The sequence below is a fragment of the Punica granatum genome, chromosome 1 (genome assembly GCF_007655135.1).
Source record: "Punica granatum isolate Tunisia-2019 chromosome 1, ASM765513v2, whole genome shotgun sequence".
NCBI lineage: Eukaryota > Viridiplantae > Streptophyta > Magnoliopsida > Myrtales > Lythraceae > Punica > Punica granatum.
In genome coordinates this window covers 12,902,417-12,973,628 of record NC_045127.1, presented here as the reverse complement: position 1 = coordinate 12,973,628, position 71,212 = coordinate 12,902,417, and the positions used below count along the sequence as shown (strand labels likewise).

The 71,212-nt window shown below is 38.1% G+C and overlaps 3 protein-coding genes, 1 long non-coding RNA gene and 1 pseudogene across 4 annotated transcripts; 2 read left to right on the top strand and 3 right to left on the bottom strand.

The window, feature by feature from the left end:
• The first annotated feature begins 15,902 nt into the window (after positions 1-15,902).
• LOC116196837 (pentatricopeptide repeat-containing protein At3g06430, chloroplastic) lies at positions 15,903-18,769 on the top strand. Its single transcript, XM_031526750.1, has 2 exons — positions 15,903-16,400; positions 17,195-18,769. Exons 1-2 carry the CDS (start codon positions 16,035-16,037, stop codon positions 18,332-18,334), a joined length of 1,506 nt encoding a protein of 501 aa, XP_031382610.1. The 5' UTR covers positions 15,903-16,034; the 3' UTR covers positions 18,335-18,769.
• A 402-nt stretch (positions 18,770-19,171) lies between these two features.
• Positions 19,172-21,453, bottom strand: LOC116196844 (S-adenosylmethionine synthase 5-like). The gene is made up of 2 exons (XM_031526759.1): positions 21,296-21,453; positions 19,172-20,562 (listed from the first exon to the last, which is right to left on the bottom strand). The coding sequence occupies exon 2, from the start codon at positions 20,550-20,552 to the stop codon at positions 19,371-19,373; it is 1,182 nt and encodes a 393-aa protein (XP_031382619.1). The 5' UTR covers positions 20,553-20,562; positions 21,296-21,453; the 3' UTR covers positions 19,172-19,370.
• Positions 21,454-29,468: 8,015 nt separating this feature from the next.
• LOC116192652 lies at positions 29,469-31,116 on the top strand. The gene is made up of 3 exons (XR_004154121.1): positions 29,469-29,683; positions 30,385-30,444; positions 30,753-31,116. It is a non-coding gene; the product is annotated as an uncharacterized LOC116192652 (long non-coding RNA).
• Positions 31,117-51,690: 20,574 nt separating this feature from the next.
• On the bottom strand, positions 51,691-59,205 carry LOC116203472. The gene is made up of 12 exons (XM_031535206.1): positions 59,103-59,205; positions 58,552-58,681; positions 58,291-58,460; positions 57,906-58,197; positions 57,646-57,812; positions 57,386-57,531; positions 53,595-53,646; positions 53,042-53,171; positions 52,790-52,959; positions 52,406-52,697; positions 52,146-52,312; positions 51,691-52,032 (listed from the first exon to the last, which is right to left on the bottom strand). The coding sequence occupies exons 1-12, from the start codon at positions 59,134-59,136 to the stop codon at positions 51,884-51,886; spliced, it is 1,899 nt and encodes a 632-aa protein (XP_031391066.1). The 5' UTR covers positions 59,137-59,205; the 3' UTR covers positions 51,691-51,883.
• Positions 59,206-68,357: 9,152 nt separating this feature from the next.
• Positions 68,358-70,408, bottom strand: LOC116194621 (annotated as a pseudogene).
• Between the last annotated feature and the right edge of the window lie 804 nt (positions 70,409-71,212).

Genomic DNA, 71,212 nt, shown 5'->3' with positions numbered 1-71,212 from the left:
CGGGTGAAGTTAATATATAATTTTACATTATAATATATATATATATATATATATATAGTGTAACTTTTATATTGGCAGACATATATGTAGCTGTTTGATGCATTATAGGAATATATATATATATATATATTTGAATATTACATTATACAATATTACATTATGTATTTGGCATCTGCATATATGTCACTATAAAAAGTACATTTTTTCTATAATAGGCAATACATAGAAATTTATGAATATAAAGGATTGAGATTTATTTATATTTTTTATTATATTAATACATTTAATGACTTCATGAAAATATATATATGTTCCCATTTTTTCTTATATATATATATATATATATATATAACCTATCTGTTTTGAAAGATATGATATATTTAGTATATTGTAAAAAGAAATAAACGGTCAGAGGTAAAATAATATTTCCTACTTTGGTATTTGTTTTGGGTGAATATCCTACTTTGATATTTGATTTTTTTTTAATCTGCATTCTACTTTTATATATTGGCATATTTACCATAAAAATCATATTTTTATTTAAAATTGATAGATATCCTGCAATATCTATTTAAATAAATAAAATATTAATATTTAAATTGGCATATAAAATTCTTACATAAGTACCTATCGTCAAATTTTTAACATCATCAACTTTTTCTTTATTTCATTCATCTATATTCCGACACGGTAAAAATTGTTTTCCTCTTCACTCATATATCTACGTATATTCACTATTTTTCCTTATAATTTTTTATTTATTGTTCATAACCATTAGAGATTATTCAATTTTATACATAAATGTTTATTTTAAATTTTGTTGGATGCAGTTAAATATTTTTTCAGAATAATTTGTATGTATTTGATACGGATGATTTTGTCATAATTTATTGATTTTTATAACATAATTCATATGATTTCATAAGTAATAAATATAACAGGTATAGATATTTGAGCATATAAGTTGCAACTAAACATTATTTAATTTCCACTCACGCAACGCACAAATCCGCAACTAGTTTTTATTAATTTAATTAATTATTATTGTACATAAAAAATTGAGAGATTATGGCATATGCCCCGTGACCATGAAAAGTAATTCCTATGAAGTTGAAAACTGGTGCAGTTCTATCACGTATAGCATTCTTTGTAGTCAGTAAATTATAAATGGACTGTATTGACTGTATCGACAAGCGACAAACAGTGCGGCTTAATCCGAAAGTGCAAGTTATGAAATCTGATCAATGGCTTTCAACACGCTATGGGTGGTAGAGTAAACTTTGAAGATATTACTGTATTTGATTAGTTCAAGTGTTACAACCCTAATGATCTTCTTCATGTTTCGCGTTAACATTTGAATCCATCCAAAGTGCCTAATTTGTTGAACTTTGGATAGAGAGACCATTCCCATTGATTGCGGTGCAATGTGTAAACCGGCAACCTCTGGGACATTTCCTCTGGTTGGTTGTCCTGCCCGAATATTCAATTCTTGGAGGCGTCTCTTTTCTTTTCAATGTAAAATAAAATAATGCATTACATTGTAAACGAAAATAAAAAAAATAAAGCATTATATTTATTATTATATGTACTATAATTTTTATTGTAACAATGACAATGACGATGATGATGTGTATCAACTATATGTAGAGAAATATAATATAATTTTCCGTCCATTTCGTAATGGACACGTACCATTCTACGATCTTGGCCCATCTTTCTTTGACGTTATAAGGTCATTGGCTATCATATACGAGTACTTATCAAGTTCTTATTATCATTAGTTATCTCATGGTTTTCCAAATCATACAAACAAAGGTCGGGATTCATGACAATCCGTGTTTCTTAAAATTAACATTTTGTTTTGATAGAGGATTATGGGGTTATGGAAGGACTAAAAAAATTCATATTTGATAATTAAAAGATAGAGGGTTATGAAGGGTTATGGTGGCATTAGTTAACCCTTCATAACCCAACAAAGACCCATATTTTCATTCCACTAATTTGAGATATTATGAATGAATAAGTTGTCAAAAGTCATTTTTAAGTCTTCTCTTTTCACAAAATTACAATAATGTCATCTCTAACTATATTACTTTTGCTCGTTCTTATATATGCACCTAGAAGTATATATACATATATTAGATTATAAATCCTTTTCTTTTATCTATATAAACCTCCGTTATATATGTATATAAGTATATATCGTCTAAACTCTATTATATATTTTATATCTATCGTTCGCCCACATCTGTCTACCTCAGTTCTCATATATATATATATATAAATATATATACATATGATTATATATATATTCATTACACATTTATATATATATATATATCTATATGTATATATTGTAAATATTATAAAATCTATTATTTATTTTTATTCGTGTATTATATGAAATAGATATACTAGCAAAATAGTATGCTTATATTATTCCACCACATCCTTTTTTGATGCTAGCCAAATATGAATTATGAATGGTTAAGATAATCTCCTCATAACCCACCTCATCCCATCTCTCCACAACCCATCCCATCCCATTATCCAAACTAGGGTGAACATCCAAGTGAAAATTTTAAAAGTTTCTCGAATTTGGAAAAATTAAGTGAACGAACTTTGGCTTGCGCATTGGACGCGCTATTAGTTTAATTTAGGACAACGGCAATTGTTGATTGTGATTTAATTTTCAAATCGTGGGCTTTTTTGCCGGTACCCTGTCACAGTTGAGTGTCTAAGTCAATTGGACAACGAAACCAAAGTCGTAGAGCAATGTGTTGGAATTGGTTGGCTTATGGAATGTTCCCACATGGCGCCGCCGCTGGTCTAATTTTTGTTAACAAATATATAATATTGAATTTTTTATACTATTTATGTTCAATATTTCTATCTCGATTGCTAATATATATATATATATATATACACACACACACACTTATTTAAGAAGTGCTACCGGATTTGTGAATAATTATTCTTTTTGAGTGAGCAAAGATAGATTAGAGAGAAAGGAGTCATCATTTTGTGAGGTAAAATGTTCACAATAGGAAATTATGAGAATATCCAATCAAGAGTAATCTGCCTCAATCATGTTGACGTGGGATATAAAAGCGGGAATGAACTTCCTATTTTGGCTGTAGGAAAGAATATCTTTTTTTAGTTTTATATTTAATAATTCCTATGAAATTTGAGTTAGATCGCCCAGAACAAAAGAGTTGATTAAACAAGATTTGCATTGCAAATAATGATTTATTCAAGATCTCGTCGCAGATTTAAGTGCCGATAAAATGTCTTCTTGTTCGAATGAACGAGAAAAAAAAAACAATATGATTTTCAAACAGAGAATTCCTTTTCATCATGAACTCTTTAAGCACGGTAGTAATCCCATCATTGAAATCTTCCTAGCATGTCAGTTTTCGTATTTAACCTATTAATAATTATTGAGAGATGTAACTTGGTGCTGATGTTGCCTTGTCGTATGGCATATGAGAGATCACTAATTAATAAAGTTTGTAGTATATAATGGACGAAGACATGTTATAAATCAAATGAGCGATGTGTAATAAGTTTTGCTAAATGGAAAAATCTTATTTGCCCTTTTATCGCTCATTACAAGATATAATTATACAAAGTTTTCTCTTCATGTAGGCATCTCGTACTCGCGATCTTTCAGTTCAACATGTTTCGTAATTAGAGATTGTGAGTTGGTATTTATGCTGTGGAATATGATTGGTTCTCGCTCGATTACGTAGTGGGAATCCATCGCCAGTGCCCTTTGTATTCGTTCTTGCAGATTATTTGATACGTAATCAACTCCGATCAACAATTTCCTGGAACCCGGAGCAACTCAAATTTTATCTCAGCTTGTTTTATATTTGGTTATTAGAATTTGGGTCATGTTTCCCAACATTGGTATCAAAGCCCATAGGGGTTGTGTCCGTATCATGCTAGAACGGCTTGGGTTGCTCGTTTCATTTTCGGTTCTGTACTGCCTCCTTGAATGACTGATATATGAGTTTCGTGGCATAATTTTTATATCAGTAAATTCTATGCGTCGAGACAATTCCAACGATATACTATATGCGTTATTTGGATATCGGATTGCAAAGTTATAAGCGACTTAAGTTTTTGATCGAATCAAAACTTTTTAACTTTGCATTTCTGGGTTTGACCAGCAACATGAACAGCAAGAACACTCGCCGACTTTCGGTCACTCTCGGCCATGCGCGTGAGCCACACTGCTAGATCCGATTGAGTCATCGTGGGCGGAGTCCGACTCCACTCGCCGAGAGGAGTCTATTGGTATAGTGCATGAGCCGGTGAGAGCTCGGGGGCGCGTTGCAAGGGAGAAGGGGGACATGAGGAGATAGATCCATGGCTGTTTGTCCTCTCTTTGTAGAGCAGAGAGATTAAATTTGAGAGAGCGATGAAAGCAGCGCATTGAAGAGGGGTTCGAGGGAATGAGGGAGATGATCAATAGTGGAGGAGAAAAAAGGGGTAGGGCACATTTTAAAAAAAAATTAAAAATTTGGATCATTTTGAAATTTTAAGAAGTTTGTGATTAAATCAAACGGAGTTTAACTCCATTACCAAATAAGCCATAATATCTTATGAACCTAGTTCATTTGACGGAACTCCACTCGAACCTTAGTTGTGCAGAAGCATTTATGGAAACTTTTCTCGTCGCCGATTTGAGGTCGATATGGATGCTTTTCATGACTACTGTGTAATATGATGGAGAGCTTAAGTCTGTAAAAGAAACTCTCTCATCCTCTGTGAGTAAGGAGTAGAATAATGTAATGAACGAGGAGATAGAGTCCATGACAGGGTTACCAAAATTGGAGTGGATGTTGAACCGGTCAAGGTATGAGTTTATGGGTTCGAAGGGTCCAACCAGGTTTGATGAGTCGGACCGCACGTTTAATTAAAAATTATATAATCTCTCTCCCCTCCTTCCCCAACTATTGCAAGTCTGCAAACCAAGCGAACAGAACAAAACCTCCTTCCCTCTCTTCCATTGAATTCGTCCCCCCCTCCCTACAACTGCAAGTCTGCAACCAAGCAAACAGAACAAAACCTCCTTCCCTCTCTTCCATTGAATTCGTTCAATTCCCATAAATACCACCGAATCTCTCTCGATGGTGGGTCAATGGATCAACTTCCGGCTTCCACCATTTCTTTTCCAAGAAGAATCGCATTTCTCTCCTTTTTCTATACACGAGCTTCCCCTGTAGAGGACCCCAACAGCTATGGCTTCCCGCAAGAGAGGTCAGCTCGCACTCGCCGCGTTCCGCAGCTTCACCTTTTAGCTCGTTCTAACAAGAACTCCCGCCCCACAGCCCATTTCAAGAATACCCCGACCGAGGCCTGCAATCTTGGCTCACAATACTCCTAAAGTCCCGATCTTGTCCTCTCTAACTTCCTACAGGTTGGGCATCTTTCTTATTTTTTCAAAAATAACCCCACCCCCTCTCTCTCTCTTGAAGACTGAACTGAATTGAAGACTGAAGAGGAAGCTCGAACCTAGATGATGAGTAATGACCGAACTGAAGTGAAGACTGAACAGTGAAGATGAAGAAGACTAGGGTTTCACTTTCACCGTTTCAATCGATTTTGATTTGATTCAATTTTGCTCAATTTCGGTTCGGGTCAGGAGATTTCCTTTAAAAATTTTGAACTTATGCAACCGGCCGTTTCGAATGGGTTTATCTAAAAATCGGCCGATTTTTTGGTTTCATTGGTCTTTCGTGCATTTTCGGTTTCTAAGCTAACCGGACTGGACATAGGTCTGATTTTCGATCCGACCGGTCGAACCGCCTGGTCCGATCCGATTTTCATAACACTGGTTCATAAGGACTAACCATGTTTGGGACTGAATGCAAGGCTGTCAGGAACAAGTGGATCTTGAAAGTTAAGCGAAAGGTGGATGATTCTATCAAAAGCCATAAGACTCGCCTAATGGTGAAGGGCTACACACAAAAAAATTGTAGAGAAACATTTTCACTAGTAGTATGACTAAGACGCTTCCAGCATGACCTCGATATGATTAGAGAGAGTTTGGATCTTATCATGATACATTGTGATAGTATGGGTGTGCTAGCCTACACTGAGGATCTGAAGTATCATGGTAGGACTAAACACATATAGGTAAGATATAACTTCATCAGAGATGTGATTGCGCATTTGGAAGTAATCTTGAAACACATCCCTACGGATCAAATAGTTGTGCAGTTGTGTTTCTGTGTCTGAGTTGATTACTTCGTTTGATTGAGATGACATGTATTGTTATTTGGATATTTTCGATTAATGCATGATTAATTTTGAGTTGTTAATTATGCATTGTCAATGTGGTAATTAGCACATGACAAAAAGTTATAAGTACGTCAACAGGCTGAGATTGGCTCTCTCACATGAGCAATCGCCTGTGGTGCCTGTGATGGCGAGCAAGTATTTCATACTACATGCACTTGTGCGACCTATTTAGGAAATGGATGAATGAATCCATGCTTCATCATTGTGTGAGTCCTAAATAAAAGGTCTATGACCTTTATGAAAGTGCCCTTAGTCACTTTTGACTGTATCATAATATGAGGAGTAAATGATTGCTACTTTGACGTGTTACCTATGGTCATGAATGATTCGGCCGGCTGGGGCACTGTTGGGCAAGCAGTCAATTCTGAGTGGAGTGATACGAGGGCGAAGGGATGACTTTTTCAATCACATCCTGATTTTTGTAATCAAGGACGTCCCAATTGTGACGCTGTCTGAGTAGCTAGACATAATTGTGAATACAAAAGTGAGAAGAGTTAAGTACGGCTCTATGAGGGATCAGAGATATTGCACTTGATGTGATTTGGAATTGGTCCAGATCACTAGAGACACTTATCTTTGTAGGGTCGACACTCGACACCTTTACGCTGTCTCTAACGAATTTCTAGTGTAGGGCTCCCTGTCTCTTTGTAGCTCGACGGTCGATATGGTACATTTACCTGTATGAACCACTTTCTCTAATGGTTGTGAGCACAATGCGATTTGGTGAGTTTCTCAAGTGCGAGTGGGAGATGTAGAATTTTTTGGTCTGCCCATGAGGAACCTGACCGACTTGTTCCGACCCAAGTTCGGAATTCCAACTCTCTCCCTTGTGGAATAAACACGGAATTGACCAATAGTCAATTGCCGGTAACAAGATGTAACTCCCGTAATTATGCCCTGTAATTAACCCGTTGATTGGGTCAATTGCTGCACGAATTAAATCAGCATATGGCTGATACAGATATGCACATGTATGGATATGAATTTTGTATGTCTTGTGCGTGCATGAGGATGCAGTAGAGAGACGAATGATTTGGGAAAATTGCACGAGGTTGTGCTCCCATTAGAGATCGTGAGTCGGTACTTGTTCTGTGGAATATGATTGGTTCTCGCTCGATTACGTGGTGGGAATACATTGCCGTTTGTATTCGTTCTTGCATATTATTTGATACGTGATCAACTCCTATCAACAATTTTCTGGAACCCAGTAAAAGCGTCTTGAGGTAATTCAAATTTTATCTCGGGTTGTTTTATATCGGGGTTATTAGAAATTGGGTCAAGTTTCCCAATAAGTATATATTTCCCAAATAGGTGCAAAGGGTGAAATAGGTGCAAATACACCCTTTGTGTTGGCCTACCAGTATTCTTTCTTTCTTTCTCTTTTCTTTGAGAGGGCCAAGGAAAACAAAAACACGTCTACGCACAGGAATTTTGTCTAATTGTTTCTCAATGCCCTGCCTCTCAAAGTTGACAACGGCAGCTTCCTGTTTTTGTCTGTGAAGAAGTTGGCAGTATCAAATTGATGGCAGGGGAGAATTCAGCCCAAAAAAAAAAAAAACTGTTCTCAATGATTTCGAATTGCCTAGCAAAGAAATATGTCTGTGATATAGCAGCAGATTTTCTTGACATGGGAGATTTTCATACTCGAGATTAATTTTGATTTCTTCTATTGTATTCCAGAAAATAATTAATAGTGCATTTGATTTCAGAGTTAAAGTAACATTGATTTTAATTATTAAAAATGACAAATGATTGTGTAGTGTGCTAAGTTAAAGTTAAAATTAAAATTTTTGACTTGAGAAATATGTATTTTTATTGTGTAATGTGTTGAGTTAAAAGTTAAAGTTAAAATTTTTGTGATTTTTACTGTAAAATCAAATAGAGTATTAGCAGATTAAGTGAAAAAAGTAATAATAAGAAATGCAAGATACTTTTTTTGCATTAGACGCGTATTTGACATAATTTTCCACTTCCAACTTCCGATGTTTTTCCCCCGACAACTTCACATGCATTTGTATGCCTTGTTCCATATAATATATGTATATAGAAACTTAATGAATTAACACAACTGTAATGCAAAATGTTACAAGGTCAAAGCAAAATAATGTAACATAATAATAATTAATTAAATTGAGTTTGCTCATTCCATACTAAATAAAAGTAGGCTGTCAATACCAACGTATACTAGTTTAAGCAGTTCGACACTTATTTTATTTAAATAAGATTTCAAGTTCGAATCACTGTGAATATAGAAAATTCACGCTGTGAAACTTTACCCCTTATTGAGCCGATGCTGAACTGAATTAGTCGGGATTTGATTGGGGCTTTCGAATACTAAGGTTCACACCGAAATGTAGGCTATTAATATTAGAACAACGTTCGAAAGAAAAAAAAAAAGAAGAACAGCTGGCTTTTGCCTAAAATTTAGACTTAATTTGTTTTCTTTATCCTTTGATCTCTCTATTTTTTTTTTTTGGGTAAAAAAAAATAGAGCAAAAAAGAAGCATGAATTATTGCCATATGTAACCTTGATCATGGCATTCAAGTTTGAGCCAAATATCAACCTTAAAATGTCATTTCTGTTCTTGTAGGTAGGGGTGTGTAGAGTCCGGGTATATTTTTTTCTTATACCTGGATCTATCTACCGGATCGGTCCTAAAATTTTGGAACTAAAATACCTAGTTCTGAAATTTATCCGGAACTTGTACTATTTCACAGATTTCGAATATCCTATTGAAAATTGTAATTTTTTTCCACTTCAAACAAACAAAATAGCTGATTTGCATCCATGACATGGAAAATCCATCCACAAAACTGAAAATCATATACAACAAGAGTAAAATTGCAAAAAAAATAAGGAAGTCGAAAAGGCAAACGATCGTGGAAAGGCAGTGGCAGTAGGCAGCACCGGGAACAACTTGAGCCTCGAGGTCAGCACTTCAACAGCAACAGAGGCTCGTGGAAGGGCTCGAGGCAGACGCAATTGCTCACGATAGAGCAGGGCACGGGAACAAGCAGCAGCGACAGTAGCCACCCTGAGCAACATTAGCTGGTACTGGTAGCGGCTGGACTAGACGATTTAAGCAGCTGGGCATCGGAAGCAGCAGTAGGTCGCGGTTGATTGCGAATGCTAATGGAAGAGAATTGGAGACGACAATATCGGGAGGTGGAATCGGTTGGAGTAGAGCCACTGAAATAAAAGAGTGGGTGGAGCCTTGAAATGACGGAATCGGGAGGTGGAAGGGAAGGGAGAGGAAGGGGCAACGATGGATGGAGAGCCTGCTGAAAATCGAGGCGAAGCAAGCGATGGAAGGAGTGACGATGGAGTGAGCAAACGATGGAGGTTATTAGGGTTTGTTTTTTTCTATTTTTTCTTTTGCAAATTTACCATCTAAAAAACAATAAAATAACATAATAACATATACAAATAATACCAAAGTAAGAACAGATTCCAGGTCCCAGTTCTGGTTTCGGGTATGCTGTGCAATGGAATCGGAGCTGATTTTCACCGACTCCTGAAATTAGTACCTAGATTCTTCCTTAATTTTAATTGTATATACTCAGAACCTACTTTACCAGATAAATCCTTATCGATTCCGGATATATTTAATATCCGTGCACACCCCTACTTTATACGTATATGTTGTAACCCTTTTATTCACGTATATTGTCTCAGCTCTCGTTTATTATATATATATATATACATATTAAAAAACAAAGAAAAATAGACATGAGTATATTTTGTTCTATTTGCCTGTTAATTTTTAATTGTACTTAATACTATTTCTCACTTTGTCCAAACCATTATCTAAATAATGATTATAGGTCCGTCTGTCTCCGGGGGCGAGTGGGTATTTTTCCCACTCGCGGCCCCCCATTCCTTTTTTTTTTTTGTAATTCTTGGAATTTTAAATTTTCTCTCTTTTTTTTGAGTTTTCAAATTCAATCTAGAAAATGTACCATATAATTCGATTTATACGCTATATCAAAATATTCGATCGGAAAATAGACGCTCTACGCATTTTTAGTGATTTTATATCCTACGTCAATAAAATTTCACATAATTCAGTTAACGTGTTAATGCCTAATGATTTCATCATTAGGTCGCAACATTACACATTTTTCTTGTTCAGATCTAAGCCTAATAAGATACCATGTAATCCAATCAACATCTTACGCCAAATGATCCTACCATAAACCTTTTTTTTTGTAATTTTTATTTCTAAAATTTCTCCCTCTTTTTAGCGTTTTCAAATCCAATCCGAATAAGTACCACGTAATTGATCACACATTATACGAAAAGATCCGATCGTAAGGTCGACGAATTAAGCCCTTTTAGCATTTTCAAATCTGAAAGCAATAAGATTCCATGTAATTCGGTCGATTATTATGCCAAATGATCCGAACATTAGGTCGAAAAGTTACGCCTTTTTAGTGTTTCCAAATCTGACTCGTGTAAGATATCATGTAATTCGGTCGACGCATTATGTAAAATGATTCGATTATTATAGACTATTTCCAAAAAAATACTTTTACCCCAACTTTTATTTAAAAAAATTAAAAGAGATTTTGTACTAGATGTACTAGATATACAAATTACGATTTATGCAGTATTTTTTTCAAATTTTAGTTTGTGGGTGTGAAACATTTTTCCTCTCTTTTTTTTTTAAAAAAATTTTTCCTTCTTTGTCCAATATTTTTAATTTGGCCCAACAAGTTAGTTGTGTAAACTGTAATCTAATTGATCCACCAAGTCAAATGACCAATCATTATGTTGACAAGTTTTAAAAAATATAATGTGATATTTTATGCCTATATGGGGTATAAATTTTTCTCTCTATTCTCTCTATCTATTTTACCTTTTTGTGAAGAGTTATACATATATTGTATACTTTATTTTTTTTATGAATATTAATTCATAGACACAGACTTTCTTTGTCCATATTGCATCTTTCTTAAGAAATTATACTAATTAAACACATTTTTTTTACAGGTAATACTTTTTCTCCCTTTATCCATATGAGAAGAGCCGATGATGAAAATTAATTTCGTTGTTAATTTATTTTCATATATCTATAAAATACAAAGATTTTCATTTCCTTAAAGTTGATTATGTCTTTCTTTACTTAATATTATTTTTAAATCTTATTTGTACCTCTCTTTTTAAGGGCAAAACTATAAACTTTACATTCAAGAATCAACCCATAGAGATTCAAAACAAATTCCATGAAATCAAAAGAAAAATGATATCATATATGATAACATTATATCATCTTAAAAAAAATGAATTATTTTCTATTAATAGCGAGTTCATAATTTTTACAAATAAGTATTACACTATATTGATTATTATACCCATTGTGATGAATCAAAAAGTTAAAAACAAAATTTCCAATCCGCAGCAGCATGCGGGACTGCCCCTAGTTATAAGTAAGGTAGGATACGACAGCTCACTCATAATATAAATCTATAAGTACTTTTGTTTTCTTATTTATGATGGGGGAAAGCAATAACCCCATGGGGCAGAACCTGTCTTGATTTTGCCATGCGTAACCTTTATATGTGTACACTGATAGACATGATACTGTCGTATTAGCAGTGATATTGACGTCATAATTATGACTTGAGAATCTATATATAATCTTCTATGTAAAATAATAAAAATCGGAGTGACACGCCAAAAATGAACCACATAGGACGAAGTATGTCTCTGGTTGCAAGACTTTTCGTGTCACCACCGACGAGGCAATGACAATTGGCACTATATCGTGTTGCCACCTTGGCTCTGGAAGCCGAAAAGACTTATGAAAATTGAAAAGTCATAAATCATATATTTATGATTATTTATAGCAAATTGAATTTGATTATTATGGACTTAATGGAGTATTATATTAAAAAAAAAACCCATTTTTTGGCTCCATGATCTCTCTTGATATATAGGGAAATTCGAGTAAGAAAGTTTTTCAGCAACTGTAGAAATCAAAAGATATTGGAATCGTCATTATTTTGAGGTACGTAAATTATATTGTATATAAATTAGAGGGAGATGATTTTATATGAAGTAGAGACCAAAATTTTGATTCAGACAACTGGTGAAATATCTAAGAAAATACAATTATATATATGGTAATTGGTAGGAGTGTGCATGGGTACATGGTAGAATTGAAACCGGTTGGATCCTACCATAATGGATAGATTATGGGTAGTTCAAATTAGAAACAAGGTAGGGTCTGGGTAGGAAAATTGAGAACCGGTGATTTTCTATTCCGGTTCCGTTTCCTACTTACAGGGTACCTAGAACCGGATAAAGAATTGTAACCGGATGATATTATTAAAAAAAAAAAGAGTAAGGTTTAACCTTGTGGATGTGTCTGAGCTAAGCTTCGAAATCCCTAATGTGCTTGATTCGTACTAAGGTCTTATTTTCTTCGCCGTGCTGAGAATCGGCTTGACGGTCGCCAGCATAGGGGAGCTTCGCTCCCCATGAAGGTTATCCTGTTAGGCGGACCTCTCAACTAGTAGGAATTAGGGATCTAGTTGGGAACGAGACATGCCCAGTCCCCTCCGTTTCTGACTCTCCAAATCCGATCAATCCGGTGAAGTTTCAGTTCTGTCAGAGAGTCAACAGAAAGAGAAAGAGAAGAGAGATGGTGGAGGGCGAGGCGACGCGGATAATGGTAGGGGTGAACCAGTCGATGATCAAGGGCTACCCGCACGCTTCCATCAGCAGTAGAGGTGCTTTCGAGTAGACTCTCCAGAAGATCGTCCGCTCCAACACATTCGGCTTCAAGCTCCTTTTCCTCCACGTCCATGTGCCCGAAGAAGACGGTCAAAAACTCGCTCCCTCTCTCCTTCCTCTTGTCCTTTGCTCGTACTCTAGACTTGTTTGTGATCGATTGGTTACGGAAGGAAATGTTCAGCTGATTGTGCTTTAAAAGATGCTTCGGCTAGGACTTTGGAGCTGAGCTCTGATATTTTCGTGGTCATTTTGAGGGAGAGTAACTCTGCGTAGTGCTTTGCAATCACTCTTTCTTCGAGGGTTTCTACTTCTAATTGCTTATGTTGTGGCCGTGGAAGGAAATGCTTGTCCATTTGCCTTAGATACCTTGGTTAGGGCTGTGGTGTGGAGCTGATTTTTAGTGTGGAAATTTGGCCATTGGTGTATTTAGCTCGTACGTAGTGATTTGCAAGTTTAATTCAATGGAGTGTCTCTCTGTCTTTACCTGATAAGTGTTTTAGTTCTATTTTGAATTACGCGTATGCTAGGGTTAGATGCTTCTGACTGCATGTTTATGGAGCTGTAGTGCTCTTGATCAAGCGTGCTAGTCTGAAGGAGAAACAGTAAGCAGTTCCTCTGGCCATCCTCCGGTACGAATCCATTCGTCTCACGAGTTCTTACATCTTGTTAAAGCTTTTATGCAGTTGAAGAGTAGTAATTAGTTACTTGAATGAATCGGCTCCATATATTAGGTCTTGTCCTGTTCCATGGCCGTTGTTTGTCCTGGTACATGAGCATGTGCATTTGTTTCAATTACGCAAGTTTTGGCATGACGAATTGGATCAAATAGTCTGCTTTGCACTGATCTAGAGGAAGTCATAAGTTCATCTATCTATTTTCGAAGTTCTTTTAATTCTGGAACAAACATTTTGTAAGGGGCTTGTGTTGGCGGTTAGGCCCCTGGCTTCAACTCTATTTTTTTTTATGATCAACTGCCCGTTGCGGGGGCAGTCTCTTTGACTACTCTGGTCTTGTTGCTTTATAAAGATTGCAGGGGCGCGTTAGCGCCCTTCCTTCAGCAGGCTCCGCCTTATCGACTATATTCATATCTTTTTTCAAATGGATATTTAGGGATCTCTCTTGTTCAACGATCTTTGTTGTTTGATTGAGTTAGACAAAAAAATTTACAGGTTCCAATAGGGTACCCAGAACCTGTGGTATAATACAAGTTCCGGGTAAGTTCCGGTTCCAAAATTCAACAAAGTAGGGTTCGGTTCGAAAATCTTGGAGCCGATAAAAAATAGGGTACCCAGAACCGATCACTCCTAGTAATTGGTATATATTTTTTTATTGGATGCACGGAAAAAAAATACATTCAATTGAGATTTTTTGAATTATGGAGAATTGATATATTCTTACAATCGTTTGAGTACTGAGATCAATAAACTAATTAAGGAGATTGCATCCATAAAATACTATAGATATATAGGAGAATAAGCAAAATTACTTTTGTAGAAGTTATAATGAAAGAACTTATTAACAATAATTCTAGCCCGCGCTTGCACTGGCCATTTGTCTCATATATAATAATTGAACAATAGATTGGGATAATTAACACCGTTGCTTGAATTTCCAAACCCTCAACTCAGTATTGAGCGGCTTCTCATTCAACCACAAGAGAGAGCTTCACCCATAAGAAATGGAAAGTTATTGTTGACAATTATGATTTATCATCTTTGTTATTAGTAAAATCAATAAATACATATATTAGATATTGGATGACATATGACTCTCGACTCAAGTGTAAACAGCCTAAAAGAGATAAAATTTCATCTTTCGGTGAAATATAATTAGCTTACAAAATCTAAAAGGTATTTATGTGGATCAATTATATAAGGAGGGAAAGGAAAGGAGAGCAAGGAAGGGAAAGAATGAACCAACAGGATCTCATTTTTTCCTTTATGGCCGTATATGCTTCTATTAAGAGGTTTGTTTTAATTAATTTCCTGAAGTTTTCAAGTTTAATTGGAACATTGATATTAACAAAATTTACTTATATGGTGTCATATCGTTTAATATTACGTTAAACATTAAATAAATTATAAAAACTTCAAGAAACTAAATGAGATAAGTTTCCATGCTCATGATAATAAAAGAATTATTTTCTATCATCCAAATCATGTAAGTCTATCATATAATGTTACTTTCTATAATTTGGTAAAATAAACGGACTAATTTGAAATTTAATAATTAATCGACTCTTTCATCACACTTAGTAAAATTAACACCGATCATCACTTGGAATAGTCACCTTTCAAACGCAAAGTAGTCACGAGCACAAAAGAAGTAAATTGATGTTACAACATAAATTTCGAAAAAAAAAAATAATCCCCCATTTCATGAGTGAACATGAACCATCAAAATGGAATACTTCCCCAATTTCAATAAGTCAAATTCAGATAAAACTGTTGTAGCATTTAAGAATTCAACTGCCAAAAATAAGAGAACCAACGTTATAACACAAAAGTGACGCAATAGTGTTAATAAGTCAAATTAAATCCAACCGTGTTTATTTGATTATTCTATTGACAAAATCCAAAAACTAATAAAGTTCGCAACTAACAAAATTAACAAGTCAAATCCTATCGTTATCGCCTTAAATTCGAACATATCTCCCCAACAATACAAAAGGCTTTGGTGATCTCTACCCTCTTGATCATCTTAAAGGCGTATACTTCAATGGATAACTCCTACAAAGATCTAATTATATATATATATATATATATATATTTTTGGGGCAAATTCATAATATCTATCTAATTATATTACGATAATTTCAAAAATATCTAAACGAGTTATACTACGATGTGAGAAAGATATCGGCAGGGGTAAAACCGTCAATAAGACAAGACTCGAAGGGCAGAACTGCCATATCGCGACACCACTTCCAGAGCAGAGCTGCCGAGGGACTCGGCTCACTATCATTTCACTACAGAAACCTCCGATGGCGTCGTCGGCTTGCCTCTCCTTCTCCTCACCTCTCCACCCCTCTCCGCTCAACCACCACCCCAACAGTGCATCCGCCGTCTTCACCCCCACGAGGCCACCAATCCTCTGCGCATTCGCGGCGCCTGTGAGGAAGAAGGTTGCGGCCCCGCCATCTCCGACGGGCCCCAAGAGGAGGCACTGGAAGGAGGGGGAGTTCCCAGGAATCTCAGAGACATCAGTCCCCGGGACCAGCAGGAAGGCGCCGCTGAAGAATGTGAAGAAGAAGCTCGACCGCAAAAGCAGTGCCAAGGCCTGGGTTAATACCGTCACTGAAGCCTTAGCTGACCGCATCAGCAAGAAGCAGTGGCAGGAGGCTCTTGAGGTTAGCGAAAACCCTTATCTCTTCCTCGTACTTTCTGGTGAATAGCCAGTGAATCTCTGACTTAAGAGGGTAAATTTTCGGTTTTTGGGGGTTTTTGTTTGGTCGGTCTGTTTGAATTCTTGAGCAATAGCTTGCCTTCCTCTTGAAAAAGGTACTTAATTTCGGGTTTTGATTAACTGTTTATTTCGATTTGGATGAACAGTGTGAGGATTTCTGTGTAAAGATAGTAAATTTCAAGTTCGGCTCAGTTGGGCTGTTCGGAGTCTGGAGTTTTGTAGCTTGTTGGTTTCCGAGCGAAGGCCTGGGTGCAGAAACATTGAGATGAAATTGATTGATACCATTCTATCTGTTGTGTTTGTAGCAGTCAAGAAATGTACTGGATGTTGGGATGTAGGACTGCTCCTATAGGGGTGCAAATTGAAACATCATTGCTGTGTTTTTTGTTATCGATCTTTTGTTGCTCGGGTTGATCAACAAAGGTTTGTTTCTTGTTTTGCAATATCTTGCTTGCAGATTGGTTTTGTGCTTCTTTGTTTTGTTGAGTATGTTTTTGGTCTTTCTAGAACTTCTAATGTACTATTCAGCATATACTTCCTGGTGAGATAGCGGAGCTCAAGTTACAATGCAGTGGCAGCTTAACATATCTTGCCGACTTATCTCATGCTTTGTTATATTGGTCCTGGGGCCCTTTAATTCACCTTTGCTCCATGTTTCTTAATGACTAGCTTATTTTGGTGGTGAGAGTCATAGGTGTTATCTGGATCTAATGGCGGGTCAACTTCTTGATCTTTTAGGTATTTGAGATGCTTAGAGAGCAGCCCTTTTATTACCCAAAAGAAGGCACCTACATGAAACTCCTTGTCCTGCTCGGGAAATCCAGGCAACCTGCCCGGGCCCGTCAGCTCTTTGATACAATGCTTGAAGAAGGATGCGGGCCCACTCCTGAACTTTACACAGCCCTACTCGCAGCCTATTGCAGAAACAATCTCATTGATGAAGCCTTCTCTATCCTCAACGAAATGAAAGCCCTCCCTAATTCCCAACCAGATGTCTTCACCTACAGCACCCTGATCAAGGTCTGTGTCGATTCTTCACGCTTCGATTTGGTTGAGTCACTATATGAGGAAATGGCTGAGAGGTTGATCGTTCCAAACACTGTAACCCAAAACATAGTCCTGAGCGGCTACGGGAAGGCTGGGAAATATGACCAGATGGAGAGAGTTCTCTCGGGAATGCTCGGGAGCAAGGAGAGCAAACCCGATGTGTGGACCATGAACGTAATCCTTAGTGTATTCGGGAACAAGGGCCAGATCGAGGCCATGGAGAGGTGGTACGAGAAGTTCCGGAACTTCGGTATTGAGCCCGAGACCCGAACTTTCAACATTCTCATTGGGGCATACGGGAAGAAGAGGATGTATGATAAGATGTCCTCTGTGATGGAATACATGAGAAAGCTTCAGTTTCCATGGACAACCTCCACGTACAATAACGTGATTGAGGTATTTGCTGATGTTGGAGATGCCCAAAATATGGAGTACACATTTGATCAGATGCGGGCTGAGGGAATGAGAGCTGATACCAAGACTTTCTGCTGCCTTATTAACGGTTTTGCCAATGCGGGTTTGTTCCACAAGGTTGTCAGTATGGTTCAGTTGGCTCGAAAGTTTGAGATTCCTGAGAATACTTCATTCTTTAATTCGGTTATCAGTGCTTGTGCAAAGGCAGAGGATTTGATAGAGATGGAACGGGTTTTCAAGAGGATGAAGGAGAAGGAAACTGCACCGAATTTTACGACTTATTCTATGATGATCGAAGCTTATCGGAAAGAAGGCATGAATGATAAGGTCTATGATTTGGAGCAGGAGATGAAGGAATTGGTGATTGTTAATGTTGATGATGGATCTTTTCCAAGTCTTCCTTCACCACTCGATTAAAAACCGTGTCTTCTAAATCAGTTCTTACACCATATTTACTGCTCAATTACGGGGAGCCCACAGAGTTTGTAGTTTTGACAAATGAATCTGGAAGATGAGAGGCTAGTCGGGCAAACAACGGGCAAATGAGCTCGTCTGCAGCTTGCATTTGCATTCCTTTGCAGTTGCATTTGCTGTATTCCTCCTGCTGTGATGTGTGTCGATGCAGTAATTGTGTTGTCTACAGCTTAGGCACTCTTGAGGGATAGTTTTCACCAACAATCAGCAGAGAATCTACTTTCCAACGGGGACATCTCTCGCAATTGCATTGTACAGAACTTGTGTATCTGGAGAAATATTTGTATGTACAGAACCGATATGTTGACAGAGGATGTTAGTTGTTACAGTGTGAGAATGCAAGCAACTGTTTAATTATATACTCTTTTCTTTTCCACCTTTCTCGGTCTGCTTGTAGCGCTTCTGTTTCCGAGTACTGGCTGTTATTTATCTGTCCCGAACACAATGAGTCAATAAATAAGTATTAGTGATAACCTCTCATGAACTAGCAACGTAGAAGCGATTATTTTTCATGTAATTAATCCTAATTGAAACAATAACAATGATGACCTTCGGGTTAACCATGAATTTGGCTGAACTTGGGGACAGAAGCCCTTTCTCAGGCACACTTTCCATTCCCAATGATCGTGAAGAAGACAGACGACTGTGAACAATAAGAAAGAATATGTCGTCCACAACAGTCTTGTCCGTTCTCTGAACTACCAAGCGTTTGCCAGTTGACTACACCCAACTCCCAAGCAAGATAAGAAGGCTCTACTTGATGTAAAAAGCTGGTAAGCATATCGTGGAAATGTAACGCACGTATATTTAATTTCCGATTGGCATTTCACCAAGAATTGCAGCGACGATCTTTCAAGAGACCCATTTGAAATGTAAAAGACCAAAAAAAAAAAAAAAAAAGGAGAGAGAGAGAGAAAAACGATAGGATAGCCCAGTGGGCAACAGTCAGCTAGTTTTTCGAGCTTCAACGCCATAGACCTCAAGCCTGTGGCTTCTCCCACTTCAGGGGCTTCACAACCTCCCAGGTGAAGTCGGGGTCATCCCTCCCAAAGTGCCCGTACGCAGCGGTCTTCAGGAACCGACCGTTGCCTCCCCTCTTTAGGTCCAGGTTGATGGAAATCATCCCAGGCCTAAAGTCGAAGTTCTCCTTCACAATCTTGAGGATCTCCTTGTCAGGAATCTTTCCGGTCCCATAGCTGTCCACGAAGACAGAGAGTGGTTCGGGAACCCCAATGGCATAGGAGACCTGGACGAGGCTTCTCCTTGCGAGCCCATTGGCCACAATGCTCTTGGCAGCTTGTCTCACAATGTAGGCACCGCTGCGATCCACCTTGGTTGGGTCCTTCCCAGAGAAGGCACCGCCTCCGTGGGCCCCCCAGCCTCCATATGTGTCGATGATAATCTTCCGACCGGTGAGTCCAGCATCACCATGAGGTCCACCGATCACGAAGCGGCCCGATGGGTTGAGGTGGAAGATGGTCTTCTCATCAAGGTAATTTTCAGGGATGACGGGCTTGATCACGTGCTCCTTTAGGTCAGCAGCGATCTCATCATTGGTCACAGTCTCATCATGCTGGGTTGAGATAAGCACGGTGTGCACGCGGATTGGGACCATTGAACCATTCTCGTTGCGGTACTCCACAGTCACTTGGGTCTTCCCGTCGGGCCTGAGCCACGGGCAGGTTCCATTTTTCCTCACCTCAGTAAGGCGAGCCCCAAGCTTTGTTGCAAGGACGTGGCTCAATGGCATGAACTCAGGGGTCTCATCGGTGGCATACCCAAACATATGACCCTGATCTCCGGCACCAATATCCTCAGGCCGCTTGGTGAGGTGACCGTGGACACCCTGGGCAATATCAGGGCTCTGCTGCTCGATGTTCACAAGGACCTTGCAGTTATCAGCGTCGAGGCCAACATCATCAGACACGAACCCGATCGAGCGGCAAGTGTCGCGTACAATCTTCTCGTAGTCAACATTCGCCTTCGTGGTGATCTCCCCGAAGACCATGACCATGTTGGTCTTGGTGCAGGTCTCACATGCAACCTTGCTGTCGGGGTCCTGGGCAAGGCAGGCATCGAGCACCGCATCAGAAACCTGGTCGCATAGCTTGTCAGGGTGCCCCTCATTCACTGACTCAGAGGTGAATAGGAAGGTCTCCATCTCCTTCAAGCTGTTTACAAGCAGCACCATCACATGCAGAATCAGTAAGGTGAATAGTCGATGAACCAAATTGATAAAAGCTAGACATTTCCAGCAGAATTATGACAACAAATGGAGCATAGAAACATCTTCGAAATTCGTCATTCTCCACAATCCTAAGAGTTGCTGTGGATTGAATCATTTATCAATATCAAATCTTTAATAGAAACATCTGTTGGCAATCACCTCGGAGGGACTGTTCGTCACATTTGGATCACGGCAACAGAGTTCACATATGCAAGAGAAATCGAAGCTAAATTTAACCACAAAATAGGGAATCAACTGGCTGATCTCTTCCATGGAGCTCCAAAAGACCAAATTCGATCAAATGTAAGCATCAAAATCAATTACTTCACCATGGAAGGGCAGCAATACAACTATAATACAGATCCTAAGAGAATCTAAACTCAAACCACCTCAAACTCCCCGAAAAGCAAAGAACATCAACTTTGCGCTCGGAAAATACCGAATTCAATCAAATGTGGGCACCAAAATCATCAATTCCTTCACAAATAGAGCAAAGCCCACAGAAACATGATACAGATTCTCTGCAGAATAGAACAGAGTGCAATATCTCAAGACCCACATCTAAAAAACACAATGCGACCAGATCCCCACACGCGACCAACAAAGAGGGAAGTCAAATACACGCTGACCCATCAACAGAAACAACCGAAGAACGGAGATTTCCGCATTGTAAGTACCTCTGAGGAAAGAAAACTGCTGAAAGTTTGGTACTTTGAAGGAGATGGACCGGCACGGAGGATGCAGAGAAAACGGGTGTGAGATTTGATGCGTCTCGGGAGCGGATTTATAGGGAGGACTCGGATGGCCCCTGGAATCGGGAATCCGGTCAGATTCATTCAGCCTCTGCGGGTCGGGAGCTGGAGTTCGATCCGACGGCTGAGAGGCGTTTCCGTGGTTTGATCTCAGCCGTTGACTGTCGGTAGGTGACTGACATTGACTTGCCAAGGTTGAAAGATGGAATGGGCAACGACCCCCACCAACCCCATCCCTTGGGCCCATGGCTTTGCATTAGTTTTTTTCTTTTCTTTTCCTTTTCTGGTTAACAAAAGAATATCTAAATTCATGTTTCTTTACTACTTTTTTTTTTCTTTTAACCTACAAATACACAAACTATCAATTTGATATCAATATTAAAATATCGTCAATGTTGGACAATAGGCCACCACCTCTCCAATCGAGATCGCTGTTGCTGACCCCAATGGAAGGTGGCTGCCAATGAGGCTCACACTGCGGACCCCTCTGTTACTTCATTTCTCGAATTTACTTTTTTTTTTTCAAATTCGAGCGGTGAGGCCTCACTGGAGGTCACCATAGCCTCTTAAGGGAGTGGTCGCCGGCTACCCCAAAATGGGGATTTGTGGCCAGTAATTCCCGTTTAAATTAACAGAAATGTTGATACGTGATAACATTGATATCAAACTGATGGTTTGTATCTTTTAAGTCAAGAAAAAATATATTCGTATTAAAATTAGTAAACATATGGAAAGTTTGAATTTTTAGATAATTAAACCTAGCTATATTTTTTTTTCCTTTTTAGAAGTAAAATCCACAATCACTTTGGTTAAAGAAGGTGTGATGTACTAAAACATTGTCTTATCTTTGAAATGAAAATATTCGAATTAATGAATGCAATTTTTTATGTCTCTTTATTTTCCTCTTTTGTAGCTTTAATAAACCATTGTGACTCTATGAGAACCGAGAAGTCTATCATCAGGACACTTGTAATATATTTTTCCAGTTGACCCAGTGTCAGTTGCACCAGATCAATTCAAGATAACTCAAAGTAATTAGGACATTGGCTTGTTTCTACAAAGTAGAACTATTAGTAAATAACTATGAGGAGGAAAATAGCTCGGCACAGTGGTGATAACTTGACCTCAAACTAAGAAATCTAGATCCAATTCTCGTCAATAAACTTATCGATTCCCCTTTAAGTTTATTTCACTATTATAGACTTATAGACCCCCTTGAAGAAGCCTCTTAGGTGGGCTTGTCTAAGGCACACGTGGAATTATACTCAACAATTATGATTTGCTTTAACTGATTATATAAATCAGATGAAAATAAAAAAAAAAAGAAAAAAATTCGGGCGACTATGAATAAATTATATTATATAATAGTCCATTCGTAAAATATAAATGAGATCAGCATGAGAAGGTGAAAGTCTAATGTTGTATAAGAAGATTAGGTCTCACGTCGTTGTGTGGGTTGGTGAGTCAATAGACTCGATAATAATCAGGAGCCAAAGACCATCATTACCATAATTCATTTATAAATTTTAAAGTAAACATATGCATGTCTTCTCTTGTCATTTTCTTCGATGATTACGATGGACAAATTTCAAAACCACCTAAAAATAATTAAAAGAAAAAGGAAGTTTATATAGAATGTTGTATGCATGAGCTTATATGGGGAAAACAAGAGATGATGAACTTTAACTGCGGAGATAAATATATATGTTTACGTTTGGTATACAAAAAATGAATTGAGATGGACATTTCAAATTTTCACCTCGTAGTATTATTTGATTGCACTCGTAAAAATTGAACTGCTCATTCCATTGTGATGATCATTTCTCTTCAATTTAATAAACTGAACACTTCCTGATTAGAAAAGTTAAGTCATATCATCAAATAAATTTTAACAACAAAATAAAATAGATTTATTTTTACATTATTATGTTTAGAATATCATTACATTAAATATGCGTAATGTTTTAATGTTTCTATGTCAAACGGCCAAAAATCAATATTTTTCTCCGAATACCGTCCCATTTCATCTAATTAACTCATCCGGTTCTATTACATTCCACCTACCAAACATGACCTATGTGTGTATACATTTGAGTGTCTTAAATTGAGACCTATAAATTCGAAGACCCGACGAACAATGATGGGCCTTACTCCACTTGTGGCGATGGCTGAAAATGTCATATTGAACCGAGAATTAATTATCTGGTTCGAGATTTTCTGTAATTTTAAATAATGGTTATATATTCTTTCTGTAACTGAAGAGTGCGAGTGCGAGAGAGTTTATATGTGAGGGATGGGGTTTCTTTTGTACTCAACCACAAACTCGATCAATAAGAAAGCAGGCTGAGCCTGATTAAATTTATCCGTGGACGTACGTATGGCACATCGCTGTTCCGAAGCACGGAGCCAAACTATGCTTAATGGGGATCGCGCCCCACGAAATTTGGAAATTTTATTAATTATAGGTGCATAAACATTTGAAGTTAAACATTTTATCCAGTAAATGGATATAAAACATACACATGCCTCCCTAAAACTTCTATTGCTTGATTTAGCCCCATCGATTTTCTCACCAGTCCAAAAAGAGTTTATAAATGCGCCTACTCAATTATACTCAATTAAGAAGGAAAGAATTTCTGCTTTCATTTTGAGTGTGGAATTAAAATATTATAAATTTAATATTTAGTGGGATTATCTGTATCATTTTATTAATTATTATTAAGATTTTTATTTTATTGTACTAGATCCACGGACTTCCATTGTTACTGAAAATACAACAAATCTTAATTTTTTTGTCTCATTTATTTATCTGAGAAATACTAATTTTATATAATGTCTTCATACTGCTTTATTAATCCCCACCCGAAAAATTATTGTTGGTTCTACCTGCTCATATTATAAGCGCAATCTTCTCTTTCTCTCTTCTAAACTTGGTATCCAAAAGTCCAATTGGGCTCGAATAATGCAATCGAGCCGGGTTTGATGTAATCTGTTGTCTTTTTAGCGTGATTCGCAGCAGTGTATGTATATTTCGGAGAGCTTGCAGACTTAATTGTAGATTCAGTTGGGACCCGGTTTGGAAAATCAAAATTAGCTAAGATTATTATTCGCTCGTCTGGGAGCCCAAAACAAAAACTCCAAAAGCTATATATCGTTTTTAGGAGTATGCCTTTTTATGTACATTTGCTCGGTCCAAATGCATAGCAGACATTAGAGAAAATTGGCAAATGGCAAACATGCTCCACTTCGGAGTAGATCAAGAAACAGCATTGCCATGAGTAACAACTTCGCTATGAGTACCATTAAAATTGATTTAGACGAAATCGGAGAGGTACCGGTGCAGAGCATTCATCTCCAATATTAGGATCTCAGCATGGACGTTAGTTAATGAATGGCCTTTCAAAATTTTACAATATCTGAAAGGACATTTGTGGTTCTTTATAAATTGTTCATGATAAGAATTGCTCTTATTTGTTGTTTCTCCTAGTAAATGTTCACTATTGCAATATCTATACCCGAACTGAATCAGGATGCTTTGCTGGTGAAACGGTGTTTCGGTTAGAGGGCCATCCGAGGAAGATCAAGCTTCTCCTGTGGGGCAGACGATACTCGGTTGGCGGTGCATCTTCACTGGGTTGATCCAATCGAACTGGTGCATTATCTTCAAGGCAGAGGTAGGAGGCGCAGTCCGATAAATTGAATGTGAGACCATCATACCTGACACAGGAGGCAGTGTTTTTGGGCAGTTACGAGAGATATTGGTCTCACATTCAACTTATCGGATCATGTTTCTCCCTAATTGATTACAAAGAACATCGAGAAGAGCTTGATCGAGGCCTTTTACGTCCAATCGTTAACTATCAATGGAACTTCATATTCTGGGTAATACATCCAGGCGGCTCGAAAATCCTCATGAAAATTGAAGCAAAGTTTGAACAAAGACGAGTTCAAGGCTATCTGTGAAATTTTGAGGTGAAGTGAAGGCTATTTGTGAAATTTTGAAGTGAACATAATCATCTAATTTAAAATATTAACCTTTCAGGTTAGACGGCCGTGGCCACCTCAAATTCTCACTTGGTATATAGTGTAGATTTGATACATCGTGCTCATGCGTTTGCCCCCATCTATTATAATATATAAAGCTGGCAAGTGCTTAGAAAACTAACTTGTAATAAATTGCCTTTTGAACTGAAATTAAATTTCTATATGAGAGATTCATGTAAACATCTTTTTGATTGTCCAGTCCATATAATTCTTAAACCAAGATTCGTGCATTTGCCCATATACATGCATATCTCATCGTATCATTTTCTTAATTAATTCTTACCACTACAACTTTGTAGCGTGCATGCTTGTAGTAGGCATGTATATATGTATGTGTGCATATGATCCACAATCTTTGCTTCAGGAAGAGAATTAGGGCTCTCATGGAGATGTAAGTCAAGATATTCAAATTAAAAAGAGATGACTAGTGATAGAATAATTGGGATATATTTGGAGGGCAAATCATCATAAGAAGATCATGCAATTAGGGCAACAGATCCAGAAGAGGGGAAGAATAACTTAAATTAAATCACAATAAGAATTCCCTTGAACACTATGTTTAAATATTAAATTATCTTTGGATGCTTCATCAATATATAATTAATAATTACAAGAAATATCTAAATTACGTATTAATTTTTTTTTAAATGGGAATGATTATTTAGGCTTCATCAGAAACTCATATGGTTGATTGTTTTTTCGCATGCTATGAGAATTCACTATCATTAATGAAATCATGATCATTTTTAATTACCATATTGAGAAAGCAAACTTCATAATTGGTGAATAAATATTAATTTTTTCTTAAAAAATAATAAAAATTATTATTCCATATGTACAAATGTTTAAAATAATTTTGAGAAATAACTTTTAAAAGCTTCTATATCATATAAATTATTTTTTAACCCACGCAAGGCACGGGGCTGCACCTAGTTTAATTAATTCCATGCGAATGAGCCTTCTAAACTAATTCAGCCCACACATGAGGGGGAGTATGGAGTAATAAATACATAATGCACATCGTATTCAACGATTTAATCTTTTAAATTAGGCGGTTGTGGTATTTGAAAACCTCACACTATCTGCCAAGTCTTTCAAGACCACGAGAACATGTCTAGCACTTGCGTGCTGTTCATTCTCGATGAGGTAAGGAGGAGGTCGAAAAGACTCTACAGAATATTTTGCTCAACAGATTATCAATTTTATCCAAGCACAAGGGGTTCTAATATAAATGCTCTGAGTCCTCTTTGAGTTTGTATTTTGAGATTACTCATATTATCTAACTTCCCATTCTGATCTATTTATAAGAAAAAACAACATGGTTTAATCCTCAAGTAATATAATATAGTTCACACATTATATTTAATGTTATGAGATCTTCAGAAATATTAGTGAAATTATGTTAAATTAGAAATCAAAAGATTTAAAAAGCTATCATAATTTACGCTAATATTAAGTTTTATACAATTAGAATATTATATTAAATTATAAATTATTATATGTGAAATTATCTGCAGTAATGCGTGGGCTCTTTTTTCTAGTTGAATAATATAATCAAATCAAACTTCTGATGCATGCTACCAGAAACTAGATTTGCTAGATATATGGAGGTTCATACACTTAAGATCTCGTATAGGTTTAAAGCAATCCTCCAGTATATCTTACTAGATTATCTCGATTCCTTGATCCTGACACGTCTGCTGGACAGTTCATGCACATCCTAACTAGTATTCTGGCCCCAACGCATAAGTATCAAAACCGTACCAGACGTCAAACCTTAAAAGCATGGGCTCTTGAGTCAATTTGGTTCCTGTATAGAAATTGTTCGAAGATGTGGCCTTCCCTGAGCTCTTTCCACACATGCTGGATTGTTGACCATCAGCCTGCTGCTGTATCGTGCTATTGACGATCACGCAATGTTCCCGACCTTGGGGATAGTGGGTGGGCCACAATGTCGTCGTTCGGAGTGTTTTGGCAAATATGAACCGCCCGTTGACTCGTGTCATTCAAGTCTCCATGATCTTTTCATGGTCTCCGATTTATTGATAATTTATAAATTTATTACCAGCATTACCATAATTCATTTATAAATTTTAAAGTAAACATATGCATGCCTTCTCTTGTCATTTTCTTCGATGATTACGATGGACAAATTTCATCGACCACCTAAAAATAATTAAAAGAAGAAGGAAATTTATATAGGATGTTGCATGCATGAGCTTATATAGGGAAAACTAGAGATGATGAACTTTAACTGCGGAGATAAATATATATGTTTACGTTTGGCATACAAAAATGAATTGAGATGGACATTTCAAATTTTCACGCGTAGTATTATTTGATTGCACTCGTAAAAATTGAACTGCTCATTCCATTGTGATGATCATTTCTCTTCAATTTAATAAATTGAACACTTCCTAATAAGAAAAGTTAAGTCATATCATCAAATAAATTTTAACAACAACATAAAATCGATCTATTTTTACATTATTATGTTTAGAATATCATTATGTTAAACATGCGTAATGTTTTAATAATATCCATCATGTTTTCTATATCAAATGGCAAAAAATCAATATTTTTCTTTGAATATCGTCCCATTTCATCTAATTAAACTCATCACGTTCTATTTCATTCCGCCAACCAAACATGGCCTATGTGTGTATACACTTGAGGGTGTGTTAAATTGAGACCTATAAATTCGAAGACCCGACCAACAATGATGGGTTCGACTGGAGAAGAAGGAAGATATCTTGGATTGAGGCCGTGGGTAGCCCTCCAATTGTGGCGATGGCTGAAATTGTCATATTTAACCGATAATTGTTTAATTATCTGGTTCGAGATTTTTTGTAATTTTAAATACTGGATATATATTCTTTCTGTAACAGAAGAGTGCGAGTGCGAGAGAGTTTTATATGTGGGGTTTCTTTTGCACTCAAACCACGAAGTCGATCAATAAGAAAGCATGCTGAGTAATTCATTTTATCCGTGCACTTACGTATGACACATCGCTGTTCCGAAGCACGTACATCAGTGACGGAGCCAAACTATGCTTAAAAAGTTCAAGTTAAACAGTTTCTCCAGTAAATGGATATAAAACATACACATGCCTCCCTAAAACTTCTATCGCTTGATTTTGCCCCGTCGATTTTCTCACCAGTCGAAAAGAGTTTATGAATGCGCCTACTCAATTATACTCAATTAAGAAGGAAATAATTTGTTTTCATCTGGAACCAAAATATTACATGTTTGATATCCAGCGGGAGTACCTGCACCCCTTTATTAGCTATTATTAAGATTTTTATTTTATTGTATTAGACTCACGGACTTCAATTGTTACTGAAAATACAACAAATCTCAATTTTTTTGTATCATTTATTTATCTGAGAAATAGTAATTTCATATAATGTCTTCATACTGCTTTATTAATCCCCCACCTGGAAAATTATTGTTGGTTCTACTTGCGTATATCATGTGCGCAATCTTCTCTTTCTCTCTTCTAAACTTGGTATCCAAAAGTCTAATTGGGCCGCGAATAATGTATTCGAGCCGGGTTTGATTTAATTTGTTGTCTTGTTGGCGTGATTCGTAGTAGTGTATGTATGTTTCGGAAAACTTGCAGATTTAATTGTAGATTCAGTTGGGAATCGGTTTGGAAAACCGAACTTAGTTAAGATTATTATTCGCCCGTCTGCGCGCCCAAAAGAAAAACTCCAAAAGCTATAATCAAACCGAACTGTTAAGAAGTATATAGATATTTAGGCATGTCTTGATTGAATTTATTTTTAGGTGGAAAAAGCCATTTTGCTGTCTTGGTTCCATAGATATGTGAGACCCGGCATATTTTTTCAAACATGCATACAAGAACTTATACTTACATATGTTTATATATATATATATATTATATGTAATATACTTTTATGTTGCTAAAATTAAAAATAAAGAAAGAAAGAAAGAATGAAATGGTGACATGGGCTCCATGTGGCCCCCAAAATTCTTCCCCTGAGCAATCCTTTCCACGGCCATCTCATTCATTTCATTTATCTCTTTCTTTTTCTTCTCTGTTCATTCTGGTTGGGGAAAGACGAAGGGGAAATAGAGCACGAGAGAGAGAGAGAGCTGGTGGATTGCCACCGGGAGAGGAGTTGGTATGGAACGAGGAAGATGGGCAGCAAGAAGAAGGCAAATAAGTGTGTGTGTGGGGTTGGAAGCAGGAAGAAGTTCCATGAGAAGGGTTCTTAAACCCAATTAGATTATGAGTATACTTAGGTATGTAGCTAATTTTGCTCTATGGATTTGCTTTCTGGATTGTGTTTTTCTTTTAGGTAACAGTAAAAGATGGTAGAATTATAAAATTGGAGCGGAAAGTAGATACGATAATATCGAGTAAACAAAGGAGTAAATAGTACGGTGTTGATTCAATAGTGTAGGAAACTTTGATTGAATTTATCTAAAATGTTTTAGAGATTGGTCTGCTGTGTCTATGATATGAGGAATTTGCTTCTTCGGTTAGTTGGGATATATGGCTTAGAGCTTTATGAAGGTATCTGATAATTACAAGTGTCCTATGATCGTTTTGCTTGCTAAATTAAGTGAAATTAGTGATAAATTGAGGAAATAAAACATCGGCTGATTGTGTAAGTTAGTGATGTTATAAGAGTAAGTTATGGTGATTTGTGTGTGAATAAAATATTGGATGGGGCTTATGGGAAGTATAGACAGGATAGAGTTGAACTTGATTATAGAAATATTTTCGAAATGGATGAGAGATCAACTAGCACAAAAAAGTATAGTGGTTATATTATCTAGTTATAATAGATGATCCGTTCTTATTGTGGTCAAAGGGACTATGCTTTTAATTTAATTCTAAAGAGAAATAGTTAATCAGTAAATGGGTGTACTAGGTAGTTTGATATTATAATGTATCATGTATGTATAATTTGGTTCTTGTTATGCTTATATTTGATTAGGGACTGAGGAGACTGAATCCCGCCATTCGAAAGGTCGATTCGATGGACTACATCTTAGGAGTGAGTACCTCATTCCATTGTAAAATGATATATATATATATATATATATATCATATGAATACAAAATTATACGGAGTATTATTAGATGAAATATTGTGATAATTTGGGAATAAGAATTTGGTATGGAGCCACGACTTGGGGAGGACACGAACTCCAGGATCCCCTGACCTCCCCGACGCCACGACTCCGCGGCTCGTCCCCAACGCCCGAAGTTCCTCGAGCCCGCGACCCGTTAATTCCATCGACTCCTTTGCTCTCGGTTTCCCGTTACGCTAACCGGGTCGATTTTATTGTTTGGGTTTCTCCAGTGACGCCGGCCCGATCCAGCCATCAAGTTCGGCCCAGCAGCAAGCCCGTTCGGCTCGGCCCAGTCCATTGATCACCTAGCCCAGCACCGACAGCGCAACTCGGCCCAACAATCCAATCGGCCCAGCCCTGATCTCAAAGGCCCAGTCCGACCCAATTCTCCCTCAGCAGCCCAACTCCCTGGCGAATTTTTTTAATTTTTTTATTTACAGAATCACCCCTCAACTTCCCGAACTAGGTAAATTCCAGACTTAGTGGCATGTTTAGGGCTCCGATTCTGAATATTAATGCTTGCTTGAAGGATATGATGTGAAATGAGAGTTTTTGGGTTGCGTGGGTAATCGAATTTGTCCCGAACTCGATTTTACAAATTTTCTGTTTTGTCTCATTTCAGTCCTGAAGATACATTTTTCTTTTCAGATCTGTCCCGAATTTTAAAATTCGTTTCATTCAAGTCCCAGCCATTTTTAATATTTGCAGATCAGCCCTTTAATTTTTCAGAATTTTTCAACCACTCCACAGAACTTTTCAAGTTGTTTCAGTTTAGTCCTGGGGCTATTTTCCGCCATTTTCATACCTGTCCTGAATTTTAAAATTCGTTTCAATCAAGTCTCAGCCATTTTTGTCATTTTCCAATCAGTCCTTGAATTTTTCAGAATTTTCCAACCACTCGAAATAACTTTCCAAGTTGTTTCAGTTTAGTCCTGGGGCTATTTTCCGCTTTTTTTCAGATCTGCCCGGAATTTTAAAATTCGTTTCAGCCAAGTCCCAGCCATTTACAGCATTTTCCAATCAGTCCGTAAACTTTTCAGGTTTTCTAAACCAATTTCGGGAACTTTTCATTTTGTTTCAGTTCAGTCCCTGGGGCATTTTTTACTTTTCAGATCAGCCCGAATTTTCAAATTAGTTTCAAACAAGTCCTGGTACATTTTCAGTAATTCCTACACAGTCCCCAATTATTCCAGAATTTTCAAATCAGTCCCTGAAACTTTAGCCGAATTTTCAAATCAGCCCCTGTTCTTTTAAAATTATTCAAATTAGTCCCCGGACATTTTTTAAAAGATACCTAACCCTTTCTTACTTAGATCCCTGACCGATAACATATGTGCCCCATTTAAATATTTTGTTTCTGTAATTATATGTATACATCATGATAATACGTGATTTTTGCATGATTTTTCTGCTTCCATCAGTCGGTGCCGTTTTATCGATTTCGTTAATATTATATTTGTGTATGTTTGAATGTGTTTATCATGATCATGGCGGCACTAATTGCTAGTTCCACGGGGTCAACGGAAGCGAAAAAGGTATAGAAATTCAAAATTTCATACCCGTGAAACTAATTCCAAGACCTACTAGAAGAATAAGAGTAAATAAAAGGGTACCTGGAATTTTAAAACTGTCGACCAAGCGTCCCACGCATGACGCCTCTACTGGTATCCACACCGACTTTGTCGACGAGTTTTCGAGATCGATGGTGCTAGCGACCAACACTCGAAAGAAACATTGATGTGACACCCGAAATTATTGAACTTAATTGGTCCTAATGAGTTGAACAATTCAACTCAATAATCCCATTTATATACATACATGTATATCATATATATATACGTGCATATCATCTTGTCTCTTTTTGCATCTCAAGACACAGCCATATATATAATGGCTTGGAGGGGAGAATTTCAACTCTCTGACCGATGTGGGACAAATCAATTAAATGTCCCAAATAGCATCTTATATACATACACACATATAGCCATATACATGTGCATATATATATATTTGCATGCGTGCACAGACACATACAAGCATATATATATATTTATGTATATTATTATTTATTTTTTTTGGCTATTGAATTTAATAAATCGAGTCTAACTAATCGACATATTTAATCTCATTAAATATCCGATTAATCGGTCGCATCTTAAATCATCTAATCTCTATTAGACGATTTTATTTGTTTCAAAATATCTCGTCAATTTAGTCGTAGTGTGTGACCCTGTAGGTTCCCAATTACGTTGACAGTAATATCAAAATCTCTATTTTAATATTACAAACAGTGAGCGGCATCTAGCAATGCATCACTGTTACTCAAGTAATCGGAAAGTCAATTTCTCGACGAACCTCGTGACCTACATTACCGTGTAATATAATCCATTGTCCTCAATATCTCTCTTTCTTGGTTTACTGGGTAAGTTTATCAAAACAAATGAGCTCGATATCGCTATATCGACTCATTTGCGTGTGCATACACTTTTAGACTTAACCACCAAGTGGCCGTGAGATATCGCTTCCGTTTCGTAGGAGGGACAAATCCTATCTTGGTTACTCACATTCCTCTCCATGCTCTGTGATATACCCAATAACTGTCTTTATAACCAGCCTGTTACGGTAGCGTTTGACAGTATCAAAGTATATGACATTACATGTAGGAATCCATGGTGACCTCAAGTCAAAGGACCATTACACTATAGTCACTTTGAGATATGCTAATGACAATCAAGTAACAAACCATGTAGAAATCTCATGGCGGGTTAGTCCAATACACATTACTCTTAATGTATACATGTGGTGTGATTTGATATCTCTATATCCATGACCTGTGAGACTTGGTCATCAATCAACACCCACACTAGTCTAACCGTATTATCGTTGTCCTAATTAACGATAATACTTTGACTATGGACATTTAGGAATAATGTTCGGTAATTATAGGATCTCACAATCAAGTCACATTTGATGCCTATTGAACATACTATTCCAATGACATTATTGTGTAAAATCATATTTAGCGCAATCTACACAATAACAGAAATGCCTCGTTTTATAATGAAATAGATATCATATTACAGAACTGATTATAGATTACCTCTAGGGCATACACCAATTCCAAACAATCTCCCACTTGCACTAGAGCCAATTTGACATCTGTCTAATGCCAATAGATTTAGTGTGAGCCTCGTGCTTGCGCTGCAAAAGAGGCTTCGTAAGTGGATCTGCGAGATTCTCATCTGTTGGTATTCTGCATATCTTCACATCTCCTCTGTCGATAATCTCGCGAATGAGATGGAAGCGCCTGAGTATATGTTTGGATCGCTGGTGAGACCTGGGTTCCTTAGCTTGCACAATGGCTCCATTGTTGTCACAATGGAGATCCACTGGGTCTACGATGCTAGGAACCACAGCAAGTTCTGTCACGAACTTCTTGATCCAAACGGCCTCTTTTGCAGCGTTAGAGGCAGCAATATACTCGGCCTCTGTGGTAGAGTCGGCTACTGTCTCCTGTTTGGAACTCTTCCAACTCACAGCACCTCCATTCAGGCAAAACACATACCCTGACTGCGATTTACTGTCGTCCTTATCGGTCTGGAAGCTAGCATTGGTGTAACCTCTTACAACGAGCTCTTCTTCGCCTCCATATACCAAAAACATCTCCTTATTGCAATCCAGTGTCTCTCACCTGGATCTGATTGGTATCGACTCGTTATACTCAAAGCATACGAGACATCGGATCGAGTGCATAACATAGCATACATGATGGATCCAATAGCCGACGCATATGGAATCCTATTCATGCGGTCCCTCTCCTCTCGAGTAGAAGGACTCTGAGCCTTCAAAAGGCTTATGCCATGTAACATAGGCAGCGACCCTTTCTTAGAATCCTGCATGCTAAAGCGCCGAAGCACTTTATCTATGTATGCACTCTGACTTAGGCCAAGCAGTCTCCTGGATCTATCTCTATAGATCCTAATACCTAGCACGTAGGTAGCTTCGCCTAAGTCCTTCATAGAGAAACACCTTCCCAACCAAATCTTTACAGACTGTAGGGAAGGAAGGTCATTCCCTATCAGAAGTATGTCATCTACATATAACACCAGGAAGATTACAATGCTCCCACTAACCTTCTTGTAAACACAGGGTTCATCTTCATTCTTGATGAAACCAAACTCTTTGATTGCATCATCAAAATGAAGATTCCAGCTCCTAGAAGCTTGCTTCAGCCCATAAATAGACCGTTGTAGCTTACAAACCTTTCCGGTACTATGTGGATCGACAAAACCCTCAGGTTGTGTCATATACACATCCTCGAGGAGCTTCCCGTTCAGGAAAGTAGTTTTGACATCCATTTGTCAGATCTCATAATCATAATAAGCTGCAATTGCAAGCAAGATCCTTATGGATTTAAGCATAGCCACCGGGGAAAAAGTTTCGTCATATTCAACACCATGAACTTGTCTGAAACCTTTTGCCACAAGTCGGCCCTTAAAGGTAATCACATTACCGTCCATATCAGTCTTCTTCTTGAAGACCCACTTACACCCAATGGGTTTTGCCCCTTCAGGTGGATCAACCAAAGTCCATACTTGGTTAGTGTACATGGACTCCATCTCATGTGGATCTCCTTCAGGTGGATCTCATGGCCTCCAGCCATTTCTCAGAGTCAGGGCTTATTACGGCTTCCGCATAGGTTGTAGGCTCATCATTATCTATGAGCAATACGTCATTGTCTTGAGTCACGAGAAATCCATATCTCTCGGGCTCATGACGTGTCCTACTAGACCTACGAGGCTCTTGTGTCACCTGTGTAGAAGATTGTGCCACAACAACTTGTGGTACTTGTTCTGCAACATCGCCCGTCGATTGGTCAATGTCATTTTGTGGTAGAACTTCCCCAAGTTCTAATTTCCTCCCACTAGTTCCTTTGGAGATAAACTCTTTCTTAAGGAATACCGCAGTTCGAGCGACAAACACTTTGCCCTCGATGGGATTATAGAAATAGTATCCTCGAGTTTCCTTAGGATACCCCACAAAGTAACATTTCTCCGATTTAGGGCCAAGCTTATCCGAAGACAATCTCTTCACATAAGCTTCGCAACCCCATATTTTTAGAAAAGACATCTTGGGACGCTTCCCATACCATATCTCATATGGTGTCCTTTCAACTAATTTCGACGGAGCATTGTTTAATATGAGAGCAGCTGTCTGTAGAGCATATCCTCAGAAGAAGTCAGGTAAGTTTGCATGACTCATCAAAGATCGAACCATATCTAATAAAGTTCGATTCCTCCTCTCAGCTACACCATTCCACTGTGGTGTCCCAGGTGGAGTCAGTTGAGATAAAATCCCACACTGTTTAAGATAGTCAGCGAACTCATAGCTCAAATATTCAACTCCTCGATCTGATCGAAGAACTTTAATGCTCTTACCCAACTGATTCTCCACTTCATTCTTAAATTCTTTGAACTTTTCAAAGGATTCAGATTTGTGTTTCATCAAATACACATATCCAAATCTACTGAAATCATTAGTAAATGTAATGAAGTAGAGATACCCACCTCTAGCAAGCTTGTTCACTGGTCCACATACATCAGTATGTATGAGAGCCAGAAGATCACTAGCTCGCTCACCCTTTCCGGTAAAAGGGGCCTTAGTCATTTTCCCCATTAAGCAAGGTTCGCATGTCTCGATCGATTCTAAATCAAACGAGTCCAGTAATCCATCCTTATGGAGTCTAGAGATGCGATTCTCGCTAATATGGCCTAAACGACAATGCCAGAGGTAAGTCAGGTTCGAATCATTAGATTTGAGCCGTTTGGTTTCCACATAATAAATAGGCGTATCTAGATCAAGAACATACAGACCATTACTTAAATGTGCACTGCCATAATATACATCATTCATGTACATAGAACAACACTTGTTCTTGATAGTGAAACAAAATCCCTTCTTGTCCAAACAAGAAACAGATATTATGTTTCTACCAATAGCAGGTACATAATAACAGTCGTTAAGATCTAATACTAGCCCAGTAGGCAAAACTAGGTGATAAGTCCCTACAGTTAATGTAGCAACTCTTGCTCCATTTCCAACTCGTAGGTCCACCTCGCCCTTTGCCAACGATCTACTGTCCTTTAGGTCCTGCATATTTCCACAAATATGAACACCACACCAGGTATCTAATACCCATGATGTAGAAGTAGTAGATACATTGATCTCTATAACATGGATACCTGAAGTGGAAGTCTCACTTCCCTTATTCTTCTTCAACTCCTCCAAGTATACCTTACAATTCCGCTTCCAACGTCCAGTGTTGCCACAATGGAAGCAGTAATCATTCTTCGCCACCTTGGCTTTAGGTTTCAACGCACCCAAGTCATACTTGGATGCACCTTTAGCCTTCTTGCCTTTACTCTTGCCCTTGCCCTTTCTTTTGGTCCATTGGACCATTAGAACGGACATCCCCTTGCTGATATCATGCTCAGCTGTTCTCAACATGTTAAGCAGTTCAGGCAATGGTTTATTGTAGTCATTCATAGTATAGCTCATGATGAACTGACTATAACTGCTGGGCAGCGACTGTAGGACTAAATCTGTGGCCAACTCTTGACCCAGAGGAAATCCCAGTCTTCCCAGAGTCTCGACGTACCCAATCATCTTGAGTACATGAAGACTCACCGGGCTACCCTCAGTCAACCTTGCCTGAAAAAGTGCTTTAGAGATCTCGAATCTCTCATGTCGGGCCTGCTCTTGATAGAGCTGCCTGAGATGCACGATCATATCGTACGCCTTCATGTTCTCGTGTTGCTTCTGAAGCTCCGAGTCCATGGTGACTAACATGAGACATCCGACGTTTACGGCATCATCATGATGCTTACTATAAGTATCTTTCTCAGCTTGGGGGGCATCGTCAGGTGGTGGCGCAAGAAGAGGTTGCTCTAAGACATATAGCTTCTTTTCTTGGGTGAGAACAATTCTCAAGTTTCGATACCAACCAAGGAAATTATTCCCTGACAGTTTGTCCTTATCAAGGACGGATCTCAAACAGAAAATACTAGAAGTGCTCCCTGCCATGGTAACTACCACAGAAATATGCAAAATAAGTATTATGACACTACAATATTTAATGAGGACTTTATTAAATATTGCTCTCACTATTTATATCAAATCAATGACCCTGAACATTGATTCAGATATCCATATCTCACCAAGCTCTGAGTCAGCGAGGGCTGATTCACCCAAAATTGGCTATTTAGGTAGGGAATTCACTTTTCCAATTGCATCACATGCAACTCTTGATTAGTTGGGTGAATAACTCCTTATTCAAATCTATCTTATAGATCGATGCCCAACTACATGCCTCTGAACTCCTAATCCTATTAGGCTTGCTCAGTTAAGTCCGACCCACTGGTAAACACAACGTCTTACTAGGATAGATGAGGGCATCCTGTGAGGGCAAGGTCTACGCACTCATCGATCTTGGTCTTGACGAGCGTTACACGGTGGAAGGATATGAACTTAATATTTTGAGGGATTTTATTAACATTTAATCGATCTCACCATACACTATTATGTAACCATTACATAATAGTCCACACGTATAACTATTATACTAACACAACTAGGACATAATCCAAGTCTAACAGTCATGCACCGCAAATATCAAACATAATCACACCAGTACCAAGCATAAAATCATATTTTATGCTATTATCTACTCAGATTCTAATTAGTTAGGCTCTGATACCAATTGCTAGTTCCACGGGGCCACCGGAAGCGAAAAAGGAACAGAAATTCAAAATTTCCTACCCGTGAAACTAATTCCAAGACCTACTAGAAGAATAAGAGCAAATAAAAGTGTACCTGAAATTTTAAAACTGTCGACCAAGCGTCCCACGCATGATGCTTCTACTGGTATCCACACCGACTTTGTCGACGAGTTTTCGAGATCGGCGGTGCTAGCGACCAACACTCGAAAGAAACATTGATGCGACACCCGAAATTATTGAACTTAATTGGTCCTAATGAGTTGAACAATTAAACTCAATAATCCCATTTATATACATACATGTATATCATATATATATACGTGCATATCATCTTGTCTCTTTTTGCATCTCAATACACAGCCATATATATAATGGCTTGGAGGGGAGAATTTCAACTCTCTGACCGATGTGGGACAAATCAATTAAATGTCCCAAATAGCATCTTATATACATACACACATATAGCCATATACATGTGCATATATATATATATTTGCATGCGTGCACAGACACATACAAGCATATATATATATATTTATGTATATTATTATTTATTTTTTTGGCTATTGAATTTAATAAATCGAGTCTAATTAATAGACATATTTAATCTCATTAAATATCCGATTAATCGGTCGCACCTTAAATCATCTAATCTCTATTAGACGATTTTATTTGTTTCAAAATATCTCGTCAATTTAGTCGTAGTGTGTGACCCTGTAGGTTCCCAATTACGTTGACAGTAATATCAAAATCTCTATTTTAATATTACAAACAGTGAGCGGCATCTAGCAATGCATCACTGTTACTCAAGTAATCGGAAAGTCAATTTCTCGACGAACCTCGTGACCTACATTACCGTGTAATATAATCCATTGTCCTCTATATCTCTATTGAGCCCAAGGCAAGGTCGATGACATCCTTGTATGGCTCAATATCTCTCTTTCTTGGTTTACTGGGTAAGTTTATCAGAACAAATGAACTCGATATCGCTATATCGACTCATTTGGGTATGCATACACATTTAGACTTAACCACCAAGTGGCCGTGAGATATCGCTCCCGTTTCGTAGGAGGGACAAATCCTATCTTGGTTACTCACATTCCTCTCCATGCTCTGTGATATACCCAATAACTGTCTTTATAACCAGCCTGTTACGGTAGTGTTTGACAGTATCAAAGTATATGACATTACATGTAGGAATCCATGGTGACCTCAAGTCAAAGGACCATTACACTATAGTCACTTTGAGATATGCTAATGACAATCACGTAATAAACCATGTAGAAATCTCATGGCGGGTCAGTCCAATACACATTACTCTTAATGTATACATGTGGTGTGATTTGATATCTCTATATCCATGACCTGTGAGACTTGGCCATCAATCAACACCCACATTAGTCTAACCGTATTATCGTTGTCCTAATTAACGATAATACTTTGACTATGGACATTTAGGAATAATGTTCGGTAATTATAGGATCTCACAATCAAGTCACACTTGATGCCTATTGAACATACTATTCCAAGGACATTATTGTGTAAAATCATATTTAGCGCAATCTACACAGTAACAGAATTGCCTCGTTTTATAATGAAATAGATATCATATTACAGAACTGATTATATATTACCTCTAGGGCATACACCAATTCCCAACACTAATTGTGTAAGTTTGTATGTTTGTCGTGCTTGACGTGATAACATGCTTGTGATCCGTGTTTTAAATGCTTTATTTCTTCACTTTAATCGAAACTTCACACGAATCGGTATAATCATGCAAACTCGACCTAAATATAATTTTTTAAATCCCAAGGTGGTCGGGAATTAGGATTCGCATCGGACGGTCCCTCAATGATCGGTTCGACGGTCTGAAACCCGAATATTTAGAGCATTTGGCAAAACATTAATTTAATCAACAATTCCATTAATGGGGTAATTGGGACGTTCATGCGATTAATTAACTCACTCGGCCCTAATAATTTTGCACGAATTGGTAATAAATCAGTAACACGCGTCGATAGGTTACAAACATGCGTTGGTGCCCTTCTTAAAACTTGCAAATTTTATAAAACCCGAGACACGTGGCTCGATGAGACATGGATGTCTAGGAAGGACTTGCTCGTCTTGACTCGAGGCCTCACCTGATTTCAGGAAACTCAGGTCGGGGTGTGGAAGTTCTTCTTAGATCACTTCCGGATAGATTAACCGATCATTTGGCTTTTTAGGGTTCTTGACAACCTTGGAAGGTCCAGGGGATCGGTTAGCGCCGGTCACAGGCCGAAGTGGCCCGCTCCGCGTATTTCTCTTTTCCGAAAATAACTTTCACCTCAAGGGCAAAATCGTCTATTTGCAACTTAACGAAACCCCTAGGGTTAGAATAACAGAAACACTACGGTGTCAGGGTAGAGATGGGCTACCTGGCTAGGTGCGGTTTTATCTGCATAGCCTGCTCTATCCGATCGATGAGTTCTTATTATTCTAGCATAGTCTCGGGAGTCAGTTCGGATGGATTGGCTCAAAATACAAATATCGGGCTAATTGTGTACTTGGCTAAGACAAAAATGGGCAATAGTGGGATAGGCACTAGGTTCTAGGATTTACGGGCGGAATCAATGTTCGGTAATAACTTGTAACAACCGTAGTGTCATAACATAGAACAATTCTAAAAGCAACCCATAAACACAAGATTTGTCAACAGACGTCACGTACGTCAAGTCCTCGGAAAATAATGCCAAATGCGAAATATCTTCCCAATGCGACCCTTGATCGATTCACACCTTGTACCCACTTTGTCTGTTTTAGGGTAGGATTTGCATGCCAAGATACCTTGGTTAATAATTGGTTAATTCATGTAAATTCGACAATAACAAAACCCCATGGTTTGCTTATTTAGGCCCGTTTTGTTACATTCTTGCACTTGTTTGTTACGCGGATCGAGCCCGATCCCTTAGGATACGATCCATAGGGGGGTCCAACGCCCCAACCGTAGATCACGGGGTCTAACCCCCTAACACCGAGCGCGCATCTTAATTTCAATTCCAGTCTTTTTTTCAAACCATACGGTGAGCACGAGTGGAATAATAACCGAACGCGATTTGATCGGGATTCAGTTGTTGTAATTTGTATTTTATTTATTTGAGAGGATAATGTAAGGATTTATGTTGTACATTTATTCATGTAAGAATCCTGGTCGGAGAGTGGACGGTCGGAGTGTTCTTTCGAATTTATGGTGTCAAAATGCGCGAGATGAGCGGAACTTAATTAAGCGAAAATTAAATAAAAATGGCAAGCCTAGACAAGCTAGAGTACCGATAGGGCGTACGAGATATGGGCTCGCATGTAACAGAACCCCTGAATTCGGAACCTCGAGTTTCGCAGACCATATGCCTTAGCAATTAGGTGTACCCTGTATCCCTAGACCCGGGTAACTTGCCGGCCCTCGACATTCGGGTTGTAAAATGGCAAGTGTCGACTCCTTCTCACGTGCGTCCGTCGCGCGTCCTCGGGAAGGTGGACACTCCCAAGCCGCGTTGCATGGGCACGCACACGCGTGCCCCGACGAGATAAAATTCGGGTGCGCACAAGTAGTGTTATACATTGTGTGTTGGGATTGATTGAGATTGGATAGGATAATGGTTGGTCTTGTCTGAATGTGTTCTAAATATACTTAATTGCGTGTGTGATGTTAGAGTCTGATCTGTTAAGTGCTTGTATAGTGATTTGTTATGAAACGCTGACTTAATGAGTATTTGATGATTATGCGATATTGAGTTGCATGTTGTGTATGTGATTGTTGGAGCTTGGACAATGTGAAAAATTTGTATATATTGTACATATTGTACATATTGTATGGGATTATTATGCAGTAGTGAATTAAAGGCATGTTCTGATATTAGGGTGGAATTTTATGGATACTTGATTTAAATGTTGAGATTTGTAAATGTTCGTTTGTGAGGTCTAAAATAGTTTATGGACATATATTATTGATTGGAAAGTATTAGTTGATGGGTCTAGATGTAGTGTACATTTTACTGATGTACATATACAGTTAATGAATTATTAATATTCATTCAATAGTTCATTTTACTTTGGAATTTTGTACTCATTGAGATGCAACTCACATGCCCTGCATAAATATTTTCAGATGAGTTAGGAGCTAGATTAGCAGCATAGGAGAACTTTGTGGACAATCGGAGATCATCGTGAAGGACTTCTAGCTAGATCTGTGTATATTGTAGGTATGAAGTTATGTACTAAATGCGTATGGATATGTTGCGGCCTGAAATTTTTGGTTTAGTCGTTTTATAGATTACTATGCAAATTATGCAAAATGTTAGATTATGAGTCTATGACCTTGCGACATATATATATATATATATCAGTATGTTGGTTGGATTACTTATATATATATTTCTATATTTATGCGCTGATGGGAAAATATATAATAGGTTTGTGAAATAAATAGATATCTATAACTTTTAGGGGAAATTGTTGTGGAATTTTTGGGTCGTGACATATTGGCTGGACCGTATCAAACTGTGCCATCCGTATGATCTTTTTGGAGATCTTTTAACAACTCTACCTATAAATCTAGACATTATTACTTTTGTCAAGGCATGAGAACAATATATATTGTTTTTAGGAGTATGCCTTTTATGTACATTTGCTCGGTCCAAATACATAGTGTACGGACCCGAATGTGGATTCTCGTCGTGGCCCGCATGCGCGTACACGTTTTGACACCGGAAATTCGGTGAACTAAACGATGTCGGTTGAGAAGCCGAGAGAAAAGTAAACCCGTGTGTCGGGGAATCGGTTCACAATCTTGCGTTACAATTCATTAAACTATGATATTTGAATTCCTCTGTGAACCAGAACTATGAAATCTTGGGAGTACTCTTGTTTGGGCAAGCATTGGACCGATTCGATTGATTCGACTCTCGGACCGTTCGCTCACCAACCGGGATTCTTACAAAAATAAATGTACAAAATAAAATCCTTACAATGCTCTCAAAATACAACAAATTACAAATAGTAAATGATCGAGTCCCAGTCAGTTCGCATTTGGTTATTATTCCACTTCGACTCACCGTTAGTTCAGGAAAAAACCGAAAAAAACTGAAATTCAACATGCGCTCTCAATGAATAGGGCGTTGGACCCTATGATCGATGGTTAGGGCGTTGAACACTAAGTGCAATGCGTCCTATGGGTCGGGCTCGACTCGCATGGACAAACAAGAGCAGAAAAATAACAAACAGCATGCAGATTGCAGACAATGTGTTTGTTATTGCCAAGTGTACGTGGATTAACAAGTTATTAACCCAGGTGTATTTTTGCAAGCAAATGCCATATGCTAAACAAGCAAATGCGTGTAAAATATTTTGCATTCGGCTTTGTTTCAAGGACTTGACAGACATGGTGTTTGTAGTCAATTCGTTTGTGTGTGGATTGCTTTTAAAGTTGTTATGTATTGTGACATTGAAATTCCACTGAATTAGCCAAACTCGTGTTTTGACTATAGATTCGGAACCTAGAGTTCCCCTAACCATTGTCTAGTGTTTGTTTAAATCGAGTGAGAGGTTAATCAGCATTTTGCATATTTTATGATAGAGATAACCGTTGTAGTTACCCGAGTCTACGATAAAATGACAAAAACATCAGTGGATAAGAAAAGGCTTTGCAGATGAACCTGCACCTGAATAGGTAGCCGATTCTTATCCTGATACCGTAGTGTTTCTGTCAAGCTAACCCTAGGGGTGTCGCTAAATTGTGAAAAGACTATTTTGCCCTTTATTTGAAAATTATTTTCAGAAAAGGAAAACCTCGTAGCTTGGGCCACCTCAGCCTGTAGCCGGTGTCGACCAATTCCCTGGATCGTCCAGGGTTGTGCAAGAATCCCGAAAAAACCAAAGAACCGGTCGGTCTGCCCGGAAGTGATCTTGAAAGATCTTATGTATCATGACATGAGTTACCTGAAATCAAGTAAAAACTCAAGTTGAGACACACAAGTCTTTTCTAGACATCCATGCTACATCGGACTGCGCATTTTGGGTTTTTAAATAGACAAGTTTTGAAAAGAGTATTAACTTCATTTGACAACTCATCGACGCGAGTTATTAGTTAATTGTCAATTCATGCAAAAGTTGTCAGTGTGAAATGGGTTTAATAATGTGAGTGTCCCGATTAACTCGTTTGTGAATTACAGCTTAAAATTAAATGCCGAATGCAGTAAATGTGCAGGATACAGACAATCAGACAGATCATGAATTGATCAACTGAATAAAGTCCGAGTATTCAGAAAACTTAATTTAATGAAAATAATTTATGACACGGCGACTAAGACGGGTCTAGGAAAGTCGAGGATAATTTGGTCAAAATGACCAAAATACTCTCCGAACCCAAATGGCACCGAAAGAGTCATCGATACATGAATTCATGCTATTTGCTTTAAAAACAATGTTTTAAAGTGGTTAGCATGTGGGATTTGCGTCAATATTGAAATTTTGCAATTTGCACAAAAATTCTAGAAATGGATTTTATCGAGGTAAAGAGGCTGTTTTTAACTCGAATAAGGTCAAAGAACTCTCGGCTCTTTCCTCTTGGGAATAGCCGTGGGTTTCCTTAACCCGTTTTGGGTTTCAAGCGTTCTCTTTAATCCAATTTCGACTATTTCTCGTATGCTCAAACGTTAAACACGGTAAATAGCACGTATTTAACTAAGCCGGTATCACCATGAGCTTGAAAAACTCATTTAAACATACAAACATGCACAAACACGTTATTTATGGAATCGATAAATAATACCGGCTCCATGGATGTGGGAAAACAAAAAGATTCGGCAAATAACTCAAATCTGGGCAAGGAAACAGTTCTCGACCCGAAAAGGTCAAGAGGTTAATCCGAGAGGTATCTCGGCTTTTCCGGGTCGATATGGTTTCCTTGACTTCGATTTAAATATTTCCCGACATGCTAGCACGTTAAATGATAATAAACATGCATGATATAACATTGAAATAGCATAAAAATTAAAACTTGGAATTGAAACATGCATAAAACCCCTTATAACCCCCATAAACACAACAAAAATGTAAAAGTCATAGCTCTTCTAAGTCGGGAATGGTCATACCTAGTCCCGGGATGCGGGATGGGACTGTAAGAAGTCGGGTTGGACCTTTGTTGGGTCGGGTTTGAGCTGTTTTTGCTTGAACAGACCCGGATTGCACAAACAGATCCGGCTGGGCAGTTTTCGAGTCGGACATCACCACGGTGGCTCCCGATGGAATTTTGATGCAAGGTCAGTGGCTCTCGACTTCTAAGAGACCCTCGGAGGTGGCTGTGGTGGTCGTTTGGTTCCAGACCTATCGGGTTGACCCGTATATCCCTGCAAAGATCATGGAAAACATAGTACGTCTGGAAACAAACCCGACTGGGCAGTTTTCGGGTCGGACGTCACCACGGTGTCTCCCAATGGAATTTTGAGGCAAGGCCAATGGCTACCGACTCCTAACTGACCCCCCAAAGGTGACCGTGGTGGTAGTTTGGTTCCAGAACTATCGGGTTGACCCGTATATCTCTGCAAAGATCACGGAAAACAGAGAATGTCTGGAAAATAGACCCGACTGGGCAGTGTTCGGGACGAACTTCACCACGGTGTCTCCCGATGGAATTTTGAGGCAAAGTCAACGGATCCTGACTCCTAAAGGAACCCCGGAGGTGGCTTCAGTGCTCGTTTTGCAAAAAGATTTTCGGATCGACCTGATCTGCAAGAAAACTGCAAGAACAGTCATAAAATTCGACCCGACTGGGCAGTTAGGCTGTTTCTTCATGCTGGGCTAAAACCGACGGGTTTGTTTTGAATTTCTCGACCCCTTGACACCCTAGGTTGTATGCGGAGGTGTTTGATGGGTTTTGGTAGCTCAAATAGGTTCGAAAAGGATTGAAAAATGGGTGGGTATTTTTTACCCGAGAAGGACCAAAAATCATGTTCGGTTCTGTGGTAGCTGTTCCGATGGGTTGGAGGATTCAAACTTAAAATCTAAGCTCGGAAATGGATAGAGGGGATCAAAAATATGTGGGATATGAAGTTTGGTGAAGTTTGGATTTAAGCCGGGATGGTAAATACCATGATTCCAACTTAAGTCTTTAGTGTTTTACTTGGTTTTTGCTTGCCCTTGCTTGCTGCAATTTTTGCTGGAGCTAAGGGTGAGTTGAGAGCTTCTTGAAGAGTGAGAAATGCTAGAGAGATGGTGTGTGATGAGTTGTGATTAGCTTAATGACATAAATGTGTATATAGGCAAAGATTAATGACAATTAAGTGAAATAAAGCTTGATTAATGGCATGATTAAGCTTGGGCGGCTAGCTTAAGGAAAGATAAGGATGAAGACTTCTTGCAATGCATTAATGAAGAAGAGCCAAATGCATTGATGACGGTGAAGTGTAGAAGTGAATTGTGGGCTTGATATTTTGAATGGAAGATAAGGCAAGTTGCTTGGAGGAAGAGGCAAGGAAATGGGCAGCAATGAGGGAAGTCACGGCTAGTCATGGGCAGCCCTTGGGTCCCACGGGCCTTGAGGGAAATTTGGGATGAAGTTCGGGTCTCAATTAATCGCACGTTCAAGGTTCGTGGCTCAAACGAACGTCGAATTGTCATTGTGCACGCGAAAACGGTTCAAATGAGCTCGAAATCACCCATTTTGCCCAAAAGAATGTTCGTGTAGTTTTTGGGCTCGGAAGTCGGTTTTGCTTGTTTCAGGCGATCAGAGCAAAGTTAGCCATTTCTGAATGCGTATCTCGTGTCTGCATTTCGAATGGGTCATTTTGACGTGCATTGTCAATCAGACTGAATAATTGACCCTTAAATCGGTATTGTCAATGTGAAGCCGGAGAAGTCCTAGGAGTCCGAAGCTGGATTTCTCAGAATGCTTTTTAAGTTGCTTCGATGATCCGGAGATCGCTGTGATTTATGTTTGTTGAGAACGAACTCCGAAGGATTGAAAAAGTGCCTCTGAGACCCTAAGAGCATTGTTCTGAGGGCCTAGATGGATTGTGCAATTCCGTCTGAGGATTTCACACTGAGCCTTGAGATGGCTAGCACTGTGTAGGGCAACTGTTCAGCGTTAAGTTTCCTAAAAAAGGACCTTCGGATATGGATTTTTGTTGAAAACGACATTTTCTGCTCCTCAGAGGTTACTCGAGAAGCTGAAAGGGGTTATGTTGTTTGATTTGCCCATTTGCGTATGTCCGCTGTAGTTTTTGGGGTAATGCATGGCTAACTTGGATTGCTGATATTTTGTCGGAGCAGTTTCTGGATACGGTTTTCTGTTGAGGGGTATGCTTGTTCTGCCGCTCGAGAGTCGTTCGAAGTGTCTGCGTGATTTTCGAAGAGCAATTTGAAACGATGCCCATGCTTTGTATAATTGTTGGATGTGACTGCATTTGACATCGAGCATTAGCTTTTCTCTAGTGAACCAGTGTTTTTGGACTCCTACTGAAAAATTGTCTGTATATAGAAAATTGCTCTGTATAGAGTAGATAATCTGTGAAATGTGTTTGAAGACATTTTTCATCTGTTTGGCACCGCAATGGATTTTTGGAGTCAAATATTGGATATTTTATGATGGTTAAGCGAACCAGCAGAAAATAACACTATCGGTGATATATTCTAAAAACACTGGTTTGGATGCCGTCTGGGCTCCCCGTTTGCTCTGTATGTCGCTGGATGATTCTATATGTTATTTTGTCATGCACTTGAATCATCTGTCTATCTCTGTTGACTTGAGAATGAATAGCAATTTGTTGCTCTGTCGAGCCCTCTTATGCGTGGATGCTCAAGTCATAGTCTGAATTACTGTTAGTAGGCATTACCTGAACTGATGAGCCAAAATGGGGTGCTGACACATAACAGACATTAGAGAAAATTGGCTAATGGCACACATGCTCCACTTTGGACTAGATCTAGAAACAGCTTTGCTATGAGTAACAACTTTGCTATGAGTAAAAATAATACCTTGTTTGGGATTAGAGTTGAGTTAAGCTCAACGCTATTATAAATAAATAAATATATATATATATATATAATTGGGTTGTAATGATTGTGTCGTTGAATTATGTGAAAAAAATATAAAAAATAATGAATAGTCGAGAGAATTATGTTGTTGAATTATGGCAAAGTTAAGGAATAGTAAATATAATTTAATATTAAAATTTGAATTGAATGACAAAAAAAATTGAAGAAAAATGAAAAAGTAAAAATTGTGTTGTTGAATTAAAGATAAGTGGAGTAGAGTTAAAAATAAACTCTAAAACCAAACAAAGCATTAAATTGATTTAGACGAAATCAGAGCGGTACCGGTACAGGGCATTCATCTCCAATATTAGGATGTCAGCACGGACGTTAGTTAATGAATGGCCTTTCAAAATTTTACAATATCTGAGAAGTAAATTTGTGGTTCTTTATAAATTGTTCATGATAAAAATTGCTCTTATTTGTAGTTTCACCTAGTAAATGTTCATTATTACAATATATGTACCCGAATTGAATCAGGATGCTTTGCTGGTGAAACGGTGTTTTGGTTAGAGGGCCATTCGAGGAAGATGTAGCTTCTCCTGTGGGGTTCGGTTGACGGTGCATCTTCACTGGGCTCATCCAATCGAAATGGTGCATTATCTTCAAAGCAGAGGTAGGAGGTGCCGTCCAATAAATTGAATGTGAGACCACCATACCTGACACAGGAGGCAGTGTTTTTGGGCAGTTACGAGAGATATTGGTCTCACATTCAACTTATCGGATCATGTTTCTCCCTACTTGATTAGTAAGAACATCAAGAAGAGCTTGATCGAGGCCTTTTCAGTCAAATCTTTAACTATCATTGGAACTCCATATTCTGGGTAACACATCCAGGCGGCTCGAAAATCCTCATGAAAATTGAAGCAAAGCTTGAACAAAGACGAGTCAAGGCTATCTGTGAAATTTTGAGGTGAAGGTTATTTGTGAAATTTTGAGGTAAACATAATGGTCCAATTTAAAATATTAAACTTTCGGATTAGACGACTGTGGCCACCTCAAAATCTTACATGGTATCATAGCATAGATTCGATACATCATGCTCATGCGTTTGCCCCCATATATTATAATATATAAAGTTGGTAAGTGCTTATAAGAAATACTTATTTTTATTAAATTTTCATTGGGCTTATATGGGTTCGAGTCCATTTTCACTTAAAAACTTAAGTTGATAAGTGTTGGTACCCAAGTTTCATATAAATTCATGGTTATTCTTTCGTCTTTTTAATGTGAGATTATAATTCCAATAGTATCATAGCATAGATTCGATACATCGTGCTCATGAGTTTGCCTCCATCTATTATAATATATAAAGCTGGCAAGTGCTTATAAGAAATAATTATTTGAAAACTCCCAGCTTGTGATAAACCACCTCTTGAACTGTTCGAAAAATTATATTTCTATTTGGGACATTCATGTATACGTCCTTTCGATTCTCCTGTCCGTATAATTCTTAAACCAAGACTCGTGCATTTGCCCATATACATGCATATCTCATCGTATCATTTTCTTAATTAATTCTTACCGCTGCAACTATGTAGCGTGCATGCATGTAGTATGTATGTATATATGTATGTGTGCATATGATCCACAATCTTTGTCTCAGGAAGAGAATTAAGGCTCTCATGGAGATGTAAGTCAAGATATTCAAATGAAAAAGAGATGACCAGCGATAGTCTAATTGGGATAAATTTGGAGGGCAAATCATCATAAGAAGATCACGCAATTAGGGGAACAAATTCAGAAGAGGGGAAGAATAACTTAAATTAAATCACAATAAGAATTCCCTCGAAAACTATGTTTATATATTATGTTATCTTGGGATGCTTCATCTATATATAATTAATAATTAAAAGAAATATCTTAATTACATATTATTTTTTGTTTTTTTAAAATGGGAATAATAATTTAGGCTTCATCAGAAACTCATAAGGTTGATTGTTTTTTCGCATGCTATGTGAATTTAATATCACTAATGAAATCGTGATCATTTTTAATTATCATATGGAGAAAGCAAACTTCATAATTTGTGAATAAATATTAAATTTTTCATAAGAATAAAAAAATTATTATTTCATATATACAAATGTCCAAAAAAATTTTGAGAAATAATTTTTAAAATTTTTATATCATATAAATTATTTTTAAAAAAGTTTTTAAGCCCCGCAAGGCATGGGGCTGCACCTGGGTTAATTAATTCCATGCGAATGAGCCTTCTAAACTAATTCAACCCACGCATAAGGGGCAATATGGAGTAATAAATACATAATCCACACCGTATTTAACGATTTAATCTTTTAAATTAGGCGGTTGTGGTATCTAATACCTTTCACTATCAGAAAAGACTTTCAAGACCACGAGAACATGTCTAGCACCTGCATGCTGTTCATTCTTGATGAGGTGAGGAGGAGGTCGAAAAGACTACAAAATATTTTGTTCAACAGATCATCAATTTTATTCAAGCACAAAGGGTTCTAATATAAATGCTCTGAGTTCTCTTTGAATTTGTATTTTGAGATTACTCATATTATTTAACTTCCCATTTCGACCTATTTTAAAGATAAAACTAATTATTTCGACATGGTTTTATCCTCAAGTAATATAATATAGTTCACACATTTAATAGTTAATGTTATGAGATACTGAGAAATATTAGTGAAATTATGTTAAATTAGAAATAAGAAGATTTACAAAGCTAACATTATTTATGCTAATATTAAGTTTTATACCATTAGAATATCATATTATGTTATAAATTATTATCCGTGAAATTATCCACAGTAATGCCGCGAGGCTTCTTTTTCTATTTGAATGATATCTATCAAATCAAACTTCTCAAGCATGCTACCAGAAACTAGATTTGCTAGATATATGGAGGTTCATACACTCAAAAATCTCGTATGGGCTTATCGCAGTCCTCCAGTATACCATTCCAGATCATCTCGGTTCCTTGATCCCGACATGTCTGTTGGACAGGTCATGCACATCACAACTAGTACCCTACTAGGCTTCGACATTAATTTCATTTGTCATCCTAGAAGTTCTCCTTGTACTCGCGAAGAGCACATTGCCTCAAATAGTTAAAAGCTTCAAATTAGCTTACAGACTTACAAAAGTTAATCGTGCGCGGATATTTTCCGAGTTCCTTTTGTTTGTGATAAGAACCATCAAACTTTAGTTTACAGATTTACAAAAGTTAATTGTGCGCAGATATTTTCCGAGTTTCCTTTTCTTTGTGACGAGTTGAATGGATTAAGCTAATTATGTATGAGTCACTGAAGGACGTACCATGACGGTTATATCTCTACATGGATTATTAATGAGTAACGCAATCTGTCAATTAACTGAAACCTCTCTGAAAGTACGTAACAAATATTCGGCGGAACTTATCTTTCTTAATCTTTTCTCTATTTTCAAGGTGGATTCACATTAATTTACATGTGGTATATGAAATCAGAATTCAGGAACTATTACGAGAACATGCAATTATGCTGGCTGTCGTGAACTCGATGGAATCAGGTAAAAGGATTTACAACCCCCAGAACAGAAACCTCGGCCGTCACCCAGCAGGAGTCCTTGCTTAACCCTTGGTTCTTGAAACTCCAGAGTGGCACGAATCTCGCCCATCCCGTTTCCCGACTGGAGGCACTGAACCAGTGATTAGCTGGAAGAAGCAGAAAAAATTGGAAATTAAGAAGAGAGAAATGTGCCAGCAGACCCGTATCAAGAACTCGATTTTTTCTGCAGATATCAGTAGATTCAGGGACACTTGATTACCTTTACTAATGAAATCACTTCCCCCGGCATTATTAAGGATTCGTAAGGAGAACCCCGCAAATACTTTTGTACCCAGAGGGAGGGACTCTGTCTCGGCTAAGTACAAATAAAGGGAAATGTAGCTACCAAGCCCGCTGCCTTTTCCGTTGGGAAAGAACCTTATGTTCCTGAGATATGAAGAACATTGAATTGTTTTAGTTTGAGGTTGCCCTTGACAAAAGAAACTCCCAAAACTGTAAGAAAGAAGTTTGGAATGATACCATTTGTAGTTTCCAGCTAGGAGTATACTCGAGATGTAATATTCTTTGTCCAACTTCGAGAAGTTGTTGATCATCCAGTAATGCTGGTTACTGAGTGCGTCCTTTATCATCACTAAATTCTCTCCTTTCCCTGTGCTCCTTTCCTTGGAGACGAATACTTCTGCTCCCAGAACGCAAGTATCATCCTCAAGGTACCCGTTTCGGGAGTCGGTGAATGTCTTCAGAGGGATGAGCTGATCGAATCCGCTTTCCAGCTTCATACGGTGAAACCGTCTGTGCTTACCCATTGCATCTGGTAGTCAATTAGCCGATGTGGAGCAACCAATCAGAAAACAATGGAAAAAGGGCGAAAGAAACACTGTCCATCTCAAGACGAGTTTGTACCTTGAACTATGAAGTAATTGTCTTTGTTCTGATCGAGCAAGAATAATCGAATGACAGCATAGACCTCCCAACTGGAAGGGAGCGAACTTGTTTCAGCCATAGACAGGTAGACTGAAACATGGTCTTTGACGTTCTTGGTCTTGTTTCCATTTGGATGCAGTATCATTTTCCTGGGGAAAAAAAAAATTAATACAACACAACTTTAGGAGATTGAAAGTAATCCGACAATTTGTACGGCTGATGTGGAAATACCACTTGTATCCTCCTGCGTGGAAGATGCCTGATTCGTACTTGTCAACGCCGTTCTTTGTTAGCAGTGAAAATGACTGTATTTTGACAAGGTAGTGGGCCGGTGGTGCATTTGATATGAGCCTTTCGGTTCCTGCAAATGATGGACATATTAACAACGCTGTTAATTTGTTTACCCTAAGACTTTGACGGTTGCCTGGATGAAAAGGGGAAATTCCATAATCGGACTACTAATGATAACGGATTCCTATGGTATCCTTGCAGCACTGACGGCGTTAATTGGTTATGGTTATTGAAGCAATACGTTCGAACACAACCAAGTATTCATAAAAATCATCATATGGACCAGAACTATCAATCCCTCCTCTCATGCAGGTGGTGGCTTCTCTCACCTTGGTGGTGACCACAGCGAATGATTCGTGCTGGATTTACCGTTTATGTGGAGAGGAGGCATCATAATCCCAGCCAGCTTGAAATTTTCCCGTGATGGTCGTGAAACTCGTGATTTTTAAATGCTTTGACTGCTCTACTAACTCAGAAGAGGAGGAAAAGATACCTTCTTGTTCATCGAATGCCTGAAGGGTTGCCATTGCCGGAAGATCAGATACAAGTTATGGATATTGTGAGGACCCATGGATTGTTTCTATTTATAAGGAGAAAATAAGCCAAAAAACCAACTCCTAAGCAATCCCCATGTTGAGTGTCTTCACCCAATATGTTATGCTTTGCTTAAGAGAGCTTCCCTCCTCACAAGAATAGCCTCCATAATCTGTCTTCTAATATCCCGGCCCCAAGGCAAAAGTATCAAAACCTTACCAGACGTCAAACCACAAAAGCATGGGCTCTTCAGACTGGTTCCTGTATAGAAATTGTTCGAAGGTGTGGCCTTCCCTGAGCTCTTTCCACACGTGCTGGATTTTTGACCATCAGCCTTCCTTAGATGACGATACATTGGACAACTGGATAGCCTGCTGCTGTATCGTGCTATCGACGATCACTCAATGTTCCCGACCTTGGTGATAGTGGGTGGGCCACAATGTCGTCATTCGGAGTGTTGTGGCAGATATGAAACGCCCGTTGACTCGTGTCATTCAAGTCTCGATGATCTTTTCATGGTTTCCGATTTATTGGTAATTTATAAATTTATTACCATCATTACCATGATTCATTTATAAATTTTAAAGTAAACATTTGCACGTCTTCTCTTGTCATTTTCTTCGATGATTACGATGGACAAATTTCATCGACCAACTAAAAATAATTAAAAGAAAAAGGAAATTTATATAGGATGTTGTATGCATGAGCTTATATGGGGAAAACTAGAGATAAATATGTATGTTTACGTTTAGTACACGAAAAATGAATTGAGATGGACATTTCAAACTTTCACCTCGTAGTATTATTTGATTGCACTCTTAAAAATTGAACTGCTCATTCCATTGTGATGATCATTGCTCTTCAATTTAATAAATTGAACACTTCCCGATTAGAAAAGTTGAGTCATATCATCAGATAAATTTTAACAACAAAATAAAATAGATTTATTTTTACATTATTATGTCTAGAATATCATTATGTTAGATATGCGTAATGTTTTAATAACATCTGCCATATTTTCTTTATCAAACGGCCAAAAATCAATATTTTTCTTTGAATACTGTCCCATTTCATCTAATTAAACTCATTCCGTTCTATACCATTCCAACAACCAAACATGGCCCATGTGTGTATACATTTGAGGGTGTGTTAAATTGAGACCTATAAATTCGAAGACCCGACCAACAATGATGGGTTCGACTAGAGAAGAAGGAAGATACCTTGGATTGAGGCCGTGGCTAGCCCTCCAGTTGTGGCGATGGCTGAAAATGTCATATTTAACCGAGAATTGTTTAATTATCTGGTTCGAGATTTTCTGTAATTTTAAATAATGGATATATATTCTTTCTGTAACTGAAGGGTGCGAGTGCGAGAGGGTTTATATGTGAGGGATGATGGGGTTTCTTTTGTAATCCACCACAAAGTCGATCAATAAGAAAGCAAGCTGGGCCTAATTAATTTTATCCGTGGACATACGTATGGCACATCGCTATTCCGAACCACGTTCATCAGTGACGGAGCCAAACTATGCTTAATGGGGATCGCGCCCCATGAAATTTGGAAAATTTATTAATTATAGGTGCATAAAAAGTTGAAGTTAAACGGTTTGTCCAATAAATGGATAGAAAACATACACATGCCTCCCTAAAACTTCTATCGCTTGATTTTGCCCCGTCGATTTCCTCACCAGTCCAAAAAGAGTTTATAAATGCGCCTACTCAATTATACTCAATTAAGAAGGAAAGAATTTGTGCTTTCATCTTTAGTCCGGAACCAAAATATTATATGTTTGACATCCAGTGGAACTACCTATACTCATTTATTAGCTATTATTAAGATTTTTATTTTATTGTACTAGACCTACAGATTGCCATTGTTATTGAAAATATAACAAATCTCGATTTTTTAGGCTCATTTATTTATCTAAGAAATACTAATATTATATAACGTCTTCATACTGCTTTATTGATCCCCCACCCGGAAAATTATCGTTGGTTCTGCCGCTTCTCTTTCTCTCTTTTAAGCTTAATATCCGAAATTCCAATTGAGATATGATTAATGTAGTCGAGTTGGGTTTGATTTAATTTATTGTCTTGTTAGCGTGATTCGCAACAATGTATGTATATTTCGAAAAACTTACAGATTTAATTGTAGACTCAGTTGGGACCCGGTTTGGAAAACCAAACTAGGCTAAGATTATTATTCGCTCGTCTGCGCGCCCAAAAGAAGAACTCCAAAAGCTATAATCAAATCGAACCAAACTGTTCAGAACTATTCCGTAGATATTTAGGTATGTCTCGATTGATTTTATTTTTATGTGTAAAAAGCCATTTTGCCGTCTTGGTTCCATAGATGTTGGCAGGACCGTATCAAACTGTGCCATCACTATGATCTTTTTGGAGCTCTTTTAACAACTCTACCTATAAATCTCGGTATTATTACTTTTCTCATGGCACGAGAATAATATATATTGTTTTTATGAGTATGCCTTTATACGTACATTTGCTCGGTCCAAATACATAGCAGACATTAGAGAAAATTGGTTAATGGCACACATGCTCCACTTTGGGGTAGATCCAGAAACAGCTTTGCAATGAGTAACATTTAAATTGATTTAGACGAAATCGGAGCGATACCAGTACAGAGCATTCATCTTTAATATTAGGATTTCAGCACGGGCGTTAGTTAATGAATGGCCTTTCAAAATTTTACGATATCTGAAAAGAACATTTGTGGTTCTTTATAAATTGTTCATGAAAAGAATTGCTCTTATTTGTAGTTTCACCTAGTAAATGTTCATTATTACAATATCTGTACCCGAATTGAATCGGGATGCTTTGCTCGTGAAACGGTGTTTCCGTTAGAGGGCGATCTAGCTTCTCCTGCGGGGCAGGCAATACTTGGTTGACGGTGCATCTTCACTGGGTTGATCCAATTGAAAAGGTGCATTATCTTCAAAGGAGAGGTAGGACGCGCAGTCCGATAAATTGAATGTGAAACCTTCATACCTGACACAGGAGGCCGTGGTTTTGGGTAGTTACGAGAGATATTGGTCTCACATTCAACTTATCGAATCATGTTTCTCCCTACTTGATTAATTAGAACATCGAGAAGAGCTTGATCGATGCCTTTTCGGTCCAATCGTTAACTATCAATGGAACTCCATATTGTGGGTAACACATCCAGGCGGCTCGAAAATACTCATGAAAATTGAAGCAAAGCTTGAACGAAGACGAGTTCAAGGCTATCTGTGAAATTTTGAAATGAACATAATCGTCTAATTTAAAATATTAACCTTTCAGATTAGACGGATGTGGCCACCTCACAATCTCACATGGTATCATAGTTAATCGTGCGCGGATATTTTCCGAGTTTCGTTTTGTTTGTGACGAGAACCATCAAACTTTAGTTTATAGAATTACAAAAGTTAATCGTTTGCAGACATTTTCCGAGTTTCCTTTTGTCTGTGACGAGTTGAATGGATTAAGCTAATTATGTATGAGTCACTGAAGGACGTACCATGACGGGTATATCTCTACATGGATTATTAATGAGTAACGCAATCTGTCTATTAACTGAAACCTCTCTGAAAGTACTTAACAAATATTCGGCGGAACTTATCTTTCGTAATCTTTTATCTATTTTCAAGGTGGATTCACATTAATTTACATGTGGTATATGAAATCAGAATTCACGAACTATTACGAGAACATTGCAATTATGCTGGCTGTCGTGAACTCGATTGAATCAGGTAAAATGATTTACCATCCCCAGAACAGAAACCTCTGCTTCCACCAAGCAGGAGTCCTTGACTAACCCGTGGCGCTTGAAACTCCAGAGTGACACGAATCTTGCCCACCCCGTTTCCCGACTGGAGGCACTGAACCAGTAATTAGCTGGAAGAAGCAGAAAAAAATAGGAAATTAAGAAGACAGAAATGTTCCAGCAGACCCGTATCAAGAACTCGAATTTTTCTGCAGATATCAGTAGATTCAGGGACACTTGATTACCTTTACTAATGAAATCACTTCCCCCCGCTTGATTAAGGATTCGTAAGGAGAACTCCGCAAATACTTTTGTACCTGGAGGGAGGGACCCGGTCTCGGCTAAGTCCAAATAAAGAGAAATGTAGCTACGAAGCCCGCTGCCTTTTCCGTTGGGAAAGAACCTTATGTTCCTGAGATATGAAGAACATTGAATTGTTTTAGTTTGAGGTTGCCCTTGACAAAAGAAACTCCCAAAACTGTAAGAAAGAAGTTTGGAATGATACCATTTGTAGTTTCCAGCTGGGAATATACTCGAGTCGTAATATTCTTTGTCCAAATTCGAGAAGTTGTCGATCTTCCAGCGATGCTTGTTACTGAGTGCGTCCTTTATCATCACTAAACTCTCTCCTTTTCCCATGCTCCTTTCCTTGGAAACGAATACTTCTGCTCCCAGAACGCAAGTATCATCCACAAGATACCCGTTTAGGGAGTCGGTGAATGTCTTCAGAGGGATGAGCTGATCGAATCCGCTTTCCAGCTTCATACGGTGAAACCGTCTGTCCTTTCCCATTGCATCTGGTAGTCAATTAGCCGATATGGAACAACCAATCACAAAACAATGAATAAAGGGGGGAAAGAAAAACTGTCCATCTCAAGACGAGTTTGTACCTTGAACTATGAGGTAATTGTCTTTGTTCTGATCGAGCAAGAATAATCGAATGACAGCATAGACCTCCCAACTGGAAGGGAGCGAACTTGTTTCAGCCATAGACAGGTAGACCGAAACGTGGTCTTTGACATTCTTGGTCTTGTTTCCATTTGGATGCAGTATCAATTTCCTTTGGGGGGGGGGGGGGGGGGGGGTTAATACAACACAACTTTAGGAGATTGAAAGTAATCCGATTATTTGTATAGCCGATGTGGAAATACCACTCGTATCCTCCTGCGAGGAAGATGTCTGATTCGTACTTGTCAACGCCGTTCTTTGCTAGCTGTGAAAATGACTGTATCTTGACAAGGTAGTGGGCCGGTGGTGCATCTGATATGAGCCGTTCCGTTTCTGAAAATGATGGACATATTGACAATGCGGTTTCAAGTATAACTGACACAGTTCTCTTCGTTTACCCTAAGACTTTGACGGTTGCCTGGATGAAAAGCGGAAATTCTGTAATTGGACTAATGATAATGGATTCCTATGGTATCCTTGCAGCACTGACAGTGTTAATTGGTTACGGTTATTGAAGCAATACGGTCGAACACAACCAAGCATTCATAAAAATCATCATATGGACCAGAACTATCAATCCCTCCTCTCATGCAGGTGGTGACCACAGTGAATGATTCGTGCTGGATTTACAGTTTATGTGGAGAGGAGGGATCATAATCCCAGCCAGCTTAAAATTTTCCCGTGATGGTCGTGAAACTCGTGATTTTTAAATGCTTTGGCTGCTCTACTAACTCAGAAGAGGAGGAAAAGATACCTTCTTGTACATCGAATGCCTGAAGGGTTGCCATTGCCGTAAGATCAGATACAAGTTATGGATATTGTGAGGACCCATGGATTGTTTCTATTTATAAGGAGAAAATAAACCAAAAAAACCAACTCCTAAGCAATCCCCATGTTGAGTGTCTTCACCCAATATGTTATGCTTTGCTTAAGAGAGCTTCCCTCCTCACAAGAATGGCCTCCATAGTCTGTCTTCTAATATCCCGGCCCGAAGGCAAAAGTATCAAAACCGTACCGGACGTCAAACCATAAAAGCATGGGCTCTTGATTTGAGTCAATTTGGTTCCTTCAGACTGGTTCCTGTATAGAAATTGTTCGAAAGGTGTGGCCTTCCCTGAGCTCTTTCCACACGTGCTGGATTTTTGACCATCAGCCTTCCTTAGGTGACGATACATTGGACAACTGGATAGCCTGCTGCTGTATCGTGCTATCGACGATCACTCAATGTTCCCGACCTTGGTGATAGTGGGTGGGCCACAATGTCGTCATTCGGAGTGTTGTGGCAGATATGAAACGCCCGTTGACTCGTGTCATTCAAGTCTCGATAATCTTTTCATGGTCTCCGATTTATTGGTAATTTATAAATTTATTACCATCATTACCATGATTAATTTATAAATTTTAAAGTAAACATTTGCACGTCTTCTCTTGTCATTTTCTTCGATGATTACGATGGAAAAATTTCATCGACCACCTAAAAATAATTAAAAGAAAAAGGAAATTTATATAGGATGTTGTATGCATGAGCTTATATGGGGAAAACTAGAGATAAATATATATGTTTACGTTTGGTATACAAAAAATGAATTGAGATGGGCATTTCAAATTTTCACGTCGTAGTATTATTTGATTGCACTCGTAAAAATTGAACTGCTCATTCCATTGTGATGATAATTTCTTTTCAATTTAATAAATTGAACACTTCCTGATTAGAAAAGTTAAGTCATATCATCAAATAAATTTTAACAACAAAATAAAATAGATTTATTTTTATATTATTATGTTTAGAATATCATTATGTTAAATCTGTGCAATGTATTAATAACATCCGTCATGTTATCTATATCAAACGGCCAAATATCAATATCTTTGTCTGAATACCATTCCATTTCATCTAATTAAACTCATCCAGTTCTATTCCATTCCACCTACCAAACATGACCTATGTGTGTATACATTTGAGTGTGTCTTAAATTGAGACCTATAAATTCGAAGACCCGACCAACAATAATGGGTTCGACTGGAGAAGAAGGAAGGTATGTTGGATTGAGGCCGTGGCTAGCCCTCCAATTGTGGCGACGCTGGTTTGAGATTTTCTGTAATTTAAATAATGGATATATATTCTTTTGGTAACTGAAGAGTGCGAGTGCGAGAGAGTTTATATGAAAGGGTTGGGTTTCTTTTGTACTCAACCACAAAGTTGATCAATAAGAAAGCAGGCTGAGCCTAATTAATTTTATCCGTGGACGTACGTATGACAAATCGTTGTTCCGGAGCACGCACATCAGTGACGGAGCCAAGCTATGTTTAATGGGGATCGCGCCCCATGAAATTTGGAAAAAATTTACTAATTATAGGTGCATAAAAAGTTGAAGTTAAAACAGTTTCTCCAATAAATGGATAGACAACATACACATGCCTGCCTAAAACTTCTATTGCTTGATTTTGCCCCGTCGATTTTCTCCCCAGTCCAAAAAGAGTTCATAAATGCGCCTACCCAATTATACTTAATTAAGAAGGAAAGAATTTGTGCTTTCATTTTGAGTCCGGAATCAAAATATTACAGTTTGATAGTCAGTAGAACTACTCGTACTCCTTTATTAGCTATTGTTAAGATTTTTATTTTATTATACTAGATCTTCGGACTTCTATTGTTACTGAAAATACAACAAATCTTGATTTTTTCATCTCATTTATTTATCTAAGAAATACTAATGTTATATACCGTCTTCATACTGCTTTATTGATCCCTCACCCGGAAAATTATTGTTGGTTCTACCTACGTATATCATGTGCGCAATCTTCTCTTTCTCTCTTTTTCGGTGTGAAGCTTGGTATTTAAAATCCCAATTGGGCTGCGACTAATGCAGTCGAGCCGGGTTTGATTTAATTTGTTGTCTTGTTAGTGTGATTCGCAACAATGTATGTATATTTCGGAAAACTTGCAGATTTAATTGTAGATTCAGTTGGGGACCGGTTTGGAAAACCGAACTTAGTTAAGATTATGATTCGCCCGTCTGCGTGCCCAAAAGAAAAACTCCAAAAGCTATAATCAAATCAAACTGAACTGTTAAGAAGCCACTTCTTTTCCGATTAGCACATAAACTAACTGTGATTTGTCCACCTCTTCTTCGAACCTCATCAATGACAAGAGCTTCGTTTCTCCACCCACAGGTGTTGGTTTCTTTGTCTCTCTGCTGGGCACCAACACAATCTTCACACTCTCAAACACAAAACTATATGAGTTAGCACGCTCGTCATGAATTACACGGCGGTTATACTGCCAAGGCCTCCCCAACAATAAGTGACATGTATCCATCGCCACCACATCACACCACACTGCATCTTTATATTTCGAGCCAATGGAGAAAGAAACCAATGCACGTTCTGACACATTAACCTCGCCCCCTTTTTTTTTCAGCCAAGCCAGTTTATAAGGCTTAGGATGTTTCTCCATCTTGAGGCCTCATTTCTTCACTACTTCCGCAGAGATAATATTCTCATAGCTGCCAGCGTCGATAACAAAACGACACACCTTACTGAGAACAGTGCACGTGGACTGAAAAATATTGTACCTCAACCAATTGTCGTCTGCAACCTTAGGTGTCAAACATGAACACCTAACAACCAGTGCCGTTCCTGTGTCTCTAGTCACTACTTCCTCGTCGACAACCTCCTCACTATCAAATTCAGGATATTCGCCTTTCTCCACATCCTCATCTTCGCCCTCCTCCGTGTCTACGAAGAATGTCTTTTTGCCAGCTGTCTTCCGACACTCAGACTGCCTGTGACCAACCTCGCCACATCCAAAACACTTCATCCCACTACCTGTTGGTTTATTTGGCTGGTTTGTGTTGGCAATATTTCTATTGGTTCCTCCTCCAAGGCGGTTCACTCCGATACTACCACCACCACTACCACCAGGACGACTCGCACCACTACTGCATCCTATTCTGGAGGAATTTCTGAAATAACTATTGCGTTGGGACTGTTTTTCAACTTGTAGAGCCCTTTGATGTACTGCTGAGACGTTGGGTGGATCAAACATATTGACAGTGTCTTGAATCTGCAGCCGCAATCCTCCGATATACCTCGCCACTAATTGATCTTCAGTCTCGTGTACCTCATTTCGGACTATAAGTTGGAAAAACTCGGTGGTATATTCATCCACCGTTCGAGTTTCTTGCCGTAAGTTCTGCAGTCGCTGATACATCAATCTCTGAAAATTATATGGCAGAAAACTGGCTCACAAGTGTTTCTTCATCTTCTCCCAAGTCACAATTTTTGGCTTGCCCAATCTGCTTCTGGTTAATTTGAGTTGCTGCCACCATGCCGTGACTCTATCTCGCAGTCTAATTGCCACCAAAGGTACATGTTTGTCTTCGAGCACTTCTTTAAATTCCAAGATCTCTCAACTGTAGCCAGCCAATCAAGAAACTCCTCTGGTTTGAGGCTGCCATGAAATTCTGGAATTTCAGTCCGCATCCCAGACTCCCAACGCCTCCTGTCTTCTTCGAATGATCGCCTCCTGTCGTTCTCGATAGGGTCCCTTTGCTGTCTACGTGGAATATTAGCAAAATAATTCTCTTCTTCCAACTCTTCTCCAGTTTCCTCTTGATTGGGGTCAGGATTTGGATTAGGGTTTCTCCGATTCTAATTCTCCATAAGTGCAGCCATATGCTGTGTTAGCTGCTCCATCATACGATCCATCCTCTGATTGACGATTTGCTCCATCCTCTGTTCCAGATGTCGCAAGTTGTCACGCTCCAGAACATCGTCCACACGATCCCTCCTCTTGGGCGGCATGGTCGATCAAGATCAAACCGCAGGCTTTGATACCAATTGACGCAGTGGAACTAATTGCGATCTGTTGATTCGCGCATGAATACCAGACAACAATCTTCTATCACCTGTTGATTCTACGAATACCAATAAATAGGCATCAAACTCGAACAAATCCGAGATTGGAAGAAAAAGCATGGTAGCTCCACAACTTTATTGATAAATTCGAAATTAATTGTCTCAGCCCTAGGGCTTACAAAGCTTAAATAGGGATTAAGAAAACTTAAATTGCATAAAAAGAAATAAACTTTCCTAAAATTGCAAAAACACCCAAATAACTATAAAATCCCCGTTTGAGGTTCTAAAAAATGGAATTTACCTTAAAAATCGAAAAATCATAGTAAAGCAATGAGTTTTGCTCTGGAGGCCGTTTCCTTTCAGATTGAGTAGTCAGAACTTATTTTTCTCCAGGTACCGACTTGCCGCCTCTTCTACCGCATCAGCTATGCTTTTAATTTAATTCTAAAAAGAAATAGTTAATCAGTAAATGGGTGTATCGAGTAGTATTGTAATGTATCATGTATGTATAATTTGGTTCTTGTTATGCTTATATTTGACTAGGGACCGAGGAGACTGAATCCTGGCATTCGAAAGGCTCGATTTGATGGACTATATGTTGGGAGTTTAGTGAGTACCTTATTCCATTATGAAATGATATATATATATATATATATATGTTATGTGAATACAAAATTAAATGGAGTATTATTAGAGGAAATATTATGATAATTCGGGAATAATAATTTAGTATGGCTATATGAGGTGAGATGGCATGGTTACAATTGATTATATTTGTGTTGTTGTTTGACTATAGCCATGAGACTGCTGGACCCGATGGATTACAAAGTGAGCCTGATCGGCTGCAAACCCAGCGAAATATGAGGAAGGGCTAGATCGGCTGTTGGACTCGACGAAATAGAAATAGGGGCCTGATCGGTCGCTAAACTTGGCGGAATATAAATGGTGGTCAACTCTTACCGCCAGAGGTTAATAGGCGGCCCCCGTTTATGAAATATGAGTACTAGGAGTTGAGGATGATATGAGTGAGAAGTGCGGGATTACGGCGTCTTCTTAACTTGTCACAAGGAAATGCGACCCTGTGGTTATATTGTTTTAGTGGTGTTATACATTGTGTGTTGGGATTGATTGAGATTGGATATGATGATGGTTGATCTTGTCTGAATGTGTTCTAAATATACTTAATTGCGTGTGGGATGTTAGAGTCCGATCTGTTAAGTGCTTGGATAGTGATTTGTTATGAAACATTGACTTAATGAGTATTTGATGATTATGCGATATTGAGTTGCATGTCGAGTATGTGACTGCTGGAGCTTGGACATTGTGAAGTATTATTATATATTGTACATATTGTATGAAATTATTATGTGGTAGTGAATTAAAGGCATGTTTTGATATTATGATGGAATTTTATGGATACTTGATTGAAATGTTGAAATTTGTAAATGTTCATTTGTGAAGTATAAAATAGTTTATGGACAGATATTATTGATTGGAAGGTATTAGTTGATGGATCTGGATGTGGTGTATATTTAATTGATATATGTATATATACACAGTTAATTAAGGATTAGTATTCATTTAATAGTTCATTTTACTCTGGAATTTTGTGCTCACTGAGATGCACTGTATAAATTTTTTCAAATGAGGTAGGAGCTAAACTAGCAACACAAGATAATTTTTTGGACAATCGGAGATCTATGTGAAGGAGTTCTATCTAGATCTGTGTATATTATAGGTATTAAGTTATGTACTAATTGCTTATGGATATATTGTGACATGAAATTTTTGGTTTAGTCGTTTTATAGATTACTATGTGAATTATGCAAAATGTTAGATTATGAGTCTATGACCTTGAGACATCTATATATATATATAAAAGTATGTTGGTCGGATTACTTATATATATATTTCTATATTTATGCACTGATGGGAAAATATATAAAATGTTTGTGAAATAAATAGATATCTACAACTTTTAGGGAAATTTCTGTCGAATTTTCAGGTCGTGACATATTGGCTGGACCGTATCAAACTGTGCCATTTCTATGATCTTTTTGGAGATCTTTTAACATCTCTACCTATAAATCTAGACATTGTTACTTTTGTCATGGCACGAGAACAATATATATTGTTTTTAGGAGTATGCCTTTTTTATGTACATTTGCTCAGTCCAAATACATAGCAGACATTAGAGAAAACTGGCTAATGGCAGACATGCTCCACTTTGGGCTAGATCTAGAAATAGCTTTGCTATGAGTAACAACCTTGCTATGAGTAAAAATTTAAATTGATTTAGACAAAATCGGAGCGGAAACGGTACAGAGCATTCATCTCCAATATTAGGATCTCAGCACGGACGTTAGTTAATGAATGGCCTTTCAAAATTTTACAATATCTGAAAAGTACATTTGTGGTTCTTTATAAATTGTTCATGATAAGAATTGCTCTTGTTTGTAGTTTCACCTAGTAAATGTTCATTATTACAATATCTGTACCCGAATTGAATCAGGATGCTTTGCTGGTGAAACGGTGTTTTGGTTAGAGGGCCATCCGAGGAAGATATAGCTTCTCCTGTGGGGTTCGGTTGACGGTGCATCTTCACTGGGTTCATCCAATCGAAATGGTGCATTATCTTCAAAGCAGAGGTAGGAGGCGCAGTCCGATAAATTGAATGTGAGACCATCATACCTAACATAGGAGGCAGTGTTTTTGGGCAGTTACGAGAGATATTGGTCTCACATTCAACTTATCGGATCATGTTTCTCCTTAATTGATTACAAAGAACATCGAGAAGAGCTTGATCGAGGCCTTTTACGTCCAATCGTTAACTATCAATGGAACTCCATATTCTGGGTAACACATCCAGGCGGCTCGAAAATCCTCATGAAAATTGAAGCAAAACTTGAACAAAGACGAGTCAAGGCTCTCTGTGAAATTTTGATACATCGTGCTCATGAGTTTGCCCCCATCTATTATAATATATAAATGGTTATTCTTTCATCTTTTCAATGTGGGATTATAATTCCAATAGTGTCATAGCATAGATTCGATACATCGTGCTCATGAGTTTGCCCCCATTTATTATAATATATAAAGCTGGCAAGTGCTTATAAGAAATAATTATTTGAAAACTCCCAGCTTGTGATAAACTGCCTTTTGAACTGTTCGAAAAATTATATTTCTATTTGGGACATTCATGTATACGTCCTTTTGATTTTCCTGTCCGTATAATTCTTAAACCAAGACTCGTGCATTTGCCCATATACATGCATATCTCATCGTATCATTTTCTTAATTAATTCTTACCGCTGCAACTTTGTAGCGTGCATGCATGTAGTATGTATGTATATATGTGGGCCCCATTGCCCTATCTGTATAAGTCCGGATATTGATGTGTGCATATGATCCACAATCTTTGCTTCAGGAAGAGAATTAAGGCTCTCATGGAGATGTAAGTCAAGATATTCAAATGAAAAAGAGATGACCAGCGATAGTATAATTGGGATAAATTTGGAGGGCAAATCATCATAAGAAGATCATGCAATTAGGGCAACAAATTCAGAAGAGGGGAAGAATAACTTAAATTAAATCACAATAAGAATTCCCTCGTATACTATTTTTATATATAGTATTATCTTGGGATGCTTCATCTATATATAATTAATAATTAAAAGAAATATCTTAATTACCTATTATTTTTTGTTTTTTTTAAATGGGAATGATTATTTAGGCTTCATCAGAAACTCATATGGTTGACTGTTTTTTCGCATGCTATGTGAATTTAATATCAGTAATGAAATTGTGATCATTTTTTATTATCATATGGAGAAAGCAAACTTCATAATTTGTGAATAAAAATTAAATTTTTCATAAGAATAAAAAAATTATTATTATTTCATATATACAAATGTTCTAAAAAAATTTGAGAAATAATTTTTAAATTTTTTTTATATCATATAAATTATTTTTAAAAATTTTTTTAACCCGTGCAAGGCACGGGGCTGCACCTAGTTTAATTAATTCTATGCGAATGAGCCTTCTAAACTAATTCAACCCACACATAAGGGGAAGTATGGAGTAATAAATACATAATCCACACCGTATTCAACGATTTAATCTTTTAAATTAGGCGGTTGTGGTATCTAAAACCTTACACTATCAGAAAAGACTTTCAAGAACACACTTTCAAGAACACGAGAACATGTCTAGCACCTGCATGCTGTTCATTCTTGATGGGGTGAGGAGGAGGTCGAAAAGACTACAAAATAATTTGTTCAACAGATTATCAATTTTATCCAAGCACAATGGGTTCTAATATAAATGCTCTGAGTCCTCTTTGAGTTTGTATTTTGAGATTACTCATATTATTTAACTTCCCATTTCGACCTATTTTAAAGATAAAACTAATTATTTCGACATGGTTTTATCCTGAAGTAATATAATATAGTTCACACATTTAATAGTTAATGTTATGAGATACAGAGAAATGTTAGTGAAATTATGTTAAATTAGAAATAAGAAGATTTAAAAAGTTAACATAATTTATGCTAATATTAAGTTTTATACCATTAGAATATTATATTATGTTATAAATTATTATCCGTGAAATTATCAGCAGTAACGCCGCGAGGCTTCTTTTTCTAGTTGAATAATATCTATCAAATCAAACTTCTCAAGCATGCTACCAGAAACTAGATTTGCTAGATATATGGAGGTTCATAAAATCTCGTGTAGGTTTAGCGCAGTCCTCTAGTATACCTTTCGAGATTATCTCGGTTCCTTGATCCAGACATGCTGTAGGACAGTTCATGCACATCCTAACTAGTAGCCTACTAGGCTTCGATATCAATTCATTTGTCATCCTAGAAGCTGACCTTGTACTCGCGAAGAACACATTGCCTCAAACAGTTAAAAGCTTCAAATTAGCTTACAGATTTACAAAAGTTAATAGTGCGCGGATATTTTCCGAGTTTCCTTTTGTTTGTGACGAGAACCATCAAACTTTAGTTTACAGATTTACAAAAGTTAATCGTGCGCAGATATTTTCCGAGTTTCCTTTTCTTTGTGACGAGTTGAATGGATTAAGCTAATTATGTATGAGTCACTGAAGGACGTACCATGACGGGTATATCTCTACATGGATTGTTAATGAGTAACGCAATCTGTCTATTAACTGAAATCTCTCTGAAAGTACGTAACAAATATTCGCCGGAACTTATCTTTCTCAAACTTTTATCTATTTTCAAGGTGGATTCACATTAATTTACATGTGGTATATGAAATCAGAATTCAGGAACTATTACGAGAACATGCAATTATGCTGGCTGTCGCGAACTCGATGGAATCAGGTAAAAGGATTTACAACCCCCAGAACAGAAACCACTGCTTCCACCAAGCAGAAGTCCCGGACTAACCCGTGGCGCTTGAAACTCTGGAGTGACTCAAATCTCGCCCATCCCGTTTCCCGACTGGAGGCACTGAACCAGTGATTAGCTGGAAGAAGCAGAAAAAATAGGAAATTAAGAAGACAGAAATGTGCCAGCAGACCCGTGTCAAGAACTTGAATTTTTCTGCAGATATCAGTAGATTCAGAGACACTTGATTACCTTTACTAATGAAATCACTTCCCCCTGCTAGATTAAGGATTCGTAAGGAGAACTCTGCAAATACTTTTGTACCTGGAGGGAGGGACTCGGTCTCGGCTAAGTCCAAATAAAGAGAAATGTAGCTACCAAGCCCGCTGCCTTTTCCGTTGGGAAAGAACCTTATGTTCCTGAGATATGAAGCACATTGAATTGTTTTAGTTTGAGGTTGCCCTTGACAAAAGAAACTCCCAAAACTGTAAGAAAGAAGTTTGGAATGATACCATTTGTAGTTTCCAGCTGGGAATATACTCGAGATGTAATATTCTTTGTCCAAATTCGAGAAGTTTTCCATGCCCCAGAAATGTTGCTTACTGAGTGCGTCCTTTATCATCACTAAATTCTCTCCTTTCCCTGTGCTCCTTTCCTTGGAGACGAATACTTCTGCTCCCAGAATGCAAGTATCATCCTCAAGGTACCCGTTTCGGGAGTCGGTGAATGTCTTCAGAGGGATGAGCTGATCGAATCCGCTTTCCAGCTTCATACGGTGAAACCGTCTGTCCTTTCCCATTGCATCTGGTAGTCAATTAGCCGATATGGAACAACCAATCACAAAACAATGAATAAAGGGGGGAAAGAAAAACTGTCCATCTCAAGACGAGTTTGTGCCTTGAACTATGAGGTAATTGTCTTTGTTCTGATCGAGCAAGAATAATCGAATGACAGCATAGACCTCCCAACTGGAAGGGAGCGAACTTGTTTCAGCCATAGACAGGTAGACCGATTGGTCTTGTTTCCATTTGGATGCAGTATCAATTTCCTTTGGGGGGGAGGAAAAAGTTAATACAACACAACTTTAGGAGATTGAAAGTAATCCGACAATTTGTACGGCTGATGTGGAAATACCCCTTGTATCCTCCTGCGTGGAAGATGCCTGATTCGTACTTGTCAACGCCGTTCTTTGTTAGCAGTGAAAATGACTGTATTTTGACAAGGTAGTGGGCCGGTGGTGCATTTGATATGAGCCTTTCGGTTCCTGCAAATGATGGACATATTAACAACGCTGTTAATTTGTTTACCCTAAGACTTTGACGGTTGCCTGGATGAAAAGGGGAAATTCCATAATCGGACTACTAATGATAACGGATTCCTATGGTATCCTTGCAGCACTGACGGCGTTAATTGGTTATGGTTATTGAAGCAATACGTTCGAACACAACCAAGTATTTATAAAAATCATCATATGGACCAGAACTATCAATCCCTCCTCTCATGCAGGTGGTGGCTTCTCTCACCTTGGTGGTGACCACAGCGAATGATTCGTGCTGGATTTACCGTTTATGGGGAGAGGAGGGATCATAATCCCAGCCAGCTTGAAATTTTCCCGTGATGGTCGTGAAGCTCGTGATTTTTAAATGCTTTGACTGCTCTACTAACTCAGAAGAGGAGGAAAAGATACCTTCTTGTTCATCGAATGCCTGAAGGGTTGCCATTGCCGGAAGATCAGATACAAGTTATGGATATTGTGAGGACCCATGGATTGTTTCTATTTATAAGGAGAAAATAAGCCAAAAAACCAACTCCTAAGCAATCCCCGTGTTGAGTGTCTTCACCCAATATGTTATGCTTTGCTTAAGAGAGCTTCCCTTCTCACTAGAATAGCCTCCATAGTCTGTCTTCTAATATCCCGGCCCCAAGGCATAAGTATCAATATTTTTCTTTGAATACTGTCCCATTTCATCTAATTAAACTCATTCCGTTCTATACCATTCCACCAACCAAACATGGCCCATGTGTGTATACATTTGAGGGTGTGTTAAATTGAGACCTATAAATTCGAAGACCCGACCAACAATGATGGGTTCGACTAGAGAAGAAGGAAGATACCTTGGATTGAGGCCGTGGCTAGCCCTCCAGTTGTGGCGATGGCTGAAAATGTCATATTTAACCGAGAATTGTTTAATTATCTGGTTCGAGATTTTCTGTAATTTTAAATAATGGATATATATTCTTTCTGTAACTGAAGGGTGCGAGTGCGAGAGAGTTTATATGTGAGGGATGATGGGGTTTCTTTTGTAATCCACCACAAAGTCGATCAATAAGAAAGCAGGCTGGGCCTAATTAATTTTATTCGTGGACATACGTATGGCACATCGCTATTCCGAACCGCGTTCATAAGTGACGGAGCCAAACTATGCTTAATGGGGATCGCGCCCCATGAAATTTGGAAAATTTATTAATTATAGGTGCATAAAAAGTTGAAGTTAAACGGTTTGTCCAATAAATGGATAGAAAACATACACATGCCTCCCTAAAACTTCTATCGCTTGATTTTGCCCCGTCGATTTTCTCACCAGTCCAAAAAGAGTTTATAAATGCGCTTACTCAATTATACTCAATTAAGAAGGAAAGAATTTGT

Bases quoted from the DNA above. Each gene is read 5' to 3' on its own strand.
- LOC116196844 (XM_031526759.1), bottom strand. From the start codon at position 20,552: ATGGAGACCTTCCTATTCACCTCTGAGTCAGTGAATGAGGGGCACCCT.
- LOC116203472 (XM_031535206.1), bottom strand. From the start codon at position 59,136: ATGGCAACCCTTCAGGCATTCGATGTACAAGAAG. The intron at 57,813-57,905 runs GTATCATTCCAA...TTCATATCTCAG, and splicing joins CCAGCTGGAAACTACAAATG to GAACATAAGGTTCTTTCCCA. The intron at 53,647-57,385 runs TGATTCAATCGA...TATCCATAACTT, and splicing joins GGATGGTAAATCATTTTACC to GTATCTGATCTTCCGGCAAT.
- LOC116196837 (XM_031526750.1), top strand. From the start codon at position 16,035: ATGGCGTCGTCGGCTTGCCTCTCCTTCTCCTCACCTCTCCACCCCTCT. The intron at 16,401-17,194 runs GTTAGCGAAAAC...TTGATCTTTTAG, and splicing joins AGTGGCAGGAGGCTCTTGAG to GTATTTGAGATGCTTAGAGA.